At 42.3% G+C, this 55,312-nt stretch overlaps 1 pseudogene and 6 gene segments (V, D, J or C); 3 read left to right on the top strand and 4 right to left on the bottom strand.

The window, feature by feature from the left end:
• Positions 1-22,795: 22,795 nt before the first annotated feature.
• Positions 22,796-23,787, bottom strand: LOC117501469. The segment is given in 2 exon segments: positions 22,796-23,157; positions 23,244-23,787. Coding segments are annotated over 2 exon segments (456 nt in total).
• A 6,118-nt stretch (positions 23,788-29,905) lies between these two features.
• On the top strand, positions 29,906-35,908 carry LOC117501768. The segment is given in 3 exon segments: positions 29,906-30,068; positions 30,784-30,792; positions 35,435-35,908. Coding segments are annotated over 3 exon segments (363 nt in total).
• Positions 33,197-33,763, bottom strand: LOC117501767. The segment is given in 2 exon segments: positions 33,197-33,539; positions 33,626-33,763. Coding segments are annotated over 2 exon segments (417 nt in total).
• LOC117501769 lies at positions 33,924-48,302 on the top strand (annotated as a pseudogene).
• A 175-nt stretch (positions 48,303-48,477) lies between these two features.
• Positions 48,478-49,202, bottom strand: LOC117501765. The segment is given in 2 exon segments: positions 48,478-48,892; positions 48,979-49,202. Coding segments are annotated over 2 exon segments (417 nt in total).
• Positions 49,203-49,378: 176 nt separating this feature from the next.
• Positions 49,379-50,854, top strand: LOC117501770. The segment is given in 3 exon segments: positions 49,379-49,517; positions 49,966-49,972; positions 50,456-50,854. Coding segments are annotated over 3 exon segments (363 nt in total).
• A 2,248-nt stretch (positions 50,855-53,102) lies between these two features.
• LOC117501783 lies at positions 53,103-53,778 on the bottom strand. The segment is given in 2 exon segments: positions 53,103-53,504; positions 53,604-53,778. Coding segments are annotated over 2 exon segments (417 nt in total).
• Positions 53,779-55,312: the final 1,534 nt, after the last annotated feature.

Here is a 55,312-nt window from a genome sequence, read left to right as displayed (position 1 = left end):
ATGTCCCACCAATGATGTGCTGATGCTTGCTGTACTAATTTTGCCACATGTTTTACCCGGTCACTAGCTATCAATGTAGACACCATAAGACTGGAGATGTTGGACGTATGGGACTCTATTAATTGCTGAATTTCCGTAGATTGTTCCAATGCGCATTTGAAACGCTCCAGGGAAAGACTCCATGGGGAATGCAATACATCCCATTGTACCGAAGTCAGTCGACTCGATACAGAATAATTAGTCAAACGATACGTCCGGTTTCCCCAATGCCATAAGTGCACATTGTTCAGGCAGCCAGTATACGGAACCAAAGGTACTTGTGAATTATTTTTCATTGTTGCAACACACAGAGCATGTGGGCCGATCTGCCACAACATTTCTCTTGGTGTTTCCCTAGTCCAGTCACAAAGTACAACCTCTGAGTCGGTTAGACATGGATTGGCATATCCCGTTTGCAGCACACAGGCCATACCTTTATCTGTTTTGTCACACATTTTGGTATCAAAAATTGTATTAGTTTTTGGTTCTAACCACTCTCCATCCATATGCAAGAACCAATAGCCATTAGTCGTAATTACCGGTAATACTTGATATTTACAAACAACCTTTGGTTGTGTCACATTGTACTGGGTCCAGTGTCCAGTACATACTGTTTCATTACACTGTGTAAATTCTGGATGTAACTTTAACCATAAGGTATCAGTTATATTCCAAATCCATTTCCAATCATGATAGTTCCCTGTGGTAACTATACGCTGAAATCTTTCTCTTTGAGCTTCAGCATGAAGAGTTTGTATAGCACATGCTGTCCAATTTCCCATATGAGATAAATTTTGGAAGACATTAAATGTTTCATTCCATAATGCCAATTGCCATTTGAAATTCTTTTGCCACAGATTTGCATTTTGTAATTGTCCCACTAATGCTGTAGGCAACCACTCTCCAACCTGATGGATAGCTTGAGAGGAATATCGTCCAGTATTGGACAACATTGTTCTGGTTACCTCATTATCAATTGTGTTTGATACTCCCAGGACAGTTCCTGTTCCTCCTAATAGAGTGTCATACCACGCCCTTCGACGTCTTCTGCAAATTGGAATTTTTGGAAAGGTAACTTGCCAATATACCTTTGTCTTCACTGTTGCTTGTGGCACAAGTAAAATTGTTCTGTTGACTTGTTTTAGTGAGATTTCTCCAGACGAGCTCCACTCGTGGTTGGACTTCTCTCACTTGATGTCCTTCCGTCATTCCCCAACAACTGGAGACCATGGCACCACCTACAAGGAGGAGTATGGCCCAGCAGCCGACACCTCCAATCCCGGGGCTTCCACTGGTTGCCATGACGACGCCCACCTCCTGTGGTCCTCGATCGCCCGCAACTCCCACCAGGACATTGAGTCTGATCAACAGAAGAAAGACTATTCATAGAATAACAATGATTAGTCCTCTCTTACATAACACTTTGATATAGGCACATTTACCCATTTTTCTTCACCCTGATAGAGTATACTAACAGTTGCATCATTCCCTTGAGCTATAATTTCTGCCGCCTTAGGCGGTCCGTTAGGTTGTTTCACCCAAACTTTGGCACCTGCTTGATCTGAGGAACCAAAACCTTGTGTTCCTCGTGTAGTTATTACTACGGGTTTTGGTATCTCCTGTACCAACCCCATTTCACAGGGTTTAATTATTAATTGAGCAATTTTGTCCCCTTTGTTCAATATCAGGGGTTGTTCTCCAAACAATCTACAAACCACTCCAATCTCGCCTTGGTAATCTGCATCTATCACCCCGGCCTGAATAGTCAGCCCTTTAAGTGATAGACCACTGCGTGGCAGGACGTGCCCATATGTGCCCTTCGGACACTGTAGACCTAGCCCTGTTTTTACCACTTGAATTTGATCAGGTACCAATGTGACAGTAGTCAATGTTCTTAAGTCTAGTCCTGCTGAGCCTGGAGTAGCTCTGACAGGTAGTTCCGCTTGTGGATCAATTTTCCACATTTTGATGCTTTCTGTAGTATGCTCTATCATTTCTCCTGAAATCATTCTTATCAAGGGTGTGGATCCTGACCCTAAAGGTCGATTGTTCAGCTGATCCACAGCAGTGGTCAAATCCTGTTTCCATTGTCGCATAGTGCGATCTTTTGACAGCTTCAATAGGGTCTCTTTAAGGAGCCCATTCATTCGTTCTACTAGTCCCGCCGCTTGCGGGTAATAGGGAATATGATAAATCCATTCAACATGATGTTCTTGGGCCCACTCTTTTACTTTATTCCCCGTAAAATGAGTACCATTATCAGTTTGAATCTGTACTGGCAAACCATAATACTGCTGTATTATTTTCAAACACTTAAGTGTGGCCATTTGATTTGCAAATTTACATGGATGCACTACCAAGACTCCCGAAAATGTATCTACAGCAGTGCATGCATGTCTACATCCCTTAGACATGGGCAGTGGTCCAATAAAATCCAACTGCCAAATTTGGCCGGGACTTTTACCACGATTTAACTGCCCATGCAAATGTTGAGGAACACCCTTCTGGTGGTGTTGACATTGTTCACACTCAGTGATTGCTGTTTTTACATCATCCAATTTTAGATCAATACCTCGATCTCTGGCCCATTTTAGGGTACCTTGAATCCCCCAATGTCCTGCTTTGACATGAGCCCATCTAGCCAATCCTGGGCTGGATTGTCTTAATTCAATCATTATCTGCAGCTTTATTATATAAAGCTTCTGAGTCTTGTCCATTAGTGTGTGCATCTACATGCATCACAGTAATAGGAATTGTTTTAGCCTTTTCCCAAATGTCTTCCCACAATTCTCTTCCCCAAACTTCCTTAGAATGTATTTTCCAATTAGTGGCATGCCATGTAGGCATCCAGGTAAGTAGTCCTTGGGTCACTGACCATGAGTCTGTATAAATATGGAGGCCCTGTGGTCCTCCCTGCATGACCACCATATGCACGGTCTTCAACTCTGCCCACTGACTGCTTTTTCCTTCTCCTAATTCTTCCAGAGACTGACCTAATTGTGGATTAAAAGCTCCTGCTTTCCATCGCCTTTTTCCTGCTTGATATTGACAGGAACCATCAGTGAACCATGCTTGACTTTTCTCATCATCTGACAAATCATCCCACCTTTTTCCTGCTTTAACAGGAGATTCCTCCAATGGTTGAACTTCAAAAGGTTCCTCATCTTCCTCAGGAGCATCAGCTACTTGTTCATGCAGCAATGACACCCCTTTTTCACCTGGTTTTACACGCTCTGACACATACCATTTCCATTTTATCACACTAGCCTCCTGAGCTGTCCCTATTCGGTGAGTGGTGGGATTACTCATCACCCATGTCAAAATAGGTCCTCATCATTACTTCATGTCCCACCGTTTGTGATTCAGTTTCAATCAACGCCCAATAACATGCTAAAAGCTGTTTTTCAAAAGGTGTATAACGCATACCTGCATCTGGGAGTTTTCTCGACCAGAATCCTAAAGGTTTGCGTACCCTGTTTTGTTTTTGCCATAAGCTCCAATTAGCATAATCATTTAGAGCAGACACTTAAAGTTCTACTGGTCCTGATTGCATTTTCCCTAAAGACACAGCTTGTTGTATGGCTTCTTTTGCCATGTCAAATGAACGTTGTTGTTCCTCTCCCCATACAAAAGAAGAAATGCCAAAAACAAGATGCACAAAAGTCCCAAAGTAGTGATAATGCAGAAAAAAGGTGCAAATTTTTTTTCATCTTCAAGAGGCCTTTTTTTTAAACAGGTGTAACTTATACACCAGAAAATACAATACTAGTAACAATAAATTCCCACTTTCCACATATAACATTTCTGCAACTAATTCATTGTAAATCAAGACTCAAGACAGCAGGTGTGTTTAACATTCCTGAACATGACAGACGTGTCAAAATGAGTGCACACAAATCCATCATCATCTCTAAAATACCTCCCAATGGAGCTTTCTCTTTAACCTCCACCCGTTTTAACATCTCACATAAAACCGGTGGAGTCGCGGTGGGAATTGCTCCAGTCCACGACCCAGGGCGTCCCCCACGTCGCCGTAGAAGCTGGCCTATTTCTTTAGAAGTGATCCCATCCCACCCAGGGACCACTTCTTCCTGTTGAGATGCCTCCTCGGCATCCTTCTTTCCCAATCTAAAGCAAGACTCCTACTGAGATGCCACCTCCGCATCTCTCTTTCCCAATCTAAAGCAAGACATTTCTGTGTGTAGTCTGAGCGTAACCGTATCCTGCCGACAACGCCAAAAATGTTTTGAAACACAAGGTTCGGTCAGATCGGCACACAGAAATGATCACACAGACTGCATTTTGCTAGAACAAAAAGGCATATATTTATTCCCCACAAAAGCAGTTACATCAAACACAAGTGGTTGCAGCGCATGAAACATCTCTTCTTCTCTTACCGTGACGCCTTTAAGGTGGAGAGCCAACACCTTCGGTAAAGTGCGCTTGTCAACCGGCTGGGCGTTCGTACGTTAACCCGCAGCAGACTCTATCGGAGCATGGCTCTGCCTCCTCTTTTCTAGTGTGTGCGCAAAGGGAGGGTGAGTGGCCATTTCAAACTCCCTGGCGCACATAATTTCTTTAATCAACAGGCATCAAAAAGGTATTTCCTCTTGCAAAAACATCTCTTCAGCGCAGTCGTCAATAGCAACAAAAACAAAGTTGTGAATAATAACAAGTACATCCAGCTCTTCACTCCCAGTTCAGTCTGACCCCAGCATGCTAAAACAAAGTTGAATAACAAGTACATTCTCAGGGTTACTTTAAGACAGGTGCAAAACAGCACAATAACATTTTTATTATACATATAGACTGAAGAATCGTCTTTTGCTGCAAGGTGAATTCAACACAGGATTCAGCTTAATCAAAAGGTGAGTTCCACACAGGGGTCAGCTTCATCGAAGGGTGAGTTCAACACAGGAGTCAGCTTCATCAAACTGAGTTCACCACAGGAGTCAGCTTCATCAAAGGGTGACAGCAATTGAGCAGTCTTCATAAACAGTGATGGCTCTGAGGAATGTCTTCTTCACAAAGGGAGAGCATAAAATCCACAATCAAAAAGGAAAACTTGACATACTAAGCAGATAGTCCCAACTCAACATCAACTTCCTCCTTATGTAGAAGATAAATGCAAAATACAAAAATAGCAAGGAGGCTGGGAAACTGAGGGAAAACAGCCTCTTCCTTGAAGGGGAAGAGCATATAGGAAATAGCAGTCCAAAGCAGGATTTCCAAAAATGCAAGGTGGAGCAGAGTACTCACAAGAGGAAATGGATTCCAGTGACCCAGCAGTAACACCAGCAACATTCAATGGTCCCCTAACCATGGCTAAAACAGAAGCACTTAAATAACCAAACACATTAGTGCAGCTGCAGACAAGCCAAGGAGGAAGTAATTATCACCTGGTGGAAGTAATTAAGAGTAACACTGTGTAGGGACAAAAAACAATCACTAGAGGGAGATAAACCCAAGACAAAGACCTGCAGGAATGTGAATAAGCAGAGAGTGATAGAGTCAAACCACACAGACATAAGATGACCAGAGAGATGAATAAATAAGAAAGAGAGGTTGTGATAAAAACAGACAGAGTGGTGAAACTAGGAAAGAAGGCAGGGTGTGGTATAAAATTAAGGAGGAACTGGGACAGACCATAGAGAGTTCTGAAAAAAGAATGAAAGAGAAGAAAAACTCATATCCAAATTACACATGAAAGAATGTGAGCAAAAGGGGTCTAAAAGGAAGATAGAAAGGCCAAAAAAAAAACAACCACCCCAGGCCCAGACCACAACAGTACCCCCCCCACACACACACAAAGAATGGCCCCAGACAGCCCAAAACCAACAGATCAGACCAAAAAAAAACAACAAAAAAAAAAAAAAAACGGGGACACGAGACAAACACAAGGACACTACCCAAAGAAAACAAAAAACAGCCCAGCCCCAGCAAAAGAAACACCGGGCGGGAGGCCAGGAACGGACCCACAGAGGAAAACCTGCCAACCCAGGGAGACCCACCCAAAAGAACATGTGGTGGCCATCCAGCACTACCATGGGGCATGAAAGGCCCTCCCAGCAAGGGCGACCGGGACTGAGAACTAGGAAACAAGGAACTAAACCGATGCCGTGGCAGGAAAGGCCCGCCGAACAGGGGCAGACTAGAAAATGAAGGGCTAAATTGATGGGACAGGAAAAGCCTGCCAAACTGGGACGAACTGGTCTGGAAACCAGGGGAGGAACTAGCCGGATTACACCCGGGCAGGAAAGGCCTGCCTAACAGGGATGAACTGGTCTGAAATCCAGAGGAAGAATGAACAGGATTACACCTAGGCAGGAAAGGCCTGCCAACCCTGGGCGAACTGGTCTGGCTATGAGAAGACAGGAACCCCTTCCCACCTGTGGACTTAGAGGTACTGCGAGATAGGTGTGAGCACGACTGAACTTGAGACAATTCAACACTGTTATAACAACCATTGTCAGTACCACCAAAAGGTACATTAACATTGTTGCACTGCCGGCTGGAGTTTGTAGACAATGATGCAGGCCGGCTGAAGGCCACAGGGTAAACTGCAGAATGGCCAGGTGACCGTCCCGGATCCACAGAGGCAAATGATAAACTATGCGACTCTCCTGGGTCCACAGTGGAAACTGGGAGAAAAGCTGATGTGTTACAGTTTATTTCCAACCCGTTTTGAGGCAAGTAGCTTTCTGAGGGGGCTACAACACTCAGTTCATTTTTGCTATCGTCCATATCACCCAGACTATCACCACGACTAGAACCCTCAGGATCTGGGAAAGGCACCACCTTGACTCTTTCTGCAGAGGACATATCTTCCTTTTCTAGACATGGACGAACGTGTGTTTGGGGAAGTAAGGACACTTCATCACCACTAGGAACACCTAGTTCATTACTGTCACCAGTATCTATGTCTAGACCGCCATGCATCAAAACAGTACTGCTACCGATTCGATTAAGAGGGGTGGTGCTTGGCGCCAAGATGGACTCTGACTTTTCCTTCATGACAGATAAATTGAAACATGTGTCTAAGTTATTTTGCTTCAAACTGGACTTAGAGTCACTCAAAACACTTGACTCTCTATCAGCATGTGCAGCAATAGATTGACTGTAATTATGACTGTTACCATCAGTATCAAGAGAAGTGTCTAACTAATCTGTTTGAGCCTGTTTGCCTAGACACAGATCCATATCAGTATTCTGCAGAGAACTGAGTTCAGAATGAGTACCACTACTTTCGTTACTATTAATATTCAGTCCAATTGGGTTGCAATCACCGATCACCACATAGTCACTGAAATCTGGTTCAGAGGATACAGAGTCTGTCTTCTCTAGATCGACATCCACAGACGTGAGGACTTGCTGCTCCACCATAGAACAACTTGGCCCCTCCTGGATGCTGTCAGGGAGAGAAAGCAGTGTCTCTTCGAGGTCTTCCTTGGGGTGCTCACTGAACAACCTACAGAAAACTCACAGCTGGTTAGGCAAACATCCCCCACCCAGAGGTCAGAGGATGACTCTAGCGGAAGGTCAGCCTGCCCCTCCTTGCTCTGCCCAGCCACTGGTAGGATAGCAGCGGCTGCCACTATTGACTGAGACTCCTCATCACTGGATGCAGATCGGCCGTTGTTCCCCTTCTTTCGGGCCCCATCTAAGCCATGGAGGGCCTCTGGAGAGAGGGAAGACCCGGGGAGGACAGCTGGAACTGCTGGATCGAAGGGCAGACAAAGGGCCGGCTGTGGACTGGCTAGGAACACTGGAGGCAGTGAAGATCTGGGGCAAGACCCCCACTCACGTGAGCTGGACTGTGGGGCAGCAGGCTGGGCGGTAGCTGTTTAAAGATGTCTATAACTGAACGGAGAGTGGAACCAAAAAGAGCTATGGTTACTGGATCTGGCCTGAAGCAAGGTGACTAGAGTTTAGATAGAAGTTGATGCAGAGTGGCTGTCTCATGGCACAAAGACACCAAATCCATTGATAGGATGCTCTGGGCAGAAGAGATCAGTTGCTGCAGCTGGACAAGATCAAACAAAGTAGGGGTGTCCTCAGGTGAGGAGGCAGCTTGCCCCGCTAGGATTACTTCCACCACTGGCTCAGGAGCCATCTCAATGTCTTTGATGGTGCTGGTAAGAGTGTTCTCCACCCCTACATTAGAGTTACAGAGGTCTCTCTTGATGTGGATACTCTTCTCTGGCCATGGGGCCCTGACTAAGTCACCACTGGCCACCGGGGCCGTCCACTGTGAAGAGGGTGGTGTCGTCGAGGAGGATGATGAAACAACAGCGAGTTGTGTGGTGTGGGATAGAGGATGATATTTTTTGGGAATTCCCGTGGGTCATGTGATTCCTGCGGGATTCCCGCGGGATGGCAGTCAAAATTTTTATCAATCCCGTGATTGGGATGGGACGGGAATAAAAATGAACGGGAGCGGGCAGGAGCGGGAATGCCAAAAATAGATGATTTTCATCTATTTAAAACAACCAAAACGCATTCACACCGGGCGCGATCAGACGCCACAAATTCGCGGGGGTCGCGTGGCGATGGACGCACCTCCTTCGCCCGGTGTGTCGCTCTGCTTTGCTATGAAAATTCACCCTGGTGCATCATTAAATAGGAGGAGCTTCCATTCCGCTCGCCGGCTCCGGTTGTCAGTCAAGTTAACATGACGGACCTTGATCACACGGAACGAGTTGTTGTGGAAAGCTCCCAATACAGAGAGTATCATTATTTGCTGCAGGAGCTGCGTCTGGATGACGGCCGCTTTCACCGGTCCTTCCACCTCTGCAGGACCCAGTTTGAGGACCTCCTGTCCCGTTCATGCGTGCACATGAAAACAATAAAAAAAAGAAACACTGCTGCCTGCTATGGGACTGCAGCTTGCTCTTCCCCTCAAAACGCTGTCATAATTGTGTTTAGAAACCAGTCACCATTTGTTTTATTATACATCTGTGTAGTTAATTAACAAAATATTCTCAACAGACGATTCGCTCACGCGCGCACGTAAAGAAAAAAAAAACTCCGCTGCTTGCTGCTCCTCACTCTTTCCCAAAAAACTCTGTCATAATTGTGTTTAGAAACCAGTCACCATTTGTTTTATTATATATCTGTGTGGTTAATAAGTAAAATAATCTCCATGGACAATTCGCTCGCATGCACACGTAAAATAAAAATAAAAAGAAACTCCGCTCCCGCTGCTGGTGCTGCTGCTCACTTCAAAAATTCTGTCATAATTGTGAAATAAAGGACAAAATAGACATAAGTCCTGCTCACAGGCTGCTACCAGATACAGGACATGTTCACATCTTCAGTCAAACTCCAGACATCTCCACATCACTACATATTCAGTCCCTGATTGATCATCACGGCGTGAGACATACGGGAGTGGCATGGGAGTGGGACTGATTTTGAGTGGGAGCGGGATGGGATTGGGAGTCATCTTTACAGGAGTGGGACGGGATGGGATTTATTTTTTTACTCCAGTCCAGGATTGGGACAGGATGGGATTTTTTTTCTGGGAGCGGGATGGGACGGGAGTGAAAATCCACTCCCATGTCATGCTCTAGTGGGACACCTGGCAGTCTAAACCACTTTCCCTTTTTAACACGCTCTCCACAGAAGATAGCTCTGGCAGAAGTTCCACAGCCCATGGATGGGCTTTCATCACATTCTGAGCTTTATCCAGCCACTCTCTCTTTGTCTTCTTTTTCTTAAAGCCATGGAAGGAATTATAACAGCGTTGAAATTGTTCACCAAAAATCTTGAATGAGACTGGACTGGGCAAGCTGCCTGCGAGGTTTTGTTTTGAGGGGACCATTTTGTTACAGTGGGGCATAGGGACACACTAAATTGAACCCCAATAGCAGGTCAGCCAGACAAGAAGGCAGATGATCAAGAACAGCAGTTTATTAATTCACAGCAGATATAAACTGAAGAATCGTCTTTTGGTGCAAGGTGAATTCAACACAGGAATCAGCTTCATCGAAGGATGAGTTCAACACAGGGGTCAGCTTCATCGAAGGGTGAGTTCAACACAGGAGTCAGCTTCATCGAAGGATGAGTTCAACACAGGAGTCAGCTTCATCAAAAGGTGAAAGCAACTGAGCAGTCTTCATAAACAGTGATGGCTCTGAGGAATATCTTCTTCACAAAGGGAGAGCATAAAGTCCACAATCAAAAAGGAAAACTTGACATACTAAGCAGATAATCCCAACTCAACATCAACTTCCTCCTTATGTAGAAGATAAATGCAAAATACAAAAATAGCAAGGAGGCTGGGAAACTGAGGGGAAAACAGCCTCTTCCTTGAAGGGGAAGAGCATATAGGAAATAGCAGTCCAAAGCAGGATTTCCAAAAATGCAAGGTGGAACAGAGTACTCACAAGAGGAAATGGATTCCAGTGACCCAGTAGTAACACCAGCAACATTCAGTGGTCCCCTAACCATGGCTAAAACAGAAGCACTTAAATAACCAAACACATTAGTGCAGCTGCAGACAAGCCAAGGAGGAAGTAATAAGCGAAGTGCGCATCTCAGGCCGTGCAGTGCATTATGGGTAGGCTAAATTTTTTGACTACCAACCCACAAGCTATGGCGGGAGAAAGCAGCGAGGAGTGCTGTGATTTGGATCATTTCAACCGCTGGAAAGTTGACGAATTAAAGCGTTTTTGTAAGCTCTGTGGATTGCCTGTTACAACCAGGACTATGTACGGCAGTGGACAGAAGCGGAAAGAAGAGCTGGCTGGGCTTGCATGTGCTGCATTGTTACAGAAACTACCGTTAGTGCCGAAGAGAGAGCCGCTGTTGAAAATGACCAGCCCTTGTTGACAGTTAGAGACAAACAAATTTCTGACCCCTTGAAAGCATCTGACAGATGGTTAGACAAATTCCAGAGTCTGAAACTGGTGATATTGCAGAATATTTGCTAAGCAGGGATGAGAAATCGCTACTCCGCCGGCTTTGTAATGACTACAATGAAGGTGGGTCTCGCATATAACCTCTTTGGTGTCACATTTGCTTTGATAAGTTGACAGACATACAATGAAATGTGCATGCATGCAATATGTTTATAGAACATGTCAATTTTACAACATTACGCGCCACATCATTCATGGCGTGACATTACAGTCATAAGCCGATGCACGAAAATGGCAGCACGGTTTCAGGATATTGACAAAATAAATGTGTGCAAGAAACTTACAATTTTAGTCCGTCTTTTACGTCCGTCTGGATCTTTCTTTTCTGTGGCAAAATTGTGTATAATGAACGGAGGTTTACGAACACATTTCTTCTTCTTTCCGTCTTTGTGTGTACTCGGCGGAGCTTTGCAATCGTGTGTTTTCAGCCAACTTTCAAGCCTCTAAATTCCGTTCAAAAAACAACCACCCCAGGCCCGGACCACAACACCAATACTTTAAACTGCAGCCTAAATTGAATGGGGAGCCAATGGAGGGAGGACAGAATTGGCATTACGTGAGACCTCTTGGAAGACCTAGTAAGAAGCCTTGCAGCCACATTGTGGACCGTTTGTAAATGGTCCATCGAGGACTTGCTGAGGCTAAAGAACAGGGAGCTGCAATTCTCCAGGTGTGAGTAAACAAAGACATGGATAATCATCTCCAGTTCAGCTCTGAACACAATGCTATGAAGGCTGGCAATATTCTGAAGGTGGAAGAAACAGGATTGAACAAGATGGGTAACATGTGTGTCCAAATTGAGAGCATGGCCAAATGCAACATCCAAATGTCTGACTGCTGAGCGAACAAAGGCGGACAGGGAGCCAAGGTTCCTAACCACTAACAAACTCCTCAGGGGCACAAACAAGGACCTATTTTTTTTTCCTCCATTAAGAGACAGATAATTAAGCTGCCATCCAGCCTCTTATGGTCTCAACACAGTTCTGAAGGCCCTATACGCTAGAAATGTACAACTGGGTGTCATCTGCATAAGAGTGATATGAAACTTCATCAAAAGAATTCAAAACGTGTCCAAGTGGGAGCAAATTCAAAGCAAATTAAAGACGCCCCAAAACAGAACCTTGGAGCACACCACAGGAAAGAAAGGCAGAATAGGATGTATACTTGGCTACAGCAACAGAAAACGCAATCTAGGGTTGATCCATGTCCTTAGTCTCAAGTAAGACACCATGATCAACTCTATCGAAAGCTGCAGACAGAGCCAAAAGTACAAGTACAGAGTATTCAGCTGCATCATTTGAGACTCTAATGAACTGTTCCAGTAGAGTGCAGGTGAAATTTGTCAAGAATAATGTTCTCAGCAAAAACCTAATTGAGCTGTTTGGCCACCACTTTTTCTAATACTTTGGAAATAAAAGGCAATTTTGAAATTGTTCTTAAGTTCTGAAAAAGCGAAGGGTCAGCATGCCTGTTTAAAATACTGAGGGTGCATAAAGAGAAAACCTCTGGCTTGTTGTTCATTTTGGGTTTGTGATCACTTTTGATTTTACTCAGAAGTCCCTGACAGTAGCTGACAGTGTGCTGAGTCAATACTAAAAGTTAGCGGTTAGCTGTTAGCTATAACTTCCGCTAACTTCTTTAACGGTTTATCGGTTTAGCATTATAAAAGTTAACTTTTCAGTTAGCGGATTTGCGGTTATGAAAGCTAACTTTTCGGTAAGCTGTTCTCACCACAGCTGAGGGACACAGCCAGAGGACAGTGATTGGATGATGATTGATATGACATGTGTGCCAATGGTATGGACAACCTTTTCAAAATAAAGAGGTGGGGACAACATTGAGTGGCGGACCCGGTGGCACGAGGGGGCGTTGGGGGCGACGCCCCGCCACGTCATCAAGCTCGCCCCCTCGGATATGAGAGTTCTCAAAAATAAAAATAAAAAAGAAAGAAAAATAAATACTGGAAAATATAGCGCCTCGCAGTTTTGCTGATTTTTTTAGTCCAATTTTGCATGCTTTTTTTTTTTTTAAACAGCGCATTGTGCTCTGCGTCCTCATCAAGCAGGCCGGAACACCTGTTGCGGCACGGCGAAGGGAGAGCACGCACATTGTGTTCTGCGTGTCTCTTTATAAGAATCTTCTCGCCCAGAAGAAAAAAGAGCACCAACAATTACCCATAACTGTGTTCTTCACTCGGAAAAAGACACCTGCAGCGAGGTGTGAGTGGAAAAAGGCGTGACAATGGTGCGGCGCCAGGACGAAGAGGCGCGATCAGAGGAACTGTGAAATACTGGTCAGTCACTATTAATAATTTCTTATGTGTCCCTAACCCTTGTAGGTTGATCGTTAAAATTAAATTTGTTAGTTCTAAAAGCCATCATAATTATTTATAGGAAAACGTTCTATTTTTATTTCTCAAACAAATGTTTGGGCCTGAAAACAGGTTGGTCTTATTTTTCTACTAAGGTTTGAACTTTGAGAGTGTTTACACACGAGAGAAAAGTGAGAAAATGTTAATGCCTGTTTGAGAAAAATGTATAGTGTGTAGTGAGGGGTTTTACAGCCTTAAAACGTCTATAATAATTGTAAAAAATAACGCTGACTACTTCACGGATTTCGCCTATTGCGGGCTATTTTTAGAACGTAACTCCCGCGATAAACGAGGGACCACTGTATATCTACATGAAAGGTTTATGTGGGGTTAATCTACAGTCTCGTGTCATTTCTCAGATCAGTTGTTGGTTTGTTTTGTGGTATGCAGGAGATCATTGACCGAGAGTCTATACGTTCAAATAATAATTATAAAATACTGTCATCACTCTTTACTCTCAGTCAGTCTCTTACAACGGTGTAGCCTAAATACACGAGCTTTCTAGGAGCGCACCCAATTCATTACGCACGCTCAGAGGCAAGTACCCTCCGGTGCGCACTTTTTGTGTGTGTGTGTGGGGGGGGGGGGGGGGGCACCCCCCGTGATAAACTCATCGCCCCCTTAATATTTTTTTTCTGGCACCGGGCCTGTTGAGTGGGTAGGGGGAAGGTTTCATCCTGCCAATCACACCTGTGAGCTCTTTCAGTGATGTTCATGTGAAACTGTCCTGTAATCAGAATCACAATCAGAATCGCCTTTATTGTCATTGTAATTTGCATTGCAACGAGATTTGAGTGCAACTCCAAAAAGGCGCTTTCCGTGTGCGAGTAATTTTTAGCCATATAAAGGATAATAAAATTTAACAGCAAATTATTCACAGTATATGTACAACTAAATAAACATAAGATAAAATAGAATAAAATGTGGACCAAGTAAATGTAAAACGAGAATTATATACAACTGTGGAATCATATTGCAGGGGAAAATTGCACATGGTTTACAGATATTGCACAAGAAACGTGAAGGTGCAGATTAAAGTGATTTGTTTTTGTTCAGGGCAGTGATCGCTCTGGGGAGAAAGCTGTCCCTGAATCCTAGTTTTGTCCTAGTTTTGATTGACCTATACGGTCGGCCGCAGGGTAGTAGGTCAAACAGGTGGTTGCTGAGGTGGGATGTGTCTTTGCAGATGCTGGCAGCTCTGCTGAGGTAGCGAGAGCTGGCAATGTCTTCCAGGCTGGGCAGAGAGCAGCCAGTGATCCCCTGGGCCATTTTGATCACCCTCTGCAGCGCTCTCCTGTCTGCTGCTGAGCACCCCCGTACCATGCTGTGATGCAGTACGTCAGGATGCTCTCGATGGTGGATCTGTAGAACAACACCAGCAGCTTCTCCTCCAGATTGTTTCTCCTGAGCACCCTCAGGAAGTGGAGTCACTGCTGGGCTTTCTTCACCACCACTGTGGTGTTGGGAGTCCAGGAGAGGCTGCCAGAGAGCTGCAGTCCCAGGAACCTGATGGAGCTGACCCTTTCCACACAGTCCCCTTGGATGTAGAGTGGGGCTGGGTCAGCCCTGCCCTTCCTGAAGTCTGGGATTATTTATTTTGTTTTTGTGGTCTTTCAGCACCAGGTTGTTAGCTCAACACCACGCTGTCAGTCGATGGCGGGGTGAGACATGGTACAAGAGAAAAAGAGAGCGGTTGATGTTTGCTCTGATATCATGGATTTTACTGAAAGAAAGTACACAAAGTTCTCACAGTCTTCATTAGACTGAATGGTTTCAGTAGGAGATGCAGGTGTAACAATATCTGTAATTGTGTCAAATACATTTTTTGGATTCGGTTATTACTGGGGGAGCTACGACCACTACCTTTGCACCCCCTCTTCCCAGGACTAAACCAAACCAACTTTTTTAGGTTCCTTAGATACCCCCAAAACACAATCAGGATGTTCCCAAAAATAAAAACTGGCCTCAAGCCAGTTATCCAAGATGGCGTCCAAGATGACTACCAAAATAGGGTTTTTTCACTTAAACTCCAGTGATTTCTGTCATTATTAAGTCTATTGTTTGTTCGTGCTATGTATTTTAATGATAAGGGTCTATTGGCAGCCATTTTGGACGCCATTTTGAATCTTAAACCCATGAATGAATTTAGTTTAGGCACAAATGAGTTTGCTGTGACCTGTAATGGTCTTCCAATTGAATCTCTGCAATATGTAAGTTGTTTATATGTTGTGTAAAGGTGTTTTAGTGAAAAACCCTATTTTGGAGGCCATCTTAGATAACTGGCTTGAGGCCAGTTTTTATATTTGGGAACATCTTCATTGTGTTTTGGGGTCATCTCAGGAACCTAAAACACTTGGTTTGGTTTAGTCCTGTTGCAAAGGTAGTGGTCGTAGCTCCCTTAGTATATCTGTTAAAATTCACTTTAGAAAAATAAGCAGCCCTTGCATCTTTCATCATATTGTTAAAAGAAATTAACAGCTCCTTTAAATGATGGAGGTGGACCTCTCGCTTTTTAGATTTCCACAAAAGCTCCACTTTCCTACAGGTTCTCTTAAAACTGAGAATATTGTCATTAAACCAAGGGGATGGAGTTATTCAAAGGCACGTGTTTGGTTTGAAAAGAAGCCACTCTGTCTAAAATAGACAGGCAATGACGATTGAAAGAATTTACTAAGCTATTTACATAATCTGAAACAAAAATCTCATAGATAAAAGCATCTGAAAATGCATCTGCAGGCAAATGATTAAAAATGTGAGAGCAGATCACATATGTAGCAGACAGACGATTCAAATTAAAGGACAAATTAAAAAGATTACAAACAAGATCAGAAATAAAAATGTTCTCAGAATAAATAGAGTCAATATTTAATATTATACTTTGTGGACTCAAATTATTTAGGGACTCAGTAACCTGGAGAGGAATTGATTGGTCAGAAATGTTTCATAAAAGAAATGAAGATAATTATGATATATGTATAAATATATGATGTATAAAAGGACGTCATCTGCATACAAGTTGACTTTTTGATTGATTGTGGAGAAATTCCTAACATTATGGTGCATAAAGTGTTGGGAAAGTGTCGTGACACGGACCCACAACAGGGGGCGTAAATGAATGGACAATGGATAAGCCAAAAGTAACAGTTTACTGTTGTGAAGTGCACAACGAGACACAAACAATTACAGTTTTTGGAGTCAAACAATGTAAAACGGTGATGTGTGGGCAGGCTCAAGGATAGAAGACGTCTGTCCAGAGAAGAGCCGGGTCCCACACCATTTCCACTGCCAATGGATCTGGAACACACCGGAGCCGCCAAGTCCTAAGTCTCCAGGTGGCCACCGTCTCCAGCTGTCAGATCTGGTACTGCTGGCAGGAAGCAGAAACAATTAATGGTAGGTGTGTGTGCACACACCCAGTAAACAGTCAGCAAACAGTTCCGTCCGGAGGGCAAACACCTCCACCTCCAAACAACTACGTGCAGGTCCTGACACTACTTATCCGTGAGGAGAGAGGTACGTCGTCTCCTGTTGGATGTACAATCCCAGCCTCCAGCTGTGGAAAGGTCCACGAATGCCTACAAGACAATCAAAGATCACTGTGCGATCGGCACCAAAACTGCTGAGAAGTTTACCTGCTAGGTAGACTGATTTCTCGGCAGCGAGGTGGAGTTGCTGCCCGGCTTTTATAATGATGGTGATGATGATGAGGGACAGCTGTCAGATGGTGATGAGGGACAGCTGTCATCTCCAGCTGCTCCCGTGAGGCGGCGGTGCCCTCTCGTGCCTGAAACCCGCCATTCAGGCAGGACGCCCTCTGGTGGTGGGCCAGCAGTACCTCCTCTTCTGGCGGCCACACAACAGGACCCCCTCCTCAATGGGCGCCTCCTGGCACCTGACCAGGTTTGTCGGGGTGACGACGGTAGAGATCGGCCAGGAGGGCCAGGTCCAGGATGAAGCTCCTCTTCACCCAGGAGCGCTCTTCAGGTCCATATCCCTCCCAGTCCACCAGATACTGAAATCCCCGGCCCTTTCGACGGACGTCCAGGAGCCTACGCATGGTCCAGGCAGTCTCCCCGTCGATAATCCGGGCAGGAGGCGGCGCCGGTCCGGGGGTGCAGAGTGGAGAGGAGTGGCAGGGCTTGATACGGGACACATGGAAGATGGGGTGAATCCGCAGTGAAGCTGGTAACTTCAGCTTCACTGCGGCCGGACTGAGGACTTTGAGTATGGGCAAAGGTCCGATGAATCTGTCCTTTAACTTTTGGGATTGCACTTGCAGGGGAATGTCCTTGGTGGATAACCAAACCTCCTGCCTGGGCTGGTATGCAAGGGCCGGGGAACGCCGGCGGTCTGCATGGGCCTTAGCCCTCACCCGGGCTTTAAGCAGGGCAGAGCGGGCAGTGCGCCACACCCGACGGCACCTCCTTAGGTGGGCCTGGACCGAGGGCACACCGACCTCTCCCTCCACCACGGGAAACAATGGGGGTTGGTACCCCAAACACACCTCAAATGGGGAGAGGCCGGTGGCAGATGAGATCTGGCTGTTGTGAGCGTACTCAATCCAGGCCACATGGTCACTTCAGGCCTTCGGGTGCGCGGAGGTCACGCAGCGGAGGGCCTGCTCCAAGTCCTGGTTCGCCCGCTCTGCCTGTCCGTTCGTCTGGGGATGGTACCTGGACGAGTGGCTCACGGTGGCCCCCAGTTCCCTACAGAAACTTCCCCAAACTTGCGAGGAGAACTGGGGACCACGGTCGGAAACGATGTCAGGTGGAATCCCATGCAGACGTACGACATGGTGGACCAGGAGGTGTGCAGTCTCCTGGGCCATCGGGAGCTTCGGGAGGGCCACGAAGTGGACCGCCTTGGAGAACCGGTCCACTATCGTGAGGATGGTGGTCATGCCCTGGGACGGCGGGAGGCCCGTGACGAAGTCCAGACCGATGTGGGACCAGGGGCGGTGGGGCACAGGTAGCGGTTGAAGGAGTCCCTGTGCCCTTTGGTGATCGGCTTTTCCCCTGGCGCAGGTGGTGCAGGCCTGGACATACTCCCGGACGTCGGCTTCCATGGACGCCCACCAGAAGCGCTGCTGAACCACTGCAACGGTTCTTCGCACCCCTGGGTGACAGGAGAGCTTAGAACCGTGACAGAAGTCCAGGACTGCAGCTCTGGCTTCTGGTGGGACGTAAAGTCTGTTCTTGGGGCCGGTCCCCGGGTCCGGGTTCCATGCCAGGGCCTCCCGGACGGTCTTCTCCACATCCCAGGTGAGGGTGGCCACGATAGTGGACTCGGGGATGATGGGATCCGGAGGATCTGACAGCTTGGTTTTGACCTCCTCTTTGTGGACCCGGGACATGGCGTCAGATCATTGGTTCTTTGTCCCGGGGCGGTAGGTGATCTGGAAATCAAAACACCCTAAGAACAGTGACCAGCGGGCTTGCCTGGGGTTCAGACGCTTGGCGGTCCGGATGTATTCCAGGTTCCGATGGTCCGTGAAAACCGTGAAAGGTACCGCAGCTCCCTCCAACAGGTGTCTCCACTCCTCAAGAGCCTCTTTCACCGCTAGGAGTTCCCAATTGCCGACGTCATAGTTTCGCTCTGCCGGGGTCAACCTGTGGGAAAAATAGGCACAAGGGTGGAGGACCTTATCGGACTCCCTGCTCTGGGACAGCACGGCTCCTCTCCCTGAGTCAGAGGCATCCACTTCAATGATAAACTGGCGATTGGGATCGGGCTGCACCAGAACTGGTGCAGTCGAGAACCGGCGTTTCAACTCCCTAAACGCGGCGTCGCACCAATCCGACCAGGTGAAGGGGACTTTAGTGGAGGTAAGGGCCGTCAGGGGGCTGACTACCTGACTATAGCCCTTGATGAACCTCCGGTAGAAATTTGCGAAGCCGAGGAACTGTTGTAGTTTCCTACGGCTTGTTCAATCAATCAATCAATCAATCAATTTTTTTATATAGCGCCAAATCACAACAAACAGTTGCCCCAAAGCATTGGGGCAACTGGTTGGGGCCAATCTCTCACCGCCACAACCTTGGCCGGATCAGGGGTGACGCAGTTGGAGGAGATTATGAACCCCAGGAAGGACAAAGAAGTGCGGTGGAACTCGCACTTCTCGCCCTTCACAAACAGCCGGTTCTCCAGTAGAACCTGTAGGACCTGACATACATGCTGCACATGGGTCTCAGGATCCGGGGAGAAGATGAGGATGTCGTCCAGGTATACAAAGACGAACCGGTGCAGAAAGTCCCGCAAGATGTCATTAACCAACGCTTGGAACATCGCGGGCACATTGGTGAGGCCGAACGGCATGACCAGGTACTCAAAATAACCTAACGGGTGTTGAATGCCGTCTTCCATTCGTCTCCCTTCCGGATCCAAACCAGGTGGTACGCATTCCTAAGATCTAGTTTCGTGAATATTTGGGCTCCATGCAGGGGCGTGAACACCGAATCCAACAGAGGTAACGGGTATCGGTTGCGAACCGTAATTTCGTTCAGCCCTCTGTAATCGAAGCATGGACAGAGTCCGCCATCTTTCTTGCCCACAAAAAAGAAACCTGCACCCATCGGGGAGGTGGAGTTCCGGATCAATCCGACAACTAAAGAGTCCCGGATGTAGGTCTCCATTGATTCGCGCTCAGGACGTGAGAGATTGTACAGCCTGCTGGACGGGTACTCAACGCCCGGGATCAAATCAATGGCGCAATCGTATGGCCGGTGCGGGGGAAGGGTGAGTGCCAGATCTTTTCTGAAGATGTCAGCAAGATCGTGGTACTCCTCAGGCACCGACATCAGATTGGGGGGAACTTTGACCTCCTCATTAGCTGTCACACCGGGTGGAACCGAGGATCCTAAACATTCCCGGTGGAAGGTTTCGCTCCACTGAGCCACAACCCCAGACGGCCAGTCTATCCGGGGACTGTGCTTCACCATCCATCGAAACCCCAAAATCACTCGGGAGGTAGAAGGTGTTACAAAAAACACGATCTCCTCCCTATGATTCCCAGACACAACCAATGTCACGGGCCGTGTCTGGTATGTGATTAATGGGAGAAGGGTGCCATCTAGTGCCCTTACCTTCAATGGAGAAGGGAGAGCCACTAGAGGGAGCCCAACCTCCCTTGCCCATCTGCTATCCAGCAGATTCCCCTCCGACCCCGTGTCCACCAGTGCTGGGGAGTGAAGGGTTAGATCCCCACTCAGGATCGTTACTGGGATGCGTGCAGATTTAAGGGATTTTTCATCGTGAATGTTATGACCCACCCTTAGCACAGTCTCTAAGGGCGGGCGTTGTAGTGTAACCATTTGGGGCAGTTTTTCTGCATATGCTCACATGAGCCACAGTAAAAACATTCCCCGGGGGCCAGCCTCCGTTGTCTGTCATTGGATTTAACTTTGGCACTGCTCGTGTCCATAGCTTCGTCAGCAGGGGGAGCTGTTGCCACACGGAGCTCTCCGGCTGTGGAGCGTGGGGACGGCGGCACCCTTTCGGACCCGGAAGGGAGAGGGACGGCTCGCGCCATGGCCATGTCCTTCGCCTCGTTCCCGACGATGTTCTTCCAACCGGTTGTCTAACCGTATGACCAGATCGACAAGCCCGTCAAAATCCCGCGGCTCATCCTTAGCCAGCAAGTGCTCCTTCAGGGCTGGAGACAGTCCGTTTATGAAGGCGGCGCAGAGTGCAATGTTATTCCAGCCGGACCTCGCAGCTGCGATGCGGAAGTCGACTGCATAAGCGGCTGCACTCCGACGCCCCTGTCTCATTGACTGCAGCACGCTTGAAGCAGTCTCGCCTCTATTGGGATGATCAAACACCTGTTTAAACTCCCTTACAACTCCAGTGTATGTGGTTAAGAGCCGTAAATTTTGCTCCCAGAGCGCCGTAGCCCAGGCGCGTGCCTCTCCTCGAAGCAGATTAATGACATAAGCTACCTGGCTAGCATCGGACGCGTACATCACAGGACGCTGTGCAAAGATGAGCGAACACTGCATTAAGAAGTCCGCGCACGTCTCAACACAGCCTCCATACGGTTCCGGGGGGCTTATGTATGCTTCAGGGGATGGGGGGTGGGGGTGGGGGGTGTTCGTTGAACCACCACTGGAATGTCTGTATCCAGTGCTCGGTCAACAGGAGGAGGAGCTGCAGCAGCGCCCTGCTGGCGCGCTTCCAGAGCCTCCATCCTCCAATTGAAAATCACATTCTGCTTGGTCACCAAGTCCAACCGATATCTACATGAAAGGTTTATGTGGGGTTAATCTACTGTCTCGTGTCATTTCTCAGATCAGTTGTTGGTTTGTTTTGTGGTATGCAGGAGATCACTTGACCGAGAGTCTATACGTTCAAATAATAATTATAAAATACTGTCATCACTCTTTACTCTTAGTCAGTCTCTTACAACGGTGTAGCCTAAATACACGAGCTTTCTAGGAGCGCACCCAATTCATTACGCACGCTCAGAGGCAGGTCCCCATCCGGTGCGCACTTTTTTTGTGTGTGTGTGTGGGGGGGAGCACCCCGCCCCCTGTGATAAACTCATCGCCCCCTTAATATTTTTTTTCTGGCACCGGGGGAAGGTTTCATCCTGCCAATCACACCTGTGAGCTCTTTCAGTGATGTTCATGTGAAACTGTCAGAATCACAATCAGAATCGCCTTTATTGTCATTGTAATTTGCATTGCAACGAGATTTGAGTGCAACTCCAAAAAGGTGCTTTCCGTGTGCGAGTAATTCTTAGCCATATAAAGGATAATAAAATTTAACAGCAAATTATTCACAGTATATGTACAACTAAATAAACATAAGATAAAATAGAATAAAATGTGGACCAAGTAAATGTAAAACGAGAATTATATACAACTGTGGAATCATATTGCAGGGGAAAATTGCACATGGTTTACAGATATTGCACAAGAAACTTGAAGGTGCAGATTAGAGTGATTTGTTTTTGTTCAGGGCAGTGATCGCTCTGGGGAGAAAGCTGTCCCTGAATCCTAGTTTTGATTGACCTATACTGTCGGCCGCAGGGTAGCAGGTCAAACAGGTGGTTGCTGAGGTGGGATGTGTCTTTGCTGATGCTGGCAGCTCTGCTGAGGTGATAAACTCAAACACAACATAAAGTAAATCATTAATTTAATGTGGACACACAGGATGTTGATGTTAATTAATGACAGCAGACAGAGTGGCTGCATGACAAAAATAGTCCAAAAAGTCATCACCTTGAAAAGTTGTAGAAATTATTTGAGATCAGGTGTAATGTAAACTCAGAATTTTTAATTTTTTTTTTAATTAAGAAAAAACTATAAATGTTGCCAGTGGACTGTATCATTGTAGATATTATTTGAGATCAGGTGTAATGTAAAGGCAGAATTTTTAAATTAATTAGTTAAAAAAAAAAACTGTAATTGTCGTCAGTGGACTGTATCAGTCTGTGCAGAACTGTTCAGCTGAAACATTCAGTTCAGTTTCTGTTCACATTGACTGAGGGGGTTTTGTACGATGGTTTTTCCACTACGTGTTTGCCGTTAACATAGAAAACAGCCTGACAGTAGTAAACGGCCGCATCTTCAGCCACGATTCCACTAATGGTCAGACTGAAGGAAGTGTTTGATCCACTGCCTGTAAATCGATTTGGGATCCCTGACGCTCGTCTGCTGGCATAATAAATAAGCAGTTTAGGAGTTTCTCCATCTTTCTTTTGGTACCAGGACAAGTCAGTACCATCATCAACTCTAACACTGGTCCGGCATGTGATGGTGACAGAGCCTCCCAAAGTCGAGCTGACTGCTGCTGGCTGAGTGACTGTGAGCTGACCTCTGACCTCTGAGGACACAAAAACAGAAATCAGCCTCGTAGTTTGATCGGCTTCATCTCACATGTTCACAGAGAAGTTTGATTCTGGACTTTACCTGTGAAGCAGCAGCAGAGCAGAGTCCAGACGAGGACTGACATCAAAGTCATGATTGTGATGAGGATGATTTCTGAATGACAGCTGTCAATCATCCAGTGTTCCACCGTCAGCACTATAAAGTCTCCAGAATCACTGGAGCGTGGTGCAGATGATGCAAAGTGGCTCCCAATTGAAATGCTGATCAATGATCAATAAGTTGATCAGAGTTTTGTTTAGAAATGTTTTACTTTTATGTGTGTTTAGGTTTACGTTGATTGATCAGTTTGTATCAGAAAGTTTTGTTCAGTAAACACAATTGTACTCCGTCACTTCAGCATCAATTGTTTTATAATTTATTGAACACAAAGTGAAATTTGTCTTGCTGAGTTGTTGTTCATTGTCACGTGATTTTTTTTTTTTGCACAAATACTTTGATTTTTGCGTGTTTCTTTGTTTCAGTGTTACAGAGTTGTGTGTCTCTACAGTCAGAGGTTTTTGTACGACGGCTCAGTGAGTTTGTATCACTGTGGCTCATGTTCGGTGGAGGAACCAGGCTGGAAATCGGACGTAGGTTTCTCTACAAATATTTTACATGATAAAGTAAAACTTTCATTGTTTGAATGTTTAAAGAAAATGTGAAGATAACCTGTGTGAATTATGTCATTTAAATCACTCAATAACTCAGGGCAACTTGACTAAACATTAAATAACTTTCAATGTCAGAATGAACACAACTGTCCAATTTAAAAATATTTCCATTTTTTAACAGTAAGTTTGGTTTCATTCAAATGAATCCAAAAAATCTAAAGATATTTCAAATTATTTGTGTTTTATACACTGACAACTTGTATTTTACTTTGCTGTTGTAATTTTGTTCATTTTTGTTTGTTACATTTATTGATTAGTTATTTGTTAAAATATTTATCTTAATGAAGTTTTTCAATCACCTTAACAATATTGTTAAATGTAAATGTTTCATATTTTTGTAATAAACGTGTACCTGAAGAAACTGATAATAGAAGTATAAACTTTATTAAATATCAGGGCTGGATCCAGAGTGAAAATCTGACAGATGCATTTTTTCCCAATGATAAAATAAAAATCGTACACGTTATTCAATAATCTTCATTGTTTTATTCGTGTGCAACATACACTGTCACAGTTCTTTTAATATATTTATTATACTTCATGAACCATAGTGAACACTTATTTGTATAAATATGATGTCCAAAAAAAACCCAAACAAACAAACAAACAAAAAAAAAACACTGTAACAAAAATTGACTGTAAACAGGATCAAATTTATTGCCAAAATCTTTCAGTTATACCTGAATCTATATATGATTTTTTTTTTCAGTTGATAAAATATATGACTGCATATATTCTTAATAATATTGAGATAGACAGTTCACAGAAGACATTTTCCAGTGATACCAATCACAATTGTGATGTATTTATTTTAGTACATTTAGATTTTGTTGTGATTTGGCACTTTATAAGCCAGTTAAATTGAAATTGAATTGAAATTGAACATTTTATTGAGTGTTAAAGTAAATAAATATGAAATTGTCACTGGATCTTTAAATTTTGGACATAATAAACTCTACATGGTGGATTCTTGATCTCTGGACATAAATAGGAATAAACAAAATCTGTAGTTTTTGTCAAAAGCATTTCCTTTCAGACATTATTGGCTTGAATGTCTTTCCATATAGCTGACCTGATTCTTACAGCTGCTGTGATTCACTTCAGGAATTTGTAAAGAATACAGCACGTTTTATTTTGGGAGGAAAAAAAACGTTTTAGTCCATTGTAGTTTCTTGTCTGTATTACAGCGTTTGGAAAGAGGTGTCATTTTATTTAAAGTGGCAATTCATTTTGAAGTTATTCCGACCGAACTCTGTCTCGGCAGAGAGCGGCTCGGCGTTTCGAGCTGTGTGAACGGAACAGAGGACGATTCTCGTTTCTTGATAGCAACAAGACAAGAGTCTCAGTTAGTGACTTTAATACACACAAAAGTGACTCATGATATTTTAATGGCTTTGCGAGGGGTTAAGAAGCATACTTACCGCTTCTGAAGAGCAGTGAATAAAAGAGCCACGAGTCATATTTCCAAAGTCATTACATTTAAAAGTTTTGGTTTTTATTGCTTTAATTCATGGTGATTTTCTTAATTTGTTCAAAGAATAAAAAAGGTTAATCAAATTAGTTGTTTTTAAATTTGTTGTCTCATTTTTCATTTTCACCGTTCTTTGATAAAATTGGTTAAGATTTCTTGGATGTGATTATTATCCACAACTCTTTCAGATGTAAGAAAACTATTTAAAGTATCGCATATTTACAGATTGCTATTTTTTTTTTGTTTGCCAAGTAATGATATGTTATATATTGTACGTTTTCTCACTTTGATTATTTTTTGGGTGAAAACAGAGTGAGAGAAGTCATACAATCTAATTCAGCTACTGACCTATTGATTACATCTTGGAAAGAATGACAAGCAACTGCTACGTGTGTAGCAGGGTGTCATCAGCATACAATCAGATTTTTTTTCTCCATGATTCAGGACAAAGAGCTGAACCTGGGCAGTGTTGCCACAGTAACTTTGAAAAGTTACTTTCAGAGGTGGGACGAAGTCAGCATCAAGTCACTCTCAAACCATGAAACCTTTCTGTGGTAACATTGCCATATCAAAACACTTCCAGCTGCAACCGCTGAGAAGCTCTGCTGTGGGTTTTCTGCTCCAGGATGGTGTCCAAGAAAAGAGTTAGATGGCAAAGCTGGATAACTAGAAATGGCATGAGATGTGAAGCAACTTATTTGTAAAAATCTTTAAAAAATGTTATAGAGGGGATGTTACGTTTATTTACCATTTGTTCAAAAGCTGCAATTGCTTTATTAGAAAATAAGTATTTTAAAGTTGTGATACCACTGTCAGCCCACATTTTGAAGGTGTTATCAGGAATGGAAGGATTAAACTTATGGGAGAATACACTGAAATATCGTTTAAAGAAAAATGTTGCCTAAATTGTCCACAGATTTTAAGTGAGTGTTTGATGAATGATACAATTTAAAGAAATCTTATAAATGGATGTAGCCATTGTTAATTTTGTGGTGAGCAGTGCTTGAAGGGAGGTTGAGCTTAAGTTACCTAAAGTGTTTTCCAGGTTTACCCCTTTTGGCATTGTGTCAAGACAACATTTCATCCATTACAGAAGTGCATGATGTTTGCAGCAAATAGTAATGACAAAGTTTAGGTAATCCAAACCCACCTTGCTCATGATGCATCAGACATATGTTTTTGTGGATTCTGGGATTTCTGTGGTTACAAGCAAAGAAGGAAATTAGTTGAACAGTATTCAGGAAAAATCCTTTAGTGAATACAATGGGTATACTTTGGAATAAGTTTAAAAATCTCGGAAGAACATTCATTTCAATTATATTAATTCTATCACCCAAAGAAAATGAGATTAAGCTCCACCTTTTCATTTCGTCTTTTAGAGTTTTAACATGCACATTTCCATTTTGTATGGCTAGCATACCGGCATAGTATGTTACTATGCTTTCTACACTTTTAAATTCATCATATTAGTAAACAGAGCAGGCCGCGGCCTCAACTTTATCTAAAGTCTGGGTGCTTTACTGTACTGAAGCTTAGGGCTTGTGGCCAACGATCACCATAGCATTTCTTCTGGTTTTCTTGTTGCTTAATGCTGACAAATTATACTGTATTTGTTGTCTTTTTGCCACCTGATTCTGTTTTTTTTCTCTCTGTTTGAGGTGCGGCTCCATCCAGAGATGGGAGTGGATGTCTTCTTCTGCAAGCCTCTTGTCCTGTGCACCACCATGGACTCCCAAAAGTTCCTGTATATTCATATTGTCAACTGTGTTGGGAGCATGACCCAAGCAGAGGGCCACTCCTTTGAGACTGGTCTGCTTGAGTGTTCTTCCTCAAATCATCAGAGGGAGTTTTTCCTTATCACTGTCACCTATGTGCTTTCTCTAGGGGTTGGTAAGGTAAGACCTTTTTTGCGAGAAGCGCCTTGTGGCAACTTCGTTGTGATTTGGCACTATATAAATGAAATAAATAAATAAAATATGTGAGTGTGTGTGTGAGAGACTATAAATGCTGAGGCCCAGAGCAGCACACACACACTGGTCAAACATAAAGGTGGAAGTTAAGTTCCTGCTCACTGCCGAATCATGACCACAACAGCTGTGGGGACAGAGTGGACCTCTCTGTTTCCCTGTCGATTTACTGTTGGTGAACCCATACCTTAGATGCAGTTATTTCCAGCTGATTCTGAACTGAACTGATTCTGCTCTTTTTCTCTCTGTCCAAGGCACTGAGGAGGCATCCAGAGTGCTGTACTGACTACGAGATGTCCTGGGTGAAGCTGGCACAGTGGCCCATGGACTATCTTGCTGAGGGTGACTGCAATCTGCTTTTGGAAAGCAGTCGTCCATGAAGACAACTTTTACTAAAGTGAAACTGACAAGGCAATGGATGGACACTGGCCCTGCACCCTAGAGTGCTGGGCTTATTAATCTCATGACGTCTGCCTGTGGCGCCAATGACTGTGTGCTCACCTTATTAATGCAATTTGCATTTTTATGCTATTTTGGTTTTTCTAATTCCTGTTTCTTTAGCTCGGTAAATCTTTGTATAAAAACAACCTTGTAACTGTCAGAAATCATCAGACTTAGTTTTTCCTTACTACTGTGGCCTCTGTGCCTTCTCAGGGGGTTGGTAAGGTTATACCTTAATCGTGTGAAGCGCCTTGAGGCAGCTTTGTTGTGATTTGCACTGTATAAATAAAATAAATTTAATTTAATTTAATGGAATTTCATTGTGAATTATTTTGAAAGGAGTAAATGGCAGTGTGATGAGCGACAGTGTCAGTCAGTGTGCATGCAGGTGTGCGGTAGTTGTTGAGCTCTACCTTGCAATGGTATGATTGTGTGTGCTCCTGCTGCCTCTAGGAAAAAAAAAATGTTTAAAAGACATATATGCAGCACTGGGGAGAATAAAGGTGCCAAACGGAAGACAGAGTCCTGTCTGTTTCAAGAGTGCAACACTTGACTATAAACATAAAAAAAATTAAAAAAAAAATCTTCATGTAGAAAATTTGTCAAAATTATTTAAGATCAGGTGTGGCTTCCTATAAATATTTAGGAATCTTAATTGATGAAAATCTCTCTTTTAAGTCCCATTTTGAAAAGAAGCTGATGCTATGTTTCTTCTTCAGGAACAAGTCATGTTTCACATTTAATTCCAGGTGCCGGCTTGTAGCTGCCACTTGCCAGTGCATTGTGACATTGTTTATATAAATGTTAGTCTCAGGCTTGGCGGAGGCATGGCTCAAACAGGATAGGACATAAATACAAACTCTCACATGCAGATGGAGTAAGAAAAAAGGTTTAATTTGGCAAAACAAGCAGGGATTCAGTACACGGGTGGTCAAGCAGTGAAGCGGAGGTAGTAGATAGATGAGAGACTGAGCGATGTTCTGGGAAACAGGCAGAGGTCACAAATACACGGCGTGGTGGAGTTCAGGGGCAAAGACAAAATCAGAATCGAAAACTAAGCAGGGTCAAAATACAGGCAGGCAGTGAAATGAGGCAAAACAGGACTGGAATGAGGAGCCAACAGGCTGGAATGGGAATGAAATTCAACAAACTGGCAGTGAGGAGACAAACATAAAGGGCTTAAATAGAACCAGTGTGGGAGAACAATCTGGAAGGGGGGTGTGGCTAACAGAATGGATAAGACACACCCACACCAGACCCTAAACGCCAGACAAGAGTGTGCAGTCAGACAAAAGCAAAGTGAACAGGTCCCAACTCAGAAATGAGCCGAAAACCATGATGAATAAAACCCAACCTCAATTAAATAAGAAATAAAATAAAGAAGACACAAATAAGAATTAACCAGAAAATAAATGTAAGTAATGAAACAGAACAACAAAAATAAAGGTGATTAAACTAGAATGGAATTCACAAGTAGCAAAGGTAAACTAAACCGAAAATTCAATATAAGACAAAAGAAAAACAGTCAGGTGATACAACGAATGACCATACAATGAAGACAAATAAAGGCTGGACAGAAACTAGGATGGAGCTAGACACATGGCCAAAGTATGATAAATAGAGGATAAATTATAAACAACACCAGAGACTACAAAATCACAAACAGAAAATCAAAGACAGAGGACCAAAGCGGGAGGGCATGGAGGCAAATCTATGACAAAGGCCCCGAGCAGGCAAACGCATGACCTCTGGCAAAAGCATGATTCTGGACTTTACCTGTGAAGCAGCAGCAGAGCAGAGTCCAGACAAAGACCGACATCAGAGTCATGATTGTGATGAGGATGATTTCTGAATGACAGCTGTCAATCATCCAGTGTTCCACCGTCAGCTCTATAAAGTCTCCAGAATCACTGGAGCGTGGTGCCGATGATGCAGTGGCTCTGTATGGAAATACTGATCAATGATCAATATGTTGATCAGTTTGATTTGAAATGTTTTACTTTTATATGTGTTTTGTATATGTGTATTGATCAGTTTGTATCACAACTTTTTGATCAATAAACACAAATGTTTTCTGACAATTCAGCCTCATTTATTTTATAATTTATAGAACACAAAGTGAATTTTGTGTCACTGAGTTGTTGTTAATTGTCATGTGATTTTTTTTTGTGTGTAAATAGTTAGATTTTTGTGTGTTTCTTTGTTTCAGTGTTATAGAGTTGTGCGTCTCTACAGTCAGAGGTTTTTGTACGACGGCTCACTGAGTTTGTATCACTGCGGTGCATGTTCGGTGGAGGAACCAGGCTGGATATCAGACGTAAGTTTCTCTACAAATATTTTATATGATAAAGTAAAACTTTCATTGCGTGAATGTTTAGAGAAAATGTGAAGATAACCTGGGTTTAAGTAAAGTAATTTAAATTGTCTGTAACTCAGGGTGGCTTGAATAAACATTAAATAACTTTACATGTCAAAAACAAAAGCAACTGTCGTATTTTGAGATTTTAATTTTTTTTAATTTAAAGAAATTATTTTTAGTTTATTTAAATGGCAATCTAAATGAATTTCAAATTATGTATGGTTTAAATGTTATCAAATTGCATTTTACTTTGTTGTAATTTGGTTCAGTTTTGCACCTCCCCCAGCTCCTCCAGGGGAACCCCAAGGTGTTCCCAAGCCAGCCGAGAGATGTAGTCCCTCCAGCGTGTCCTGGGTCTTCCCCGGGGCCTCCTCCCAATGGGACGTGCCCGGAACACCTCTCCAGCGAGGCGTCCAGGGGGCATCCGGAAAAGATGCCCGAGCCACCTCAACTGACTCCTTTCGACGTGGAGGAGCAGCGGCTCGACTCCGAGCTCCTCCCGAGTGTAAAATATATTTCAATAAAAATCAACAGTATGTGAATTTGTGTTCAAATTTCACAATTTGTTGTGTAAAATGAGAAATTTCTTTGTTTTAAAGATAGTTTGATTTGTTATAGGTCTTATGAGGAGTCTTGCTGTCTGATTTGATTTTTAGAAGTTTCTTAAAGGGAAGTGACACAACTTGTGAGCGAGTGACTGACAAAGTCCTTATCTTAAAGAAAGGACTCAAACAGAGTTAAAATATGTGGGAATGTTCTGTGAATTGTTTCTGTAATTTATGTTTGTAGCATGGCCCAAGCAGAGGGTCACCCCTTTGAGTCTGGTCTGCTTGAGGTTTCTTCCTCAGAGGGAGTTTTTCCTTACCACTGCTGCTCTGGGGGTGGTAAGGTTAGACCTTACCCGTGTGAAGCGTCTTGAGGAAATGCTGTTGTGATTTGGTGCTATATAAAGGAAAATAAATTGAAATTGAAATTGAAAATTGAAAAATCCTGCATTCCACCATCAGCTCTATAAAGTCTCCAGAATCACGGTGCTGATGATGCAAAGTAGCTCTCTATGGAAATGCTGATCAATGATTATTATTGTGGTTCATGTTGGTTGAGCAGTGTTGTTAGTGTTGTTGATTTGCTGTGATTTGTAGTTCAGTTGATTTAGTCAGTTTGGTTGTGTCATGTTGGCATTGCCTCAAGTGTGAAGTTTGGTGTATTTGATGACGTCTGCCATTGTCTGTGTCCTGTGGTGTGTAAAAATAAAAGTACTTGCTTGTGGCAGAGTGCAGAAAAGATGAAAGCTCTTCCTTTGTCTTTGTTCTCCCATGCAGCTCACCATAATATGAATGAAGAACAAGTGAGTGTGTGTGTGGAGACCACAAATGCTGAGGCTCAGAGCAGCGCACACACTGAAATAAAACAAAATGGTCCGACATAAAGGTGAAAGTTAAGCGGAGGATTCCTGCCCACTGCCAAATTGTGACCACAATAGGTGGGGGAACAGAGTCAAGGAACTCACCCTCTTTGACAAAAAAGTGGCCACGATAGAGGGTGACACAGCTCTCACCGGAGTGGTGGGTCCTCATGAAAGAGACACAGATCTTCACCAAGGTAAATACACTGAACTCATACTGTAAATGTTGTCATTATCCTGATCACATAACAGGTTGCTCAAAATACACATAGCTCATGCATAAAAATGCCAGGATATTAAACACTTTGTCTCATAGTGTGTTGCAGTTGATAGTGTGTGTGACATTCACAACTTCACGCACGTGTTTATTGACAAATACTGAACACAGGGAGACAATCGGGAACTTGTCAGGAAGCTCTGCAGCTCTGATTTCACCAGCAAAATCAAAGATAAAAATAAATAAATAAAAAATAATTAATAAAAATCATATTTGAATGCACACATGCCCAAATGTGCCTGCGCTGGTTTTCATTCAGGACAAATGATCACATAAACTATTTTTTCACTGATGTGCACATCACTCTGATGACTTCTTGTTTTCACATTATTAACAGTTGTCCAGCCTAACCTCTCAGTGTCATCAAAGGAACAATAGCTGGAGAAATGTGTGTATGCCAATCATAAAGTAGGTGTGGGGCACCATACATTTCTATGGTCATTTCACTTTTGATACATCTGGATGTTTAGTTGAAAATGGACGTAGGCCATGATTTTGCACATACACAGCCTTTGCACATGAGGCCCCTGGTGGATCCAAAGTTCTTCCATTTACAGATTATGGAAGACACTGTGCTCATTGAGACCTTCAAAGCAGCGGAAATGTTTCTATACCCTTCTCCAGATTGGTGCCTCGAGACAATCCTGTCTCAGAGGTCTACAGACAATTGCTTTGACTTCATGCTTGGTTTGTGCTCTGACATACACTGTCAACTGTGGGACCTTATATGTAGACAGGTGTGTACCTTTCCAAATCATGTCCAATCAACTGAATTTATCCCAGGTGGACTCCATTTAAGCTGTAGAAACATCTCAAGTATGATCAGCGGAAACAGGAGACACCTGAGCTCAATTTTGAGCTTCATGGCAAAGGCTGTGAATACTTATGTACGCGTGATTTCTTATTTTTTCATGAATCTGCAGAAAGCCCCAAAACTTTTTTTTTCACAAAATCGTTCACATATTTATTATGAGGTGTTGTGAGTAGATTTTTTAGGAAAAAAATTAATTTACTCCTTTCTGAAATGAGGGTGTAACATAAAATATAAAAAAGTGAAGCACTGTGAATACTTCCTGGATGCACAGTAATTGATGTTTGCTGGAGAAACAAGATATCGATTTTAATGAGCATTTTTCTGTACGTTTGAAATATATTGTATTTAGTGGCAGCGGTCACAGTGGCTTCATGACCAAAAATATCAGGAACTAAATAATCTACAAGGTTAAAAAAAAGCATTTTATGTTTGTGTAATGTAAACTCAGACTTTTAAAAATAATTAATTATTTAAAACTAATGAGTTCTTTTTTCCAGAAATCTATAAATGTTGTCAGTGGACTGTATCAGTCTGTGCAGAACTGTTCAGCTGAAACATTCAGTTCAGTTTCTGTTCACTTTGACTGAGGAGGTTTTTGTACGATGGTTTTTCACTGTGTGAACACATAGTTGCTGTTCACATAGAATTGACCCAGACAGTAGTAAACGGCCGCATCTTCAGCCAGGATTCCACTGATGGTCAGACTGAAGTCAGTGTTTGATCCACTGCCTGTAAATCGATTTGGGATCCCTGACGCTCGACTTCTGGCATCATAAATAAGGAGTTTAGGAGTTTCTCCATCTTTCTGTTGGTACCAGGATAAGTAAGTACCACCATTCACTCCAACACTGGTCCTGCATGTGATGGTGACAGAGCCTCCCAAAGTCGAGCTGACTGCTGCGGGCTGAGTGACTGTGATCTGACCTCTGACCTCTGAGGACACAAAAACAGAAATCAGCCTCGTGGTTTGTTCGGCTTCATCTCACATGTTCACAGAGAAGTTTGATTCTGGACTTTACCTGTGAAGCAGCAGCAGAGCAGAGTCCAGACGAGGACTGACATCAAAGTCATGATGGTGATGAGGATGATTTCTGAATGACAGCTGTCAATCATCCAGTGTTCCACCGTCAGCTCTATAAAGTCTCCAGAATCACTAGAGCGTGGTGCAGATGATGCAAAGTGGCTCTCGAAGGAAATGCTGCTCAATGATCAATAAGTTGATCAGAGTTTTGAATAGAAATGTTTTACTTTTATGTGTGTTTAGGTTTATGCTGAATGATCAGTGTGTATCAGAACATTTTGTTCATTAAACACAATTGTACTCTCTCACTTCAGCATCAATTATTTTATAATTTATTGAACACAAAGTGAACTTTGTGTCACTGAGTTGTTGTTAATTGTCATGTGATTTTTTTGTGTGTAAATACTTTGATTTTTGTGTGGTTCTTTGTTTCAGTGTTACAGAGTTGTGCGTCTCTACAGTCAGAGGTTTTTGTACGACGGCTCAGTGAGTTTGTATCACTGTGGCTCATGTTCGGTGGAGGAACCAGGCTGGATATCGGACGTAAGTTTCTCTACAAATATTTTAGATCATAAAGTAAAACTTTCATTGTTTGAATGTTTAGAGAAAATCTGAAGATAAACTGTATTAATTTATGTCATTTAAATCATCTCAAACTCGGGGAACTTGACTAAACATTAAATAACTTTCAATGTCAGAATGAACACAACTGTCCAATTTAAGAATATTTCCAATTTTTTAACAGTGAAAAATTGTTTTCAGTTTATTTGAATGAAATCAAAAATCTGAATTTATTTCAAATTATTTATGGTTTACATATTGACAAATTGTAATTTACTTTGTTGTATTTTTATTCATTTTTGTTTGTTACAGCAATTGATTTGTTTTTTGGTAAATTATTTGACCCTAATGAAGTTTTTTTTCCCAATCACCTTAAAATTATTGTCAAATTTAAATGTTTCATATTTATAATAAACGTGTACCTGAAGAAAGTGATAATAGAAGTGTAAACTTTATTAAATATGACATTTAAATAAAAATAAAAATTAGATGAATTTGTTTTCAATATACACATTTTTATGTATAAAATTATAAGTTTTTGTTTTCAGTATTGCTTGATTTATTTCATTGCATCTGAGGAGTCTTTCTAATTTTTTTCAGACATTTATTAAAGGGAAGTGAAACAACTTGTGAGCGGGTGACTGTTGGAGCTGAAATTATTTTATCCTAATCGAGTTTTTTTCAATCACATTAATATTATTGTCAAATATACATGTTTCATATTTATAATAAATATGTATTTGAAGAAATTCTGACACAATGAGAAATTTAATCTACCTTAAATTTTATAATACTTCCCTTAATTTATCAATTTCATAATTGTGGGTTCAGTATTTGTCGTTTTTTTCTCAAAACTCATTTTTTTTCATGATAGTTTGGTTTGTTTCAGGTCATATCAGGTCACATTTCATATTAATAAAGATGTAACTCAAGACAGCGTGTCAATCAAAATAAAATTTATGTGAATTATGTTTCAAAATTTGTATTTTGTTTAAAAAATGGTAATTTCCTTGTTTTTAGTATATTTTCATTTATTTCAGGTCATATGAGGAGTCTCTGTAAGATTTTTTCTTTCCTGACGTTTGTTAAAGGGAAGTGAAACAGCGTGTGAACGAGTGACTGTTGGAGCAGAAAAAACATCTGACAAACTCCTGATCTGACTAAAAGTTCTCTCACAGAGTGAAGGTGTGTGGGAGTACCTGGTGTTTGATTGACAGCTGTCTCCCATATTGTTTTTTAGGTATTGCCCCTCCCACCCTGACAGTGCTGCCCCCCTCTGGTGAGGAGCTGCAGCAGGGGACGGCCTCTCTCATGTGTCTGGCCAACAAGGGCTTCCCCTCAGACTGGACTCTGGCCTGGAAGGTGGACGGCAGCAGCAACATCAGATGGGAGGAGACCAGGAGCCCCGCGGTGCTGGAGGAGGGCGCCCTCTACAGCTGGAGCAGCACCCTGAGGCTCCCTGCAGACCAGTGGATGAAGGTCAACTCTGTGACCTGTGAGGCCTCTCAGAGCTCCCACATTCCATCGTCACAGACACTGACAAGAGACCAGTGCTCCCAGTCCTGACCAGACACCCTGCTGGATTCAACCTGTTACTGCACTCAGTCTGAACACAGCAGGATTCTTTTCTTTCATATTTCCAAAGTCATTACATTTAAGAGTTTGGTTTTTATTGCTTGAATTCATGCTGATTTTCCTCATTTGTTCAAAGAATAAAAAAGTTTCATCAAATTAGTTGTTTTTATTATGAGACCATCTGTTTTCATTTGTCTCATTTTTCATTTTCACAGTTCTTCTATAAAATTGGTTAAGATTTCTGGGATGTGATAATTATCCACAACTCTTTCAGATGTAATAAAATAATATAAAGTATCACATATTTACAATTTGCCATTTTTTTGCTTGCCTGAGTAAGGGGTGATCTGTTATATATTGTGCTTCTTCTCGCTTTGAGAAAAAGAAGAATCTAATTCAGTTATTGATTACATCTTGGAAGGAATGAAGAAAGAAAGAAAGAAAGAAAGAAAGAAAGAAAGAAAGAAAGAAAGAAAGAAAGAAAGAAAGAAAGAAAGAAAGACCATGACAACTGCTACATGTATAACAGGGCGTCATCAGCATACAAGAAGATTTTTTTTTTCTCCACGATTCAAGATAAAGCACTGAACCTGGGCAGTGTTGCCATAGTAACTTTGAAAAGTTACATTATTTACTTTTTACAGTTACATTACATTTTACAGTTACTTTATACAGTTACTCCATTAGCAGCTGCGGACAACTTGTCGGCAGCTGCTGAAAGTGACTAATAATCTAATTTTGTTATTTTCAACATTGACTACTCAAAAAAGTAATGATCACTTATTTTCTGATTAGTTACTTTGCTGATTACGCAATCTTAAGAGTAACCAAGTTAGATTACTCGCTACCTTATTAGTTACAGTTAAAATTGTGCAGTTTTAGGCGTAGTCCCCGGGCAGACTGTGTGTTTGTGTGTGTTTGCATGTGGTTGCGCTCCTAGTCTTGGTTTCAGTTGCTTAGTGCCACGTATGTAGCCCTCGCGCTATTTTTTTGTCCACTCCTGCTTACATTTTTTTGACTCTGGAAATTTCCACAGTCAAAAAATGTCATAAAAAATGTCATTCATGCACCGTTTTGAGTCAAAACGGTGCATGAATGACACTCACATTGCATGCACACAGACAGAGAGCGAGAGAGAGAGAGAGAGATGATGGATTTGATACCTTGGAAAAAGTCAGAAGACATTATTTGCCGGACTTAATGGACGTTATTAACGTGCCACAGTCTTAGTCGGATGCAATAAAAGGAGTCGAGTTCTACATTCAAACATGCATAGTGTGTGCTTTAATCCCCGAAGAGTAAAACAACAACAACAACAAAAAAAACAACAGCCAAACCCTTTGAAGGCACACATCTTAAATACTCCATCTATGGAGTATTCTGTTGTGGCATTTCACAGAAGCATGTGACTTTGAACATGAAGGTGTGAAAAGGTTGAAGCCATCAGCAGGAGTGGACATTTATGTGAGAACAGAGCTGTGACACACATCTCTGAGTAAAGCAGGTTATTGCATTTCCTTCTGAACAATGTTTGATTCGATGAATTATGCACAAGTCAGGCCTTTTGTGCACACGCGCACATGCGTGCACTATAACTTAAGGTGAAAGTACCTGGAGCGGCCGCCGGCAACCATGTGCACATTTCATGCATGAGAAGTGGACATGGAAATGTGCCCTCGCTGGCCATCCATCCGTGTGGAGTTAACCTAGACGTGGACATGTCCTGCTGGTGACTTGTCTGTGAGCAGGAGATAAGGGACTACTTAACTTGCTGCACTCGTGAGAGAACTGGAGAAGGTGAAATAAAAGCGAAGCAAAGTGGAGCTACATGTGGCGGTCGCGCGTGCGATCTGCCATGAGAAGTGGATGGTGGACATGTCTTTCTGCTGGAGATTTGTCCGTGAGCAGGAGTTAATGGACTTTACATTTGCTGCAATCATGAGAGAACTGGAAGAGAAGAAAGAAAGCTGCAAGCTGCACCGGCGATGTTGCGTGTGATCCGTGTATGACAGGTGAATGGTGGACATGGAAATGTCTTCCCGCTGGAAATCTGTCCATGAGGAGTGGATGTGGACATGTCCTCCCACTGGAGATCTGGCCATGAGAAGTGGGCGTGTACATGTCCTCTGAATGTGGAAGCTTGGCCGTCCTCTTCTTCTTCCGTGGTTTTGAAGCTTCACTGCCAGCAAAGTCCAGCGGGATGAATAAAATCAATCAATCCAGGTATGTACTTGTGACCGTAGAACCTTTGTGGCTGGGATGGTGGTGGGATTGAACCCCAGACGGCTCGCACTAAAGACCATTCCTCTACCAGGTCAGCCAAAGGGGAATTCCCCGTTAGCCAAGCTAGCGGAAACATCTTTACAATCAGGATCCAGGACCTCCATCCTGCTACATATCTCCCCACCATTTTTGACTTCTTCCCGAAGTCACAGGTGCATTTAAGCGTGTTCTGTGACTACCCACATCCAGCCGATGATGCCAATTGTGACCGTAGGACCTTTGTGGCCGGGACGGCGGTGGGATCGAACCCCGGACGGCTCGCACTAAAGACCATTCCTCTACCAGGTCAGCCAAAGGGGAATTCCCCGTTAGCCAAGCTAGCAGAAACATCTTTTCAATCAGGATCCAGGACCTTCATCCTGCTACATATTTCCCCACCATTTTTTACTTTGTCCCGAAGTCACAGGTGCATTTAAGCGTGTTCTGTGACTACCCACATCCAGCAGATGATGCCAATTGTGACCGTAGGACCTTTGTGGCCGGGACGGCGGTGGGATCGAACCCCGGATGGCTTGCACTAAAGACCATTCCTCCACCAGGTCAGCCAAAGGGGAATTCCCCATTAGCCAAGCTAGCGAGAACGTCTTTTCAATCAGGACCCGGGACCTTCATCCTGCTACATACTGAGAAAAGGATTTTGCACCCTGGTGTGTAGAATTGCAGAGGCTTGGTGTACAGCAGTGTAGTGTTGTGTCACAGCGCCCGGTGGGGGAAGGTGGTACTGCACCCAATAAGCCAGATGACATTGAACAAGACATTGTCCCTGTTAGAAACACTGCATTTGTCCACCCAGTTGACAGCAGAGACTTAAAACATTGTGGGACAAATTGTGGGGGGAGTCGTGGAGGCTGTCAGTCAAGCTATTGTACCAGGAACAAAACTGAAGAGTTACCTGGAAAACAGACTTACTATCTTGAGAAGGATGCAGCAGAGCTGTACCACTCCTTCCCTCATGCAGTTAGGAACTAGGAGGAACACCAGTCCAGTTTTTGGTGTGAAGCAGGGACCTGAGACAACAAATCCTCTTTGCATCAGAAAGAGTTGAGTCTGGGCTGAAGTACAGCTCAGAACTGATCCAAAATCAGTTCCTCCAAACAGTGAAAAGCCAGTCCTTATCCCAATTGTGATTGCAGTTGTTGACCTTGAATGCCCCATTATTGGTTTTAATGTGGATGAAGAACTGGCGCTGACAAATGACACAGCTGAAAATTGTGCCCCTGCAGGTCACATGGTATAGAAACTATGCACAGCCCTTAAAGTGGGATGCAAGACTGCAAGAGCCGTCCTATCTGTGCTGAAAGAACAAAAACTGAAAGTTGTCCCCACATAGCCAGGAGGAAGGAAATGTGACTTTTTCAAATGTGAGTTCTGTTATGTGGTCATGTTATATCTGTAGAGGGGTACAAAATGAATCCCAACGTGGTGGGAGTATTTTTAATTCCACATTGTCCTTTAATCTACACATCAGAGAAATCACAAGGGCTGCTTTTTCCATCTTTGTAACATAGTTAAGATTCGTCCCATCCTGTCTATGGCTGATGCAGAAACTCTGATCCATGATTTTGTCTCTTCTAGAATGGACTAATACAAAAATCTATTCTCTGGTTTACTGCAGTCCAGCTTGAGGGGTGTCTAATTGGTTTAAAATGCTGCTGCCAGAAATCTGACAAAAAGCAGAACATTTGAGTACATTATACCCATTTTGGCATCTCTTTGCTGGCTTCCTGTCCCTGTGAGGTCTAATTTTAAGGTTCTGTTATTAACCTATAAAATTATTTTTATACTAGTACCTCCCCACTTTGCTGACTTAATTAAACCCTCCATAGGGGCCTGTGCTCTGTGTTCTCAGGGCACAGGGCTGCTCCATGAAGACAGCTTGTTGGGAAGGTGTCGTAGCATGGACCGACAACAGGGGGCGCAAATGAACGGACAATGAATAAGCCAAAAAGTAATTTAATGTTGTGATAATACACAACTAAATTCACAGAAATCTGCATAGTCAATTGACACCAGGTGACGTGTGGGCAGGCTCGAAGATAGAAGACCCCCGATGAGAGAGAAGCCGCGTCCCACACGGCTTCCACCACCAACGGTCTGAAGAACACCGGAGCCGCCAAGTCCCGAGTCCCCAGGTGGCCTCTTTCTTCGGCTGTCAACCCTGGTACTGCTGGCAGAAAGCAGAGACAAGATGAATGAGTGTGAGTCCGCACACTCAGTAATCCACAGTCCATACACAGTTAGGAGGGAGCACCTCCACCTCCAATCACACACTCATGCAGCTCCTGGTTAACCACTTATCTGGGTTGGGGTGTGAGGCGAAGCCGTCGCTGTCACACCAAACGCCAATCCCCCAGACAAGGCAACACTCCAGGAAAACGGCTGCAACAGAAGTTCAGGTTATTACACACAAAGTGTCAGTCAGCAGAGAAATTACCTCTTCAGTAGTTGCAATTTCTCGGCGAGGAGGTGGAGTTGCAGTCCGGCTTTTATGGTGGTGATGATGATGATGAACGAGTGACAGCTGGTGCAGAGGATGAATGACAGCTGTCACTTCTTCTGGGTCTGGCGCCCTCTCGTGCTTGGAGCCCGCACTCCAAGCAGGGCGCCCTCTGGTGGTGGTGGGCCAGCAGTACCTCCTCTTCAGCGGCCCACATAACACAGCTCTTACTAAAGTGAAACTGACAAGGCGATGGATGGACGCTGCCCCTGCACCCAGGGTGCTGGACTTATCTCATGGTGCCCTGCCTGTGGCGCCAATGACTGCGTGCTCACCACAGTAGTGCACTTTGCTTTTGATGTTTCTGTGTAGGCTCTCAGTTGTCCAGGTGGTTTCCATAGTAGAGAAGCTTGAATCTTTGACTGGACTGGGTTGCTTGACGCGAGGACGTTTTGCTTCAAATCACAGAAGCTTCTTCAACTAAAATTTTAGCTCTGGTAGTCTGACTTCTGTCTGACCCTTGTCGAGAAGAAGAATTTTAGCTGAGGAAGCTTCTGCGATTTGAAGCGAAACATTCTCGCGTCAAGCAACCCAGTCCAGTCGAAGATTCAAGCTTCTCTACTTTGCTTTTGATGCTATTTTTTCAGCTTTGGAAAACTTTGTAAAAACCTTGTAACTGTGAGAATGGGTGGGTCACCCCTCTGAGTCTGGTCTGCTTGTTGTGGTTTCTTCCTCAACATCATTAGATTGAGTTTTTCCTTACCACTGTTGCCTGTGTGCTTTCTCAGGGGGGTTGGTCAGGTTAGACCATAATGTGGCGAAGCACCTTGAGGCAGCTTTGTAGTGATTTGGCACTTACAAATAAAATAAATTCAATTGAATTAAGTTGAATTTCATTGTGAGTTATTCTGAAAGGAGTAGACGACAGTGATGAGTGACAGACTGTGGAAGTCGTCAATGTGCATGCAGGTGTGCGGTAGTTGTTGAGCTCTACCTTGAAATGGTGTGATTGTGTGTGCTCCTGCTGCCTCCAGAAAAAAACTTTTTAAAGATATATTTGCAGCACCGGGGAGACTAAAGTTGTCAAAAGGAAAACAGAGTCCTTCCTGTCTGTTTCAAGAGTGCAACACTTGACTAAAAACAGTAAGTAAGTCCCTTCGGCTGCTCCCTTGTTTTCACTCGAGGTCACCACAGCAGATCCAAGGGGACCTGCATGTTGAATTGGCACAGGTTTTTCACCGGATGCCCTTCCTGATGTAAGTCCACATTATACGGAGAAATGTGGAAGGGGTTTATGAGAACTGTCAACTCAGCACAGATTGACTGCAGAGTGCCATACTGTTTGTATTTCTTTATACCTGAGACAAATGAAGTCCAAGACATAATCAGTGTCTTGGAAATGTTCATGTATCCATCTCCTGACATGTCTGAAGAAGGCTGGATGTAAAGGTGATGGTTTATATGTTATACTAGAGGGTGCACTCACTTATTCATGCCATTACTTTGGCTTTTAGATTTTTAATTATTTAAATTCATAATGTAGAGATTATGGACTTTCGCATGACTGTATGTAGAACCTTTCAAGATACAATCACAAAGTGCTGCACACTAAAAAATAAAATCAAAACACAAAGATTAAAAACAGCAACAACACAACAACAAGTGAATGCAATCCTGTACAAATGAGTCTTGAGCTTCCCCTTAAAAGCTCTAAGAGAGTCCACGGAGTGCAGATACAGTGGCAGTGTATTCCACAGCTTGGGAGCTACAGCCCCAAATGCATAGTCTCCCTTGGTTCTATGCTGACCTCGACACAAGCAACAAGTTCTGGTCTGCGGACCTCAGAGACCTGCAAGGAGCATAAGGGTGCAGGAGTTCACTGGTATCACCAATACTTTAAACTGCTGCCTAAATTGAATGGGGAGCCAATGCATGGAGGACAGAATTTTTGTTATGTAGGACCTCTTGGAAGACCTAGTAAAAAACCTTGGAGCTGCATTCTGGACCTTTTGTAAACGGACCACAGAGGGCTTGCTGAAGCTAACGAACAGGGAACTGCAATTGTCCAGGTGTGAGTAAACAAAGGCATGGGTAATCATATCCAGCTCAGCTCTGGACACAATGCTACAAAGGTGGGCAATATTCTGCAAGTGGAAGAAACAGGATTGAACAAGATGGATTAAGTGTGTCCAAATTGAGAGCATGGTCAAATGTAACACCCAAATTTCTGACTGCTGAGTGATCAAAGGAGGACAGAGAGCAAAGGTTCCTCACCACTGAAGGAACAAACTCCTCAGGGGCCCAAACAAGGACCTCAGTTATTTCTGTATTAAGAGACAGATAATTATAGTGGGGTAAAAAAGTATTTAGTCAATCCCTGATTGTGCAAGTTCTCCTACTTAGAAATATGAGAGAGGTCTGTAATTTTCAATGTAGGTACACTTCAACTATGAGAGACAAAATGAGAAAAAAAATCCAGGAAATCACACTGTAGGATTTTTAAAGAATTTATTTGTAAATTATGGTGGAAAATAAGTATTTGGTCAATAACAAAAGTTCAACTCAATACTTTGTAACATAATCTTTGTTGGCAATGACAGAGGTTAAACGTTTCCTGTAAGTCTTCACCAGGTTTACACACACTGTAGCTGGTATTTTGGCCCATTCCTCCATGCAGATCTCCTCTAGAGCAGTGATGTTTTGGGGCTGTCGCTGGGCAACATGGACTTTCAACTCCCTCAACAAATTTTCTATGGGGTTGAGGTCTGGAGACTGGCTCAGCCACTCCAGGACCTTGAAATGCTTTTTACGGAGCCATTTCTTCGTTGCCTGAGTGGTGTGCTTGGGATCATTGTCATGCTGGAAGACCCAGCCATATTGCATCTTCAATGCTCTCTCTGATGGAAGGAGGTTTTGGCTTAAAATCTCATGATACATGGCCCCGTTCATTCTTCCCTTAACACGGATGAGTCATCCTGTCCCCTTTGCAGAAAAACAGCCCCAAAGCATGATGTTTCCACCCCCATGCTTCACAGTAGATATGGTATTCTTGGGATGCAACTCAGTATTCTTCTTCCTCCAAACACAACGAGCTGGGTTTTTACCAAAAAGGTCTATTTTGGTTTCATCTGACCACATGATATTCTCCCAATCCTCTTCTGGATCATCCAGATGGGTCTGGCTTAAGCAGGGGAACACGCCTGGCACTGCAGGATTTGAGTCCCTCTGTGTGTAGTGTGTAGCCTTTGTTACTTTGGTCCCAGCTCTTTGCAGGTCATTCATCAGGTCCCTCCGTGTAGTTCTGGGATTTTTGTTCACCATTCTCATGATCATTTTGACCCCATGGGATGAGATCTTGTGTGCAGCCCCAGATCGAGGGAGATGATCAATGGTCTTGTATGTCTTCCATTTTTTTTACAATTGCTCCCACAGTTGATTTATTCACACCAACCTGTTTGACTATTGTAGATTCACTCTTCCCAGCCTGGTGCACATCTATAATTTTCTTCCTGGTGTCCTTTGACAGCTCTTTGGTCTTGGCCATGGTTGAGTTTGGAGTCTGACTGTTTGAGGCTGTGGATAGGTGTCTTTTATACAGAAACGAGTTCAAACAGGTGCCATTAATACAGGTAACAGGTGGAGGACAGAAAAGCTTTTTAAAGAAGAAGTTACAGGTCTGTGAGAGCCAGAAATCTTGCTTGTTTGTGGGTGACCAAATACTTATTTTCCACCATAATTTATAAATAAATTCTTTAAAAATCCTACAATGTGATTTCCTGGATTTTTTTTTTTCTCAGTTTGTCTCTCTTAATTGAAGTGTACCTATGTTTTACCCCACTGTAGCTGCCATCCAGCCTCTTATGGCCTCAACACAGTTCTGAAGAACAGATACCTTGGTAACATCTTGAGGACGAAATGAAATGTACAACTGGATGCCATCTGCATAACAGCGATATGAAACTCCATCAAATGAGTTCAAAATGTATCCAAGTGGGAGCAAATACAAAGCAAACAAAATAGGCCCAAAAACAGAACCTTGGGGCACACCACAGGACAGGAAGGCTAAAGAAGATGTGTACTTGGCTATATCAACAGAGAAACTCCTGTTTGAAAGATAAGATATAAACCAATCTTGGGCCAACCCAGAGATGCCCACACATGTCCTTGGTCTCTCAAGTGAGACACCATGAGCAACTGTATCGAAAGCTGGAGACAGATCCAAAAGTACAAGTACAGAGTATTCACCTGCATCGTTTGAGACTCTAAGAACTGTTTCAACAGAGTGCAGGTGAAATTTGTCAAGAATATTGGACTCAGCAATAACCTCATTGAGCTGTTTGGTCACCACTTTTTCTAATACTTTGGAAATAAAAGGAAATTTTGAAATTGGTCTTAAGTTCTGAAGAAGCGAATGATCAGCGTGCCTGTTTAAAATACTGAGGGACACAGCCAGAGGGCAGTGATTATTGATATGACACATAGGCCAATGGTATGGACCAACCTTTTTTAAAAAAAGAGGTGGAGACAATATCGAGTGGGCAGGGGGAAGGTTTCATCCTCTGAACCAGACCAGTGAGTTGTTTCAGTGAAATTGGTGTGAAACTGTCCAGTACTGATGGCGGGGTGAAACATGGGACAGGAGGAGGAAAATAGGGGTTGGTGTTTGCCCTGATATCATGGATTTTAATGATGGAAAAGCACAAAAAGTTCCCACAGTCTTCATGAAACTGAATGGTTTCAGTAGGAGATACAGGTGTAACAATATCTGGAATTGTCCAAGAAGAAGGTGGACCTGGAGCTTTGTAGATTTCCACAAATTCTCCACTTTCCAACAGGTTCTCTTAAAACTGAGAATACTGTCATTCATCCAGGGGGGTGGAGTTATTCAAAGGGGCGTGTCTAGTTTTAAAATAAGCGGCTTTGTCTCAAATATGCAGACAATGATGATTGAAAGAATTTACTAAAATATTTACATCATCTGAAAGAAAACTCTCAGCTGAACTCGCAGCTGAAAATGCATCTGCAGAAAAATGATTGAAAATGCGAGAGTGAATCACATGCGGAGCAGACAGACAATCCAAATTAAGAGACAAATTAAAAAGAATACCACCATTATCACAAATAAAAATGTTAATAAGCATAAGCATAATAAATAAAATCAATATTTATTAATACGAGTATAATTTTATAATTATTTATAATTTTCGTATAATTTTGTGGAGTCAAATTATTTATGGACTCACTGGAGAGAAATTGATTGGTCAGAAATGTCTCATGAAAGAAATGAAGATACTTGTAATGTAATGTATAAAAGGATGTCATTGGCAAACAGGGTAACTTTATGATTGACTGTGGAGAAATTCCTGACATTCTGGTGCATAAAGGAAATCATTAATTTATTGTGGACACACAGGATGTTGATGTTAATTAATGACAGCAGACAGAGTGGCTGCATGACAAAAATAATAGTGTCATCACTTAGAAAAGATATAGAAACTATTTAAGATCAGGTGTAATGTCAATTCAGAATTTTGTTAAATCAATTAGTTTTTTAATTAAGAAAATCTCTAATTGTCAGCGGACTGTATCAGTCTGTGCAGAACTGTTCAGCTGAAACATTCAGTTCAGTTTCTGTTCACTTTGACTGAGGGGGTTTTTGTATGATGGTTTTTCACTGTGTGAGCAAAAGTTTGCTGTTAACATAGAAAACAGCCTGACAGTAGTAAACGGCCGCATCTTCAGCCAGGATTCCACTGATGGTCAGACTGAAGAAAGTGTTTGATCCACTGCCTGAAAATCGATTTGGGATCCCTGATGCTCAGTGGATAGTAATATAAATAAGGAGTTCAGGAGCTTCTCCATCTTTCTGTTGGTACCACAAAAAGTCAGTACCATCATTAACTCTAACACTGGTCCTGCATGTGATGGTGACAGAGCCTCCCAAAGTCGAGATGATTGCTGCCGGCTGAGTGACTGTGAGCTGACCTCTGACCTCTGAGGACACAAAAACAGAAATCAGCCTCGTAGTTTGATCGGCTTCATCTCACATGTTCACAGAGAAGTTTGATTCTGGACTTTACCTGTGAAGCAGCAGCAGAGCAGAGTCCAGACGAGGACTGACATCAAAGTCATGATTGTGATGAGGATGATTTCTGAATGACAGCTGTCAATCATCCAGTGTTCCACCGTCAGCTCTATAAAGTCTCCAGAATCACTGGAGCGTGGTGCTGATGATGCAAAGTGGCTCTCTACGTAAATGCTGATCAATGATCCATAAGTTGATCAGAGTTTTGTTTAGAAATGTTTCACTTTTATGGGTGTTTATGTTTATGTTGATTGATCAGTTTGTATCAGAAAGTTTTGATCAATAAACACAATTGTTCTCTGACACTTCTGCATCAATTGCTTTATAATTTATAGAACACAAAGTGAAATTTGTCTCGCTGAGTTGTTGTTAAATGTCATGTGATGTTTTTTGTGTAAATACTTTATATGTGTTTTGTATATGTGGATATCAGACGTAAGTTTCTCTACAAATATTTTATATCATAAATTAAAACTTTGTTTGAATTTTGAGATTTTCTGAAGATAAAATGTATTAATTTATGTCATTTAACTTGACTGTCTAACTCAGGAGCATTACATCACTTTAAATGTAAAAAAAATGTCCAATTATAAATTATTTACTGTGAATTTTTTATTTATTTAGATGAAAATGACAGTCTTTAAATAATTTGAATTATTTATGGTTTAAATACTGTCAAACTGAATATTTTCCTTGGTTGTAACAAATTTGTTCATTTTTGTTGGTTACATGAATTGGTTAGCTTTTTGAAAATTAATTTATCCTCATCAAGTTTTTTCACTCACATTAATATGATTGTCAAATGTACGTGTTTCATATTCATAATAAATATATATTTGAAGAAATTCTGACACAATGAGAATTTTAATCGACCTTAAATTTTATAATACTTCCCTTAATTTATAAATTACATAATTATGTGTTCAATATTTGTAGTTTTTTTTCCCTCAAAACTCATCTTTTTTTCCATGATAGTTTGGTTTGTTTCTGGTCATATGAGGTCACATTTCATATTAATAAACATGTAACTCAAGACAACATGTCAATCAAAATAAAAATTATGTGAATTTGGTTTCAAAATTTGCATTTTGTTGAAAAAATTGGTCATTTCTTTGTTTTCAGTATATTTTCATTTATTTCAGGTCATATGAGGAATCTCTGTCTGATTCTTAAAGGGAAGTGAAACAACTTGTGACTGTTGGAGCAGAAAAAAAAAAAATAATCTGACAAACTCCTGATCTGACTAAAAGTTCTTTCACAGAGTGAAGGTGTGTGGGAGTGCCTGGTGTTTGATTGACAGCTGTCTCCTTTATTGTCTTTTAGGTGATGGCCCTCCCACCCTGACAGTGCTGCCCCCCTCTGGTGAGGAGCTGCAGCAGGAGACGGCCTCTCTCATGTGTCTGGCAAACAAGGGCTTCCCCTCAGACTGGACTCTGGCCTGGAAGGTGGACGGCAGCAGCAGCATCAGATGGGAGGAGACCAGGAGGCGGTGCTGGAGGAGGGCGCCCTCTACAGCTGGAGCAGCACCCTGAGGCTCCCTGCAGACCAGTGGATGAAGGTCAACTCTGTGACCTGTGAGGCCACTCAGGGCTCCCAGACTCCAGCGTCACAGACACTGACAAGAGACCAGTGCTCCCAGTCCTGACCAGACACCCTGCTGGATTCAACCTGTTACTGCACTCAGTCAGTGTGAAGCTGCATTTTAATCTGCCATATTCCCAAAATCATGCATTCATGTTGATATTCCTCATTTAGTGAAAGATTAAAGTCTCAAATGATTTGTTTTTGTTATAACATTCATCACTGACCAACAATCTGACATATTTATGTTTGTGCAATGTAAACGCAGACTTTTATGCTGAATATTTTAAACTAAGGTGTTTTTCATAAATCTATAAATGTTGTCAGTGGACTGTATCAGTCTGTGCAGAACTGTTCAGCTGAAACATTCAGTTCAGTTTCTGTTCACTTTGACTGAGGAGGTTTTTGTACGATGGTTTTTCACTGTGTGAACACAAGTTGGCTGTTCACCCAGAATTCACCCAGACAGTAGTAAACGGCCGCATCTTCAGCCAGGATTCCACTGATGGTCAGACTGAAGTCAGTGTTTGATCCACTGCCTGTAAATCGATTTGCGATCCCTGACGCTCGTCTGCTGGTAACATAAATAAGGAGTTTAGGAGTTTCTCCATCTTTTTGTTGGTACCAGGATAAGTCTTCACCATCATCAACTCTAACACTGGTCCTGCATGTGATGGTGACAGAGCCTCCCAAAGTCGAGCTGACTGCTGCGGGCTGAGTGACTGTGATCTGACCTCTGACCTCTGAGGACACAAAAACAGAAATCAGCCTCGTAGTTTGATCGGCTTCATCTCACATTTTCACAGAGAAGTTTGATTCTGGACTTTACCTGTGAAGCAGCAGCAGAGCAGAGTCCAGACGAGGACTGACATCAAAGTCATGATGGTGATGAGGATGATTTCTGAATGACAGCTGTCAATCATCCAGTGTTCCACCGTCAGCTCTATAAAGTCTCCAGAATCATTGGAGCGTGGTGCCGATGATGCAAAGTGGCTCTCGACGGAAATGCTGATCAGTGATCAATAACCTGATCAGAGTTTTGATTAGAAATGTTTTCATTTACGTGTGTTTAAGTTTATGGTGATTGATCAGTTTGTATCACAACATTTTGATCAATAAACACAAAAGTACCCAGACATAAATTGTTTTATAATTTATTGAACACAAAGTGAATTTTGTGTCATTGAGTTGTTGTTAAATGTCGTGTGATTTTTTTTGTGGGTAAATAGTTTGATTATTGTGTGTTTCTTTGTTTCAGTGTTACAGAGTTGTGCGTCTCTACAGTCAGAGGTTTTTGTACGACGGCTCAGTGAGTTTGTATCACTGTGGCTCATGTTCGGTGGAGGAACCAGGCTGGATATCGGACGTAAGTTTCTCTACAAATATTTTATACCATAAAGTAAAACTTTGTTTGAATGTTTAGATTTTCTGAAGATAATATGTATTCATTTATGTCATTTAAATATTGTCTAACTCAGGTCTCCTTGAAGAAATATTACATCACTTTAAATGTAAAAAAAAACAAAAAAAAAACTGTCAGTTGTAAATTATTTACAATATTTACCTGTGATTGTTTTTTAATTATTCAGATAAAAATTACAGTCTTTAAATAATTATAATTATTTATAGTTTAAATACTGTCAAACAAAATATTTTCCTTGGGTGTAACAAATTTGTTCATTTTTCTTGGTTACATAAATTGGCTTGCTATTTTAAAAATTATTTTATCCTAATCAAGTTTTTTTCAATCACAATATTATTATTGTCAAATATACATGTTTCATATTTATAATAAATATGTATTTGAAGAAATTCTGACACAATGAGAAATTTAATCTACCTTAAATTTTATAATACTTCCCTTAATTTATCAATTTCATAATTGTGGGTTCAGTATTTGTCGTTTTTTTCTCAAAACTCGTTTTTTTCATGATAGTTTGGTTTGTTTCAGGTCATATGAGGTCACATTTCATATTAATAAAGATGTAACTCAAGACAGCGTGTCAATCAAAATAAAATTTATGTGAATTATGTTTCAAAATTTGTATTTTGTTGAAAAAATGGTAATTTCCTTGTTTTTAGTATATTTTCATTTATTTCAGGTCATATGAGGAGTCTGTCTGATTTTTTCTTTCCTGACGTTTGTTAAAGGGAAGTGAAACAGCGTGTGAACGAGTGACTGTTGGAGCAGAAAAAACATCTGACAAACTCCTGATCTGACTAAAAGTTCTCTCACAGAGTGAAGGTGTGTGGGAGTACCTGGTGTTTGATTGACAGCTGTCTCCTTTATTGTCTTTTAGGTGATGCCCCTCCCACCCTGACAGTGCTGCCCCCCTCTGGTGAGGAGCTGCAGCAGGGGACGGCCTCTCTCATGTGTCTGGCCAACAAGGGCTTCCCCTCAGACTGGACTCTGGCCTGGAAGGTGGACGGCAGCAGCAACATCAGATGGGAGGAGACCAGGAGCCCCGCGGTGCTGGAGGAGGGCGCCCTCTACAGCTGGAGCAGCACCCTGAGGCTCCCTGCAGACCAGTGGATGAAGGTCAACTCTGTGACCTGTGAGGCCACTCAGGGCTCCCAGACTCCAGCGTCACAGACACTAACAAGAGACCAGTGCTCCCAGTCCTGACCAGACACCCTGCTGGATTCAACCTGTTACTGCACTCAGCCTGGACTCAGCTGTCTTCTTTTCTTCCATATTTCCAAAATCATTACATTTCAGAGTTGTGATTTTTATTGCTTGCATTAAGACAGATATTCCTCCATTTGTTTCACCAATAAAACAATCTCATCAGATTATTTGTTTTTATTATAACAAGAAAAGAAAGTTTTTGTCTTATTTTTCATTGTCACAGTTTTTCATTAAATTTGTTTTGGTTCAGATTTCTGGCATGTGATAATTATCCAAAACTCTTTCACACATAATGAAACAATATAAAGTATCACATATTTAGAGATGCTCATTCATGTGAACATATTTGATGTTCACCATGAAAAATCCTGATACCTGATAAGATGGTCCGCGTTTTTGCACCTGTTAGTTTCAGTCAGGTGGTGTCGTTTAAAAGTAACAGTATGGGGGAACACGGCACGTTTAAACCCAAATTATCAGACAGAGTAGCACATACCATTCCCCAAGGTTCTTTAACGTCTCTAAGGTCCCAGTTCATTTGCATAAATTAACTGAAGAGGTTTTCTGAGCACAATGTGCAGTTTGGTGATGTTAAATGTTTCATGACGTAGACTTTCCTTGTAGTGACATAAGTTCTGTGAATATAGTTGAAATGTATCTGCTGGTGGTGCATATTTTTAGAGGCAAGTACAATGAAGGACCATATCCTGTCCCAGTCAAGTCTCACCAATACAATGTTCCAGGTCCAAACCTGTGTGATGGAGAGTTTTTATATGAAGTATCCCTGAGGAGTGAACAGAACTGAGAGACCACACGTCTTTTATGACCGCTGTTTCCCACAGTGGCGTGTAAGACATGCGTGTTAAGTGGCGTATTCTATGGTAAGATTTTATTTTATTGCTTGCATTCAAGCTGATATTTTCACTCATTTTGTTCTCTTTCCATTAAAATAAAAATTTTTTTTCATGACATCAGTTACATTTTCTTTTATTATTCTTCTCAAAAGTAAGATTCTGTGTAGTCTGGTGTTACAAAAGTGACAGTGCTCTAAAATACTTAAGTATGTAAAAATGCCATCTTATGTTCAAATTTCATCATCCTGTATTTTGACAGTCATTTTTTTTTCTGTCACTTTATACAAAACCTCCAGAACATCTTTTCACCAGATATTGTACTTTTTACTCTACTACAGTTATCTGACAGTTTCAGTTACTAATATTGTCCTATATTCATATTAATACAATAAAGTACAATTAACAGATAAATTATGTTGTGATTTATTGGTCCACAGGAGGAACTGACGAGCTCCTCCTCTGTATGAAAAGTTATAAAAACACGTTAAATTTGCTCCACGTGTACAGCTCTATGTTTAATAGTCCATGAATCAGGAGTGTTCGGAGTGAAGGTGCAAACTCCTACACTGCATGTGATTGAAAAACACATTCTGCACAGAGGTTGGAGGACACAGATTAGTGTATATGGACATATTTTTTGTTCCTAATAAGAATGTGTACACAGATGACTTTTCATATCAAAGGGGGCATCTTTAGCAACAGTACAATTACAGTTTTATTACATTTACATCACCAATGAAGGTCATCTAATCATTAAAAATATATATTTCTCTCCAGACCTGATGTGTGAAATTGTTACTCTGAACATCATTACTGCATTTGCATCATGTAAAGTATCTTCACTTTAATTTGAGTAGGTTGGTGAGTTTTCCCATACATGAAAACAGATCAAATCTATTCTCGAGTCTCCCATGTGCCTTCTGGCAAAGTTGAGTTGAAATTTCACATCTTTTTGAGAAAATCCATCTCTGTTCCAGCATGAAGCTTTATAACTGTTTATATGCACGATGCACAGTTTCTCCAACCACAGAAGCTTGTAAATCCGTCAGAGTTATCTGGGAGTCTTGGTGGCTTCCCTCACTTGTTTTCTTCTTGCATGGTCCCTCAGTTTTTGAGAGCTTCCTCCTACAGACAGATTTACCGTACAGTGGCATAATGTTTGTATTTTTTAAGGACTGATGGAAATGAAATCCAAGAAAATGTTCATCTGATTTGTTTCAAGAAAACTAACTGTAAAAGTGGTCTGAAGGTTCTTGAATGTGGGACTTGTGGCTGCAGTGAGAAGCTTCCAGGTGTTAATGTTCAACTTCCCTGAATAACTGAAGGTCCAAAATGACTCAGGTGGTTGAGCATGTTGAGCATAAATAACTCTGTGTGTGTGTGTGTGTGTGTGTGTGTGTGTGTGTGTGTGTGTGTGTGTGTGTGTGTGTGTGTGTGTGTGTGTGTGTGTGTGTGTGTGTGTGTGTGTGTGTGTGTCCTCAGTGAACCGTGTCCATCTGTGAGTTCAGTTTAGTTTCAGTACTGAGGGAGGTTTTTGTACGTTGCTTTTTCACCGTGTGATCACATACAGAGAGTCGAAGTAACGTCGACCTTTACAGTAGTAAACTGCAGCGTCTTCATTCTGGACTCCACTGATGGTCAAAGTGAAGTCAGAGTCTGATCCACTGCCACTAAAACGACCTGGAACACCTGTTGCTCGGTTCTTTCCGTAGTAAATAAGAAGTTTCGGAGGTTGTCCGTCTTTCTGTTGGTACCACTCTAAAGAATTAGAATTTAAGACCATGTGACTGGTCCTGCACCTGATGCTGGTGGAGGCTCCAACAGCAGATGTCACGCTTCCAGGCTGAGTGACTGTGAGCTGACCTCGGGACACTGGGGACAGACAAATCAGACATACGGACGATCAGCATCGAGGGTTCTGGAGGTGGTTTGGACCACACACATTAACAGGAGCGTGATTCTGGACTTTACCTGTGAAGCAGCAGCAGATCAGAGTCCAGACGAGGACTGACATCAAAGTCATGATTGTGATGAGGATGACTTCTAAATGACAGCTGTCATTCATCCTGTCTTCAGCTGTCAGGTCTATAAATGGCGTCAGAGCAACAGAGCGTGATGCCGATCATGCAAAGGGGTTCTCGATGGACACGGTCCAGCTGACTGCAGCTTTGCAAAAAGTACTTTCAGTCAAAACACATGTTGCTGAATGTTTTTTGGAAGGTGAACTGAGAGTCTTTAAAGGATTTAACTTTACGTTAACGTAACTTTGTCTCCTCCATGACAAAGTCCGGACTCTTCCTGAGTGTGGTCAACGTGAGCCCAACCACCGGAGGAGGGATAATGTTATGTGTTTAGGTTGTTGGTTTGTCTGTAGGTGGGCTGTCGAGACATGGTGGAAAATTGTGTTATTGACAATTTGATTAAAATTTGAACTTTAATCACTTTCTGAAGTTCTGCATGACATTAGTTTTCGTTTTTGTACTTTATGACATCACAAAGTGCAGAATTTCTACTTCTACCCTCTGTCAATTCGCAGAACAAATATCTAGACCCTTAAAGCATTTCCTGTGACCGGTGCTGTGTGTGTGTGTGTGTGTGGGGGGGGGGGGGGGGGGGGGGGGGGGTGTCATGTGTTCAGGCCAGATGCCACAGACTGAGAGCTGTTTTCAGTTATGTTCATTTTTAGAAAAATGTAAAAATGTGGAGGTGTGATTTAAGTATGAGTTGAGGACGTACACAGAAACTACTCTGTAGAACACACACACACACACACACACACACAGACAGACACACACACACAACCTTAATTGTTCGACTGATTCTTTTGATTAAGGATTGGCCCCAAAATTCATAGAGGCAATAAAACAAACAGAACTTGAGAAAATCCAGAAGAATTTTGAGATTTTCAGTTTTTAAAAAAAATTACAATTTTTCACTGTTTAGTGACGTATACCACTTTCAGATTTTTTTTAATTGTTTGATTGTTGCTAATTTTTATGCTTTTTGTGTTCAGCACACTGAAAGTATATTGCTGTCAAAATGCTACGTAAATGAATAAATTATTAATTTAATTATTATTGTTACTTTAGAAAACGCACACTGCCACCACCTGGTACAACTGCAAATTGCATTTTTACTGAGTTCAACTAACAGTGATGTCACAGTAAAGCTGTCATTAAAGCAAAAAGAACTTTAGAACAGAAAAGCAGCTCAAATAATTTTTTTATGGGTAAAGACACAAAAAGCTTTAGAAACATGGAAATGAAAAGTGAACAAAAATACAAACAATTTAACACAATATCTGCCTCAAAGATGCTCCATGTGCTGCGTGGGAAGCTTTTCTAAAATGAGAATATAAACCTTCTTGATCCTTGCAACATGTTTTCAGTAAACTTTGATGTATTGAGTGAAACTGCTGTCTGATACTTGATGCTAATATAGGCACAGAAATTAGGAAAATAAATAACTCAATAAAACTAGCTAAAGTATAAAATTAAGAGTTTTGCTGTGGAAACAGTCATAAACAAGCATGCTAGAATTCTATGACATAGAAAAAAATATTTTTTTTTATTTTTAATGAATCAATAAATACGCAAACAAACAAAAATAAACTAAAGGGATGATTTGACCTTTGAGCTGTGGGTCGATAAAGATCAGAAATAAAAGAGGCTTCATTTAAA

This window comes from Thalassophryne amazonica, chromosome 20 (assembly GCF_902500255.1).
Source record: "Thalassophryne amazonica chromosome 20, fThaAma1.1, whole genome shotgun sequence".
Lineage (NCBI taxonomy): Eukaryota > Metazoa > Chordata > Actinopteri > Batrachoidiformes > Batrachoididae > Thalassophryne > Thalassophryne amazonica.
Note: the sequence above shows the minus strand (reverse complement) of the source record. Positions and strands in the feature narration are given on the sequence as shown.